Source organism: Haemaphysalis longicornis, unplaced genomic scaffold (assembly GCF_048455015.1).
Source record: "Haemaphysalis longicornis isolate Haplotype H1 unplaced genomic scaffold, Haemaphysalis longicornis Haplotype H1 scaffold_1, whole genome shotgun sequence".
Classification (NCBI taxonomy): domain Eukaryota; kingdom Metazoa; phylum Arthropoda; class Arachnida; order Ixodida; family Ixodidae; genus Haemaphysalis; species Haemaphysalis longicornis.
Window position 1 is genome coordinate 433,812,686 of NW_027526203.1, and position 71,876 is coordinate 433,884,561.

At 46.5% G+C, this 71,876-nt stretch overlaps 1 protein-coding gene across 1 annotated transcript; it reads left to right on the forward strand.

Moving 5' to 3' along the window:
* The first annotated feature begins 11,972 nt into the window (after positions 1–11,972).
* On the forward strand, positions 11,973–41,927 carry LOC144155751 (CD63 antigen-like). The gene is made up of 7 exons (XM_077687376.1): positions 11,973–12,185; positions 16,787–16,972; positions 18,455–18,529; positions 23,036–23,131; positions 28,164–28,271; positions 34,837–34,920; positions 41,758–41,927. The coding sequence occupies exons 1-7, from the start codon at positions 12,120–12,122 to the stop codon at positions 41,818–41,820; spliced, it is 678 nt and encodes a 225-aa protein (XP_077543502.1). The 5' UTR covers positions 11,973–12,119; the 3' UTR covers positions 41,821–41,927.
* Positions 41,928–71,876: the final 29,949 nt, after the last annotated feature.

The window sequence follows — 71,876 nt, forward strand, 5'->3', positions numbered from 1 at the left end:
GCAGGCAGGCAGGCAGACAGACAGAGATTTTTTATTCGTCGAGCAGAGGCTGATGTATGGGCCTCGCCCCGTGAAAGGCATTCTTAGTCCGGGATACCTTGGCTTTCGCTGGCTCTTCTTGCTCGGTCACCAGGTTGAGCTGGGTATCCGGGTCTGGGCTGGCCATAATCGGGATAAAGAGAAAAAATTATAGTGCGGCAAATCAGTATGGTAACCAGAGTAATTAGGCAATGATGTAACAGCGTAGAGTGACTCATGAGGTAGTCAAAGCAGTCAGTGGTTCTTGAGTAGAAAATCGGAGCAATCACTGAGTCAGCTGCACTGATCTGTGGATTGTAACTGGGATACTCGAAGTAACCGATATAATCTGGTTGAAACTTTCTAATCACGTGGAGTGTGGCGTTAGCAGCGGGTAATTCGAGTAATGTTGGATGTTTTCACAGCTGAAGTATACATTTATGTGTGTGAGACAGTAACGAGGTTCTCGATCTCTAAGTAGACAAAATTATTGCGTCTAGTCAGTCCAGGCATGTCGCCAAAAAATTCATATCTCATTCCCGTGCTTTAATTACTGATACGCAGTAAAGGAGACTCTTGCCAGTAGATCGACTGCATTTCAGCATTGACAATCCCTCACGGCCCCTGGTTTGTACCCGCTCCTACTTAAAGGGACCCTGCAACACTTAAAATAGACGCTTTCGCTCTTTTCTTCGTGTCTGGAAGCCCTGCGAAAGCTACAGTTATCGCCAGCACGGACCGGCATTGCGTACTTTGCTCGTCGCACCAGTTACGCCCTCCATTTCTGCTTTGTTTTTGTGGCTTTATTTTTATAGCTGCTATCGAAAAGCGTTCATTGCTGCAACTTAAGGAATACCGGCCAACAGCCGCTTCATGGCCTTATGACGTAATTCGAGTGATCGAAGAACGTCAAGACAGGGAATGAAAGAAAAACCTTTTGAGCGAGTTTCCAAGTTATCTGATGGGCATAGAGCAGTAATTTTTGGCTGAGGTACTTTGCGACCCCCTAATCTAAGTACTGGGTGTGTTGGGTGACTAGGTTCTGCAAGCATTTAAGATTTTTAAAAAAGTTGAAAGTGTTTCAGGGTCTGTTTAAGGGAATTTACGTCGGTCAGATTCGGTCAACACACGGCAGGGAGAATCGCTCTCATTGTGCAGTGTGATTGTAATCAACCAGCTACTGGTTTAGCTGCCTTTAGCTGTCAAGCGGCATGGCATGTGAGACACGCACTCGCATCTGTTGATGCCAATGTGCTCAGCGTGCACTAAGCTCGCGTGCGCACACCCACCTGTCAAGGTAGTGGTGTACATTGTCTACTAGTTTTGTTGTTGTTGTTGTTATCGTTTTTTTTTTTTTCATGCCAGTCTGCCCGCATGACAATAGGCTGATATCTAAACGCCTGGCACTGTGGCACTGCTTGCTTTTTCCAGGAGTTCCAAAGGTTTTCCTACTCCCATTCGCGCACCGAGCGTCTATACGAAGGTTGTCGAAGGTTTATGGATATCCTAGAAGAAAAGCTTAGAACTATTAACAATCGTTTCTTTCTTGTTTTATTTTTATTTATATTTACACAGCTTATGTTTTGCTAAACAGCTCATTGGTATTAACGCGCTATTTGCGGGACGGGACGTGGGCTGTATTTGAGAAGTCACTGCATGGCACTTGAGTGCATGCAAAAAAAAATAATAAAAATAAAAAACTTGAAGTACAAGGAGGAATTTATATAGGGCGAAAAGGCTGTATACGGACCCAAACCCCCGAAAATAAATCAAATTCGGAAGTAACGCGGCAGATTTGCATTTGCTTATTCTTCCATCACAGTGAACACTTTAATTGTGCCCTTTTTCAGTGAACAAGGCAGTGCAGAATTGAGGCCCACAGCCGATGGGCGACTATGGGCGTGATACATAATCTAAACGTTTACGTGGTGCCGTGGTGCCGTAGTTTTCATAAAATGCGGCTCTAAAAGATCCCTGATATCCACCTTTCACCATTTGGTAATATTGCCTGTCCACTGGACGTACTTTTTTAACTTCGTCTGGCTTGTTGTGACCAAAATTTTCTTTCAATGTGGAGGGCTAGGAAATCACATATCAGAAGTTTCCGGACATTGACAGTTACTCGCACCTACTCGACCTTTTTGTCGACTAGGCGCGTGAAACTTTTTGAAACGATGTACGGCCTCCAGTGGGCCATTCTCTCTATCTGAGTACCCACAAACTAGTCAGACTTTGTTGTTTTGATAGTGCCACCTATGGCCATACCCAGTCTTTTGTAGTAACTAGTTACTAGTAACGCGTTACCGGTAACAAGTTACTTTTTTTCATTAACTGGTAACTGCAACTAGTTACTCCTAAATCAGAGGAACTTGTAACTGTAACACTGTTATTTTTTCACACAGTAACTGTAGTGGGAAATACCGTTACAGTTAGTTCGTTTTTTATAAAGATTATCCAAGTGTAACACTCGTTGAAGGACGACGCACAGTTCGTGCTATCCATTTTTTCGAACTATCTTCTTTTTCATATATCCTCTCCACCTTGCACTTTTCCACAACACGGCTCCCCTCGAAGTTTAGGGGAGGGCGCCGCTACGGGGATTATTTTTCATGCAGAAGGCCGAGGACGGCGGTCGGTCTTAGAGGGAATTTATTTTAACGCTTCTGTCGTCTTGAGTCAAGCGAAAAGAAGAAAAAGAACAAGAAGCTGGCAATTAGACATCCGAAAAGAGGGAAGCACACGGATTTCGACCTTGAGAAACACCTGATCCTAAATTGTACCTAAGTACAATTTGCCGACACCAAGGGTGCGTCAACAAAAAAAGTTGGTGCAAAAAATGAGGCGTGCACAACGATTGTAGATTTTGGGCTTGAGTGGGCCCTCTTTTAGGTTGCCTTCGTCTAGGGTTTTAGCATGCGCAGTTTTTATTATACCCGCATGCCTTCCCACGCTTCTATCAAATAAACTCTGCCACTTGATTTGTGACCTATAACTTAATTTTATACAGTAACGAAAAAGTAACGACTGTAACTGTAACGAGTTTCTCTTCGAAACTCAGTAACTGTAACAGTGAAAGATTTACTTTTTTGGCTAAGGTAACTGTAACTGTAAAACTCTTATCTTTTACTGGTAACGTGCCCATGACTGGCAATACCTTCCGACCGCCAACATACCCAGCACGTATAACGGTGTGTTTACCGTCGAGAAGGTCCATTCCTCTATGCCCGATATGGCTGATATTTTCCAAAGGCCCCATTTCTGCGCTAGAAAAAGATGGAGCTGGGCGACATTCAAGTTGTTACTAAAAACACCTATCCAACGCTCACCCCAAACTTCCTTCAACTAATGCCGCCCTACAAAATGACAAGAAAGCGTGCGCGCAGGTGATCAGCAGTCACTATACGGAAGCGTTGATACACACCTGTGATACCTGTGAACTGAAAGGAGCGCACAAGATATGTTCAAATAAAAAAAACGAACTTATTTTATTACCAAATAGATTAAATTATGCTGTGTTAGGGGAGTTAGAAGCTGATTTGTGCGTCCGTTTGATCAACTCTCGACTCGGGTTAATGCCATTCATTTTTATTTTGCTCCCGTTAAATCAACGGCGCTGCATTCTGCCAACTGATGCTCGTCACAAAAGCTCGATGCCTTATTTTCACGTGAACTTGACGAAATAACTCGTTTTGTGCATGTTGAATTCAGCTAAAGAAGTTAATAGCCAAAATGCCCATTGAATTTTGTTGTTAGGCTGGCAAATAATACATACTTGGCCCATAGATCTTTCTCTTGCGTTGGGTGTCGCAACTCATCGGTTTAAAATACCCACTAAAGGTTTCGTGCTTCCTTATCCCAAAAGAAGTTTCACCAAGTTTTCTCAGCATTTGTCAGCATACGTCAGCATTTTTTCTTCTGTGGTAGTTGTAAGGGAAGTAACAAATATTTAAAGCAATTTAAATAATGTTGGCACATTTAGGCATCTGGTCTCAATTGAATACCTGAAGCACCCTGTGTTCAGCATACGTGTAGCGACCCCATTTGGTGAACCTGTCTCTGAGCCCTGACGATTCCAGTACACATACTTTTCACGCGTAGCCGCAATAGCCACAGCGGCAGCTGTGTGTTATAGATTTCTTCCCATTAAAAAAAATACTTTTGCTAATGCAATAATACAGGCACTATCGCTGATCCCACTCGGTATCTCTTTGCACACAGAATGTGATAGGCCGGTAAGATAACATTCACTGTGGTTTAGGAATCTTAAAATGCACCGCTCTGTCGTCAGTGAATACGGTCTCTATATTCAGAAGATTATAACAGGAGGGGTAGCATCGCTCACGGCAGTGTTGTGAAGAAATCATTAATTTCTTGGCCTGCACTTTTATCGGTTCATGGTCCCAAGAAAACTGGAGACAGAAAATAGAGCAAAGGAAAGAATGGAAGCCTATTTTGTAACCCGTGGATTCCTAATGAGGAACCAACTTGATACTACCAGAAAACCTGAGTTCCTTTGTTCGTTTACGCCCCCTCCCCCGCAGCATCAGTTTTCCACTATACGCTCCCTTTGACCGGAGCGCTTCAATTTTCTTCAATGTCCTTTAATATTTTCTTGTGCTTTTTTTTTTACACAGTTCAGTTTTGATGGGCCAACACAGCCGTTATTCGTTCCGTCCATTCACGAGCGCTGTTCTTCAGCAGAAGCCCTAGCTCAGCTATAGAAGAATAACGCGTTTGAGAAAGCCGTTCAACACGTGCGTGCGGCTCGACGCAACAACGCACCCGTATCCAGACGCGACTCCGCAAAATTTTCGACACGTCGGCAAACAAGTCCTCCCGAGTTCTCGCCTTTTTCTTGTTTTCTTTTTTTTTTTTTTTTTGCATCAACGGTGACGGCGGGATGGGGGTATAGTACTTGTTTCACTGACTTCATGCAGCCTTGCAAAGCTGCAAGGCGTGAAGGGGTTCAGCTAACAATACGCAGAGGAAAATATTCCCAGTCTGCTTCATCCTCTTTCCCGTGGTGGGAGCAGAAGCTACACCGCCCAGGAAGAAAGAAGGGCTGAGTGCTTTTTTTCCCCCCCAAACGACAAATGTACGCAGATTTCTCGCTTCCCGATGGTCGTAGTTCCTGATAGCTGCTATAATCTTACACAGCGACCAAAAGATGCCCGTTTCTCAATGCTAGCGCGACGTTTGTCATTCGTGCGAGGACCTTTTAATCAATTCGGTGCCGGCAAAGGTTTTTTGCGTAAGACCATTGTTGACGATGGGTCTGCTGCCCGATCTTCTCTTGGCTCATTACCGCTGCAGCTCTCCAAACCGCACGCAATTTGTGAAATTAAGCACAGACCCATAAGTAGGGATACATACAAATAGATAACAAGAGTCCCATAATACCCCTTCGGACACATCTTTTTAATTGCGCTATAGCCTGGTGCGGGGTGTTTGACACTTTGCTAGAACGAAGGTGACATACGAACAGAAACGTTCATGTCGAACCTGTAACGGAATGCACAAGTACACTTTAACAAAAACTCGTGGTGCTGACGCGCTGGCTACGCCCTTCTTCTAGCCTACTCAACACACAAAATCCTTAGCGTAAACTAGCCCAGTTCGCAGTTGATATCCAAGATCGTAAAGCCTTCGGCAGCCATTAACTATAGGTTAGTGTGGCAGCGGGCTTCAACATTCTACATAGTGCATTTTTTGCTAAAATTTAGCTCCCAGTTGTTTGCACAAGCCACGAATTTGTTACCACAGGCTTTCGAATGTGTAAGCTGTGGTCACGTGGAGCCTGGGATATATGAGTAGCTGACAGCCTTTTTAGGAGAATTCAGAAGCCAGTGCGCGAGTCTTACTCGTTATAATAAGAACCAGCAACAACCATTGGCGACACCCTATAATATTCTGTGATCAGAGTGAAAATCGAACTCCATCAGCAGAATTTTTTGCTCTTTGACCAATGACTTCCATTGTATTTTAGAATGATTCCCCCGCAGGGAAAGGGGCGGGTGTCCGGGTAGCAACGACAATTCATTCTGCGTCACATCGTTTGACACAAGCGGTGCGAGCACACCTGCGACGGACAGTTGTAAAAAAAAAAAGCGATTGTGACAGCGTGTACAGACATCATTCTTTTAATAATCGAAAGAAAAAAACAAGAAATGTCGCAATACAAAAGTTAAAAAAAAAACGAGATGGGGCAATGGCCTAGCGTAGGTATAGTTCACAGGCGGTGTACCTGCTTGCATTGAGGGCAGGTCAATTTGGGATGTTCTACGTGCCGAAGCTACACCTGGGTTATGAGGCGCGTCGTGCTATAGTTGAGGACTACGGAATAATTAAAAGGCTACAGGGGATCCTTAACGTGTGCCAAACTCTCATGCACGGGCGAGTTTGGCGCACGTTAAGGATCCCTGTAGCCTTTTAATTATTTCGTAGTCATCAATATATATATATATATATATATATATATATATATATATATATATATATATATATATATATGTCGGGGGCGACGTCTCAAAATGCATGGCAGAGTGCCGGAAGGTCAGGCAACCCGACAGTCGCAAGTCTACCTGGTCCCAGACGCGCCGCTTCGTACAAAACGCGGCCGCCCTGGTTGACAGCTGAGGCCCGGGAACTTCGGGTCACTAGCCAAATAGCGCGCGGGCGCAGGCGCCGCCCCTACATCGCTCCCTAGACGACAGCTGCGATATTAATGGGAATGGTCAGGCTCAAAAGAAAAGCCTAACAAGTCGTCGAGAACTACCTTCTGTGCCAGTATACTGAAATGTACGTAATCCCTTCAGTTACTGTTGACCTATTTTCTCTGGGTCGAGGACGACGAGCGTAGCATTAAGCAGTTTTACTGCGCACCCTCTGCCACACCTAGCAGAACTATAGCATGTTGGAATACAAAGAGAAACACAACAGCGCCAGTAATATGGCGCCTCAAACTGGCGTTTATAATATCGCGTTTGGTATACAGCGTTTCCGCCTGCACAGTAGCGTCACCTGATGCGTGCAAAGGAGATGAGCAGGAAGGACGGGGAAAGGAATCCCACCATTACGTAATCTACGGAGGTTTCATCATGCGCCGGAACGCTTGGGGATTTCAGAAAATTGCGACATATTTGGAAGTCGTTAATTGCTTAACAAAATAAATACCTCATCTATCGCAAACGTTATCGTAATTAGTTCTGCCAAGCGTACAATGCAGACAAGTCCACCTTTACCGAGAAAGCGCCCCTGGCAAAAGTTGGTTACGTCACAGCTGCCTGCAGCTGTCAATCTCCGCTTGCTCATGGTGGGAGAAAAAAAGCGCGAAGACGACGGACTTAGAAAAGAAGGGAGACAGGACACGCGCCCTTTCTCCTCTCTTTTCTAAGTCCGTCGTCTTTGCGATGTTTTTTCATCATGAACCAGCACCAAGTAGCCCAACGGACGGTCCTTCTGCAGTTTAAGCTCTGCTTGCATCACGAAACCTGAAACGCTTCTATATCTCTTTCTGTCGCCCCCTATCCCTCTCCATTTTTTTACTCGTATTATTATGCTGAAGGAGAAAAAATTTCGCGGCTAAGCAATATCGGTCGTCGAGGCGATTGTAAACAAAGTTTTCTCGGCGCATAATACGCTGCTTGAAATACCTCAGAAGGGGCGCATATATTCCCACGAAGTTCGTATCTCGGGCGATTAGCATAACTAATGCGCGCTGCTCTCCGCGGTCATTAACGAAGTGTACATAGCTAGCGCGCAGAGTTCCTCGCAACGGCAGTGCAGGGCCTTCGCCCAAGCGAGGCTCGAACAATGATAAAAAAAAAAAGACCAGTTGCTAGCGGCGCCACCCTCTTGATCTTCGATCGGACGCCCTCGCACAATGCGAGCGAAGTGCCTAGTCCCGGACACGTCCACCCTGGGCGCTATAGGCGCGGTAAAACGAACCTGCAGTGTGCGCGCCACATTATTGAGAAGAACTCGTGTTTTTATTTGGAACGATTGCAAGTTGATTGATTGTGGGGTTTAACGCGCCGACGCTTCACAGGCGATAAGGCGCGCCGTAGTGGAGGGCTCCGGATTAATTTTGACCACCTGGGGATCTTTAACGCGCGCCGAAATCTCGAACACACGGGCGTTTTTGCTTTTCGCCTCCATCAGAAAAGCGGCCACCACGGCCGGGAACCGAACCCGCGTCCTCGTGCTCAGCTGCGCCACTGAGCCACAGCGGCGGGTCTGGAACGACTGCAGAGTGCTGCGACGAGGAACTGAAAGAATGAAAAAGGGATACGTTGAAAGCGACAGTTACATCACGGAACTACCGGTTGCAACCCGGATTTCCAACGCGGTGCTTGATCTCTTGACGACAAATTCGTTTTCTGTTCGCACGGATCTACGGGTTGCCGTACACCGGGAGGAGATACGTACGCCAGCTTCGATACGGGCGGCGTGTCTTGACGAGAGGAAGGAAGGGCAGTGACGGTCGCACGTCCGCACCGACGCCGCCGGGGTGAAAAATGGGAAACACAGCAGACGTGCTACCCTGTTTCGTCACACGGAGAAATAGCCTTACCGCACGCACGGCGGAAAAAGAAGCAGCGAAAAAAAAAAAATAAATAACCAGGGCCCCCAAGGCGAGGGGACCAGCTACTCCTTCGAAACCATCCAGTGTGAAAGACCCTTCCTCGGGCTTTGAGCTCACTGTTTTGCTTTAATCGTCGTCTTTTAAACAAGAAATGCCCTCAGTATCTCCAAAATTTCGTGCGTGCGGGTTGAAAAGCCCCCCCCCCCCCCCCCTTCCCCCTCCTTTTTTTTTTTCTTCTCAGACACAGTTGGCAAATCTTTTACGTATGAGATGGGATTTCTGGGATTGCATACGCTGCTTTTATGTCCGTACGAAGTCCAGGAGGCGAAATAATGATTAATCACGTTCGTATAATCACGTTCGTTCGGAACTAGACAGCTGCAACTTCTCTCTCCTAAATACCCTTACCCCATCGGCATCTGGTTATCCGCTTCGACAAAAGATTCTGCTGCTCCTGCTACCCGTTAATATATGAATCATGCAATTTAAAAAGAAATGTGTACACCTGCAGCTCGCGTGCGGCTTGCCACACTGTGCTTTGGGCTGCATGTAAGCCACAAAAATTTTCATTGTTAGTTTTACTTTTCGCTCTAGAATAGCGGATTTTTGTATTTTTATCTTGTACAATAAGACTTATCGGCCGTATATGAAAGACACCACGCCGCATGTAGTTACACCAATTTTTACCAAAAATAAACACTGAAAATTCACCACTCTGCTGAAATAGACGTGGCCTTCAGCCCCTCCCCCGAAAAAATAGAGTTGCTAGCTGCAGCGACAGGCCGGGTCAACACCTGCGCGAAACGAACATGCTCTCAGACTGTCCCAGTGGTTGCGCCCCGACACACACCTTAGTCAGTTGAGTGCTTGTAGCCAGTTTTATTAGAACATTTTGATTTGTGCACGAGTGGATGATGAGGTTAGGCTGTAACGGTGTCTTCATAAGGCCAGGGCCTCATGGAAAGGGAGGGGGAATCAGTAAATTTGGAATATATGCTCGCTTTCTGCGAGGTCTGCTCTTCATTCCTCCAGTTGTCTTACGCGTGAGCCTCACACCTCATAACCTTTTGACTATAAAATAGTCAAAACGCAGTTTCGACTATTATAGTTTAGACAAAGCTCCTGGATTTCCAAGCGCGAGTAAGTTGTTTTGCGCAAGTTGTAATTTTGCGGAGCCACTGCGTGTGTTTGCGGGTTGTGCCAGCGGGAAGGTTTTTGCGTTTGTCAATCAAGTGTGTGCAACCCTCGAAAGGCTATCATCCCGCGTCTGCCTTTCAAAAGAGAGCGCTTTTTTTTTGGTGAAGATGTTTACGGGGCTAATGAATTCTCTTTACATTCCTGTTTCGCCACTTCGTTACGCCTGTGATTTATGTAATTTACAAAAAAATCATGCACCCCTCCGTCTAACGACGACGATGGTGGAACGCGAAACTTTTTCCGAAGACGGATCCTTTGGTTGACGTCAGAGTTTTGTATGCAGTGGGTAGGGAATGTGATGTGCTCAAGAGGGTAAAGAGAATGCCCGTGCGCGCCTCCGGTAAAAGTTTCTTTTTTCAGCTCCACAGTGGCACGCTTCCTGTAAAGCCATGGCTCCAGGAGAAAGGATTAGACATACCTTGGAACATTAACTGTCACATATGCTTAAAGCTGGAAACTATTGACCACATTTTTGTGGACTGCTCAGACGCGAGATTTCACTGGGACATCCTACAGCGTACTGTTAATAAGGACGTGCTCGTAAACCCTTTCGGGATCCGTTTTCTGTCGGTGTGTAATACGGGAGGCGTGCCATCCGACATGTTTATGTTAATCAGCATGCACAGCTTGTGGCGCACAAGGATGGCTGACAGGCACGCCGATTGAGAGTATGGCCAACATACATGAGGTATACAGAGCGCTAAGCGAACCACCTGAATGGTCACCAATGCTAGATGACCTTGTTCAGCTGAAGAGATTTTAAAATTGGCGAATGTTATGAAATCACTGTAACCTAGTTTTTTGTTTGAGACAAACGGTAATAAAAAAATAAAATAAAGAAAAAGCAACAATAAATAAAAAAAAGTCGGAATGGAGCAATAGGATAGAAACCGGCTAAACAACGCCAGGGACCCAGGTTCGATTTCGGCCACTGAAGCGTTTTTTTTTTTCCACTTCACCCACGATTATTCATCGTCATCGTCAGAGAAAGTTGGCTTTCCTGCTGGGCGTTTTCGCGTTACAGACGTTATCAGTCTGAACGCGGAAGCTTCCCTTTAAAACGCAACCATATCCGTGTGCGGTGGTACTAAGAACTGCCAGGCTGACGTCGTTATTTCGCAGGCCTGTTGAAAACCGCTGAACACGCAGACATGAAATCCGGCTTCGTGCTGTCATTTTTTGAACCATAAAAACCGGATGACATATTATTGTCATTGGCCTAGACTACTCTGCGTGCGTAAGCCATGAAACCATTCCACGCCCTGCCACGTACTACAGCTGCTTAAATGTAGAGCAGCACCTACGTTACTATGTTGTGCTCGCGCGCACAGCAGTAAAAGCACCGAGTGTCTAACGTGAAACAACTGAAATCGTAGTACCTAGATCGTGCAGCTACGTACGATATGTGGCTTGCGAGTTCGATTTCCGGCCCCGTCAAGTTATTTATGATGGAGGGGAAATAACTATAGCAATGACAACAATAAAACAACGCCATATCCACGCCATATTCAGGAAAACAATTATAGGGTTTTACGCGCCGAAGCTACACCTGGACTATGAGGCACGCCGTACTGTAGGGCTTCGGAGTTATTTAGACCTCCTGGGGATATTCAACATGCGCTGAAATATCGAAATGAATGAATGAATGAATTACGGGTGTATTACTTTTTCACCTCCACCAGAAAAACGGGTCCACAAATTTTCAGAATTTCAATACAACACGTCTCATGCGCAGCCGTCAGCTCCTGTATTTTCCCAGCTTAGCATTGCAAACGCAATGAGAGTTTGTAGAGTTGCAAGCTTGCAGATAAAGTCACCCGCTTGCGGACTTCACCACTTCGACAGCTCAAACCCACGTGGAGCGGCGATAGGAGAGCGACGTGACTCAGCCACCCCTCGCTTGAAACTTTTCGCCCATGTTCTACGTCACGGCGCGTCAGGCGAGAAGCTCCGGGAGCCCAACGTCCCGGCATCGTTCAGAAAATAGTTCCCACCGCCAACGTAGCTTGTTCGTTCTATTAAAACGTGCAGGTGTCGAATAGGCCCATTTTCTCGCGTAAACGTTTTGGTGTAAATGATAGATATACTTTAATAAGAAGGAACGGCCCGCAGTTATTTATGAGGCTTTATCGATCATTGCGCCCTATTTCTCGTTTCTACAGCTGCGTTGGCTGCGCCGCGCGGATGAACACTAACGCAAGTTGCGCGCCGTAGCAAAGGCCATTAACGCTCCGTCCGCTGGAGGTACTGTGCTGGGCTGCAGCTTTTGACGTTCTGTATTTGTTCCCTCTGCTGCGTTGCATCGACATTTCAATTCACCATGGTGAACTCGTCGAAGATGGGACTTGTGAAGTATCTTCTCTTTGCTTTCAATGCCATATTTGTCGTGAGTATTGGTTTTTATACCCGTTCCCTAGCGTTCTTTCGGCCGTGGGGCGAGCGGCACAGACGAGCGCTTTACAATGTCTGTTGCTGCTGTTCTCGAATGGCCGAAAACGTAGACTGTATTGCGTGCCCGCCATTTCCAGTTAACGAAAAAAAAAATTGTGTACTTGAAATGAGAGTGTAATTTAGACGGCAGTTTTTGCGGCGCCTGTGCAGACATTCCGTCTAGACGCGCACTCGTGTGACCGTCGAAGTGTATCCGGTTGCCATGAAACTACGCGTTACGACGGATGTGCTATATTGATGCAGTGCGCTTTCCCGGTGGCTTTCATTCGATTGTTTTTGCGATAATTGAACTGTTGCTTCGATTGATTTCAAATGCCGCCGGCTTTTACTCCTGGCGACATCCCGTCTGTTACCCTTACGCAGCTTATTTATGACAACTGACGGGCGTTTTGCGCAAGCCTGCCTGGTTTGTTTGATTCCTTACTGCAGCGTTTTGTGTAAACTTGTGTAAGTTCGTCGTAAGCGAGGATCAAGGACGCCATTGGAGGGGCGTATTACCTCCGTCACCCTGGTGGGATGTGTTGCAATCGCTTGAAATCTGCTTTCGGCGTCTGTCAGCGCTAGGGCGCGATGTGTCATATTTGCATCAGGTGGCAAAAACAGAAGCTAGCTTTTTCAGTACAGTATCGCTTGGATTAATTTTTTTTTTACTTTCGGTTAGGTTTTTAGGCCATGTTTTGTCTCGTTTCTCTTATCTCTTCGTGTCCTGTCGTAAGCTCGTTCTCCCCCAGCGACCTGTTTGAACGAAGTAAAACTCCAATGAAACGATGCTTTCAGTGTTGGTTCGGGCGTTGAATCAAATATTGTAACATGTTTTGTTAGGCGCAACGCATGCCGTCCTAATGATATATCCGTTCCGCCGAACTTTTTCCCCATTTAATGCTCTGAAATAATGCAGCCTTTTGTAATTGTCTGGCATTACGCTGTGGCTGTATTGGTTCAGAGCGTGGGCTTGCCGAAAACAGCCGTGCAACTACTATTTCGAAACTTATTTTTAGGCGTTGTGATGCTTTGTGGTCAAGGCATCAAGTTCCCATTGTGCAAGTCATGACAGTGCTGTGCCTATTATACCCCTGTCACACGGGCACTTCCAATTGTGATTGAGTCGATCAGGATCCAGCTCAATCCTGATCAGGTGCTGCTACAGGGCAGTTTCAGTTGCGAGCGAGCCCGCTCGCGCTTGAACTCAATTCTGGTTTCTCAAGCGCGATCGGACAGAAGTGGTGACACTCTTGTCCTCGCTGACTAATGGCGCAGAAGTTGACAACTTTAGCTTGCGCCAGAAATTGTATCAAATAACTTTGCCCAAATACGCGAGTTACGTATACTTACGACCGCGCAAAGTTACCAGACGCCGGCCGCGAAATGCATTTTTTTGGCGCCGTCTGGAAAATGATGGCAACCGATGCAACTTCTCAATCGAGATGCGTCAAGCGTGATCAAAAAGTCAATCACGCTTTGCTTCATTTCATTTCATACCCTGCCACAGTACCCCTGCCACAGGGGCACTGTGGCAGGGGTATAATGTAGGGGGAAAAAAACATGCTGCCCGTGTACAAATATTTGAGCTAAATACGGACTTTTGACAGTGAAAATTCGCTTTGATGAAACTGGAATCTAACAGGCAGGACCTTAGTCATTTTTTGTGCTTGTGCATTGCCATCAGTTTGCGTAATTACATGGTCAAACCTTCTGAAGTTGGCAAGTGGTGCTGCAGGGCAGGCAAGTGTATGGGGAATATAAAAACCAATAGCAACGAAGCGTGAAACCTCCAGTACAGGGAGCTAATACTGGGCTATCATTTGGCTGTCAGTTGAACCTCGCAAGCTGCACTGCTTTTTTAGTGCTTCTGAGTAGGGCCTATGCTATTCAAGCTCATGCCAAAGGGGCTGTAATTATTTAATGGTGCTTGTAACACCCCCACACAGCTGAGCAGGCACAATTAGCAATATTCTCTGCTTAACCCTTCATCAATGAAAAATCAACTACCCCTCTGTCTAAATGACAATTATGTTGGAACGCAAAGCTTTCCAAAATCAAGTACAACACAAAAAGTGGTAACCACATTGAGCGACTTTTGTGAGCGACACAAGAGCGATGCGGCGGGGATCTGCAATCGCTTGTCCAAATAACTTTCTGAGGCAGCCACATGAAAGCGATTGTGCGAGCGTCTTTGAAACGCGATCCCAATATTGCTGCACATTGCCTAATACAATTTTCGAAGTACACACAGCCAGAATGTATATTTGTGTGCATTTGTCACAAAAACGGGAAATAAACTTATTCCAGTAAGCAGCGGGTTGTGCTTTTCTAGGATGCACTGTGCCGCCGCTCCCCACTTACCCTCGTTCTCTCCCTAAGCCGGAAGCTGGGCCCCCTTACGGCTCTCCTTATTGGCTAGTTGCTAAGGCCACTTCCAGGAGGTGAGCGATTTTTTTTATGGGGACTCAGAACTGAGCGATCCGATCAGCAATTTGGTCCGCGGCAAAAAGTAGTTCGTTGCTATTCATGTTGCTCCCCAAATCGCATGCAAAAGCGCTCCATGTGGTTAGCGCTAAATGAACCAACCTAGAAGCGACTAGACCCACATCACAGCACCTTACCTTACACATAAGGTATTCCTTATCAGGACGATTTACTGCACTGCAATTATGCTCTCTATTGCTTTACTGCTGCGGACATTCCATGGCTTTCCCTAGTGTTCAACCATAGTCTTCGTTTTATCATAGTTCTCGAGCGTTCAGTCATCTTTGTGGAAGGGGTTGCATTTTGTCTAATTTTGCCCGTCTTTGCACCCCTCTCCAAATTCAAACTGCTTTGACCATGCTGGTATGGCGTAATCGGATAGACATTGGCTTCATAATGCCAGGGACGGAGGTTCGATTCAGACTGCGGGAAGTGATTAGCTTTTTCTCCACTTCAGCCACGATCATTTGAGGAAGTTTGCTTTCCTGCAGTGTGTTTTGGGCGAACTACAGACATTGGTGAGAGGCTGAAAGCTTTGCTTTAATAACGGCTCCCTTAGCTTGACTCGCATCTGTGCATTCAGGGTTAGTGCTAGCTATCGGGCAGTAGCCTATCACTGTTCCTCAAATAACTGTACCGGGGGTATGCAAAGAACTACAATGGGGGGCTCAGCCTCCCATACAGTCGGTGTCATCTGGCTGCCAAGGTTGGTAGTTCGGCTCATGCTGGTCTTACACACATTTGAGAGTGCAGCCTGCCATTAGATCGTATGCTTGCCAAGTGTGGCAATGCTGTATATTCTTTAGCTACACATTTCTTCGCCACTGCATAAGTAAGCAAGCCGCAACTTGTGGTAGGCATAACCTTTCGCATCTAGCAAGGTCCATTGTGCTTGCGGTGCTAGATATGACTGATGAACTCGTACTGCTAGCGAATTTTAACACTGGACGAAGGAAAAAATGACACATGCAAGACCAAGGCATAAACCAAGTCTAGGTCTAGCGTGTGTTTAGTCTGTTCCATCTTCGTCCAGTGTTAAAATTCGCTAGGAGTACGAGTTCATTAGTCAGTAACCAACTCTCCCATTTAATAGATAAGACTGACTTGTCATTATTGCTAAGAGCCGCGTGTGCATGCTGCCATACTGATGCATTTATTCAAACATTGAGGGAGAGATAAAGGGCAAGGGTATGGCTGTTCCTTCCATCAAATACAAATGAAACTTGCAAAAATAAAAACACGTTTGATGTGGTGCATACTATGGCGGCACAGTGGTGTAAAAGTAGCAACTAAATATACGGCATCGCTCCGTTGAGCAGGTGTTTTATTTAGCAGTAGGCTGTATTCTCACACTGAGAGACCGGCACATGCCCAGAGCTTCTAAATCTACCAGCCAGATATGGCAGCATGTATTGAAAGCTCAGTGCTCTATGTTTGTATTTTTTGTACTCGCCTTGTACGGGAGCTTAAAATTCGAGCTTATTTATTGATACTGCAGGCCTTGTCAAATTTCTAACATGTTTCAGTAAGTACAGTTCTGTTTGTTCAAAGCTGCTTTTCGCCTTTTTTATTCAAAGCGTATAATGGCCCTACTGCGAGCGTTTTACATTTTCTTAATCGAAGCGAGCAAGCCAAGCATGTGCTTCCAGCGGTGTGCGTATGTGGCTTGCTCAGGTGTGCAGCATCATTAAAAAGGTGCGACAGCAAAAGTAAACGTCAATTGTTTTGCGACTCGCATGACTGCTTGTGACACAAGCAGCATCACGTGTCGCGTTTTGGGGCCCAATAGCGGGACGACGCAGTGCATATTAAGGGCTGTCTTGTCTGTTGCGTCATTTTTTCTTCCTCGTGCACAAGCGCGGTTATGGTATGGGGAAAATGACATCGGATGATCTATGTCCCACTTGTAGTTTTTCGGCAGTGATTTGTTCAGTGATCTGCTGAAATAAGTGAGCTGAATCTTTCTTTCTTAGAGTGCACTTCTCTCTGTAACTTTTTATAACTTTGACGCTTTTCCTTGTTTCAACTGTCTTTTGCTGACCCTTCACCTGGTCTTTCCTTCCCTGGCAGCTTTGTGGCATTGCCTTGATAGCTGTTGGAGGGGTCGTGCTGGCGGCCCTGAGCCCACAGAAGCCGTTCTATGAGGGCTACCTGGGTGCTCCCGTGGCCATTGTGGTCCTGGGGGTGTTTGTCTTCGTGATCGCCTTCCTGGGATGCTGCGGCGCAATCCGGGAGAACTACCACATGATCATGGCGGTACGTAGCAGCGCCCTACCTGTGCTATGGTTGTGTGCAATTGGGAGGGGGCAGTGGGGCACTAAAGCTTGTCAAGCATCTTTAGTTTTCCTATCGAGGCACATTCGAAAAATGTACTCGTGCCTTAAACACTGTGTCAATCATGTCGTGATACTCAGCTTGACATGACTTGTGAAATCTACTACAAAAGTTTCTTGTGAGGAGACTAAGCTGATGTTTGTGCGGAAAAATGAATTTCTGCATTCACGCAAGGATTTTGGGCTGTGCTTTCAGCGTTTTGCGATGGAAGTCTTCAACTTTACTATCCCCTTTTTTAGTGCCTTTTTTTTATGGATAGTGGGCCCTCTGTACCTTGAGGTTCTTGTGCTTTTATAAGGGAATGCCAAGCATAGGCATTATATGAACTGCCAAAGAACCCATTCAATGATGCAGCGGTGTTCCAGAGGGGGGACAGTTAAGGTCAGACAAGCAGCAGTCTGCTTGCTAGCACATATCGGGTTCACCGGGGGTATTGTGGTTTTTTGTCAATGCCAGAGTGATTTTTGTACACCTTGACAGTGCACTGCAAGGTATCAACTTGGTCCAGGACTGAAGTTTGTATTTGTTAGAATGCAAACTTGTGCTTGCCTGGGGATGCAAACTTTTCTTGTTTGCAGGCCAAACTGGCTCTGCAGGAAAGACAACCTACTTTAGGAAGTGCTGCTGCTTGAGAGCATTTGACTTATCTTGCTTGTTAGCAAACCCTATTCATCTAAACAAGGAAGAGTGTGCGTTTAAAAATGTTCACTTGTCTTATGAACTTGAGCATAATGCTTGACTTGAGGTACCTGGGGCCTTGCACTTCCAAAATAGTTGTTGCTGTCAGTCTTCCTGCATCCGTATGCCTGCATACTTTTTTGATGTATTTGCAGAAGTATCTGGAATACTCTGTTCTGTTAAGTAAATGTACCTCACCTGCTGGTCTCCAAGAGGCCTTCTCTAATGTTGGGTGTCTGGTGCATTTCTCTCTCCCGAATATGGACCCTGCTCAACTTTTGCTGTATCTCTGCAGGTGTCCTGCCAGCAACATGTGAGCGGTTAGCGCAGGGTTCACGAGGCGACTAGTCGCTAGTAATTGTGAAACCCTAATGGTGTCATTGACACTTTGAACGGTGAACTGTGCACTTTGGTTTTGGCCGGTAGGGGTTATTGCACTGGTTGCAGGTGGGTCCGTTAGTAGTACTTGCAAAGAGGTGAACTGAGTTTGTGCGTGAAGATTAGGGAAGGAGGAGGGGGGTGTTGTAGGGTGCATATATTGCTTTCAAAGACAGCTTTTAGACCTCTGATCTGTTTCTACGCCTTAAAAACATACTTTTGCAGTTGTAATGTAGTGCTCATAAAGCGCAGTATTTGTGCATGTGTAGCAGTGTGTAGTCTTTGCAGGCAGGGAATGTGCGTGGTAATCTCAATTTGAACCAAATTTTTTCTCCATTTCACTTTCAGTTCAGCGTACTGCTGACCATCATTTTGATCTGCGAGCTGGGAGCTGCCATTGCTGCTTATGCCTACCGATCAAAGGTATAGCCCTCACTTGTCGAAACGACCTTCCGCGGTGGCTCAGTACCAAGTGTAAGGGGGACAATCATGGGGCCACCCCCTCTTGTTAGCTGCAGTCTTCTGTGCTGTTTAATTGGCAGTGTAGTCAGTCTAGGCAGATAACTCAAGGCAGGTGTTTTGACTAGTTGATGCTGATTGGACTTTCATCAAAGTTAACCAGCGTGAAAGGACAGGTGCATGAAAGTGCAAATAAGAAGATTGCCTATTCTTTTGGTATTTTTTTCTCTGTGTTCTTGTCCTTTTGCATTTGGTTCTGACGGAAGCTTGCTTGGACCATTTATGAATTTCATGTTTTGCAGCTAAGTTCAGTGAAGCGAAAATTGGTAGTGTTTGAGGTACTGACTAAAATTGTGTGATTTGCCGATTTCTGTGTTATGCACTGCTGACGCCAGGGCTTGTTTTTGCTTTAGTTCAAACGTTTCAGCACGCAGGTAGTTCAGCAATTCAGTTTTATTGCCAGAACAGAGGATAGTGCCAAATTTTAATTATTCTACATGTAAAATAGCACCTCTTGGTGCCAGCGAGTCTGTTGAGGGGGTTGGCACATAATGCATTTAAAATTGCACTGTCAATTCAGTTGTGTGTGTGTGTTAAAAGCAGAACAAAAGGTCTTTCTGGGAACGATTGAGATTGGTAGGAGCATTAGAGCACTGCAAGGGCCTGATTTTAAGGCCCGAAGCCCGAACCCGGCCCGAGCGTGCTTCGCGAAGCCCGAGACCGACCCAGGCCCGTAACACCTAGCCCGAGCCCGGTCCGGGCCCAGGCGTTCATAAGTGAGCCTGGCATGAGCCCGGCCCGGGCCTGCCTTCTCAAGCCCGGGCCTGGCCCGGCCCGGTAATTTATTTTTTGGCCTAGGGAGGGCCCGCGCGTGTGTGACCAGGCCCGGTCTTTGACGCTAAAGAAAGTTTATTATATTCCGGGCGATCAGACGGAGCATCTAGTCTGTACAAGCACGTCATGAACTGAAATGCAAAAAATAAGTGTTTAAAAGTGCACATAGTTTAGCTTGCACCGTCTGCAGTTCACGCGACATCGGCGTAATAATAGCTCGTATTCTTACACGAAAGGCATCATCACCTTTGATGACCAGACTCTTGGCAACTTCCCGTGGTTGTCTCGGCCACAAGTTGGTATTGCTGAAATTTTTCGATCCGCATTTGAACCGAGTATGTACGCGCGTTGAAGTACTTCACGTGCAGTGGTCGTCAAGCGGTGGTGTTTCTCTGGCATGCGTGTTTGATTCCCGGTCACGGCAGCCGCATTTTGATTGGTGCGACATCTAAAACACACGTGTACAGGTGCACAGCTCCAGAATGTCTGAATTAAGTCCTTCCCCTCTTGGGCATTCCATGTAATCGCATCTTTGGTATGTTATACAACAAAATAGAAAATCTTGATGCTGTACAAGAAATGTCATTAAAATTGCAGTATAGTGACCATCAGACCTAGCAAAACACGTTTTTAAAATAATGCGTACAACTAACAGCAAGAGGCGCGCAAAAATAAGCTAAGAATATTCATTTTGATGCTCTTTTCTACACTTCACGTCGGACCTATTAACGGCCGTGCCTATGAATTCAAGCCCGAGCCCGGCCCGGGCCCACGGCGTCGAGCCCGAGCCCGAGCCCGGCTCGGGCCCGCGGCATTGATCCCGGGCCCGCGGCATTGATCCCGGGCCCGCAGCATTGAGCCCGGGCCCGCGGCATTGAGCCCGGGCCCGGCCCAGGCCCGCCAATAATAGACTTCGGGCGGCCCGGCCCGGCCCGTGGGCCGGCCCGGGCCCGTGCAGTGCTCTAAGGAGCATAAGGGTCTTTAGGTTTTCTAATACTTCCCCCTTTTGTCGTGAGGTACCCTCACAAGTGTGGTTTCCCTAATTGCATAATTTCCGCATACAATGAAGAACAGGGCCACTAGCTTTTCATTATGCACTTTTGCTTTTTGTCACAACGCCTTGTAAATTAGGTGTTTCCACCCTTTCTACATGGTTTGGAGACTTTTCATCTTTTTCTCGTCTTCTCTAATAAATGAAATGCAGCCGGATTGTAAAAAGATATTTCAAGCAGTTTCTATTTATTCTTATTCTGTGAAATCATTTTTTTATTTAACCAAGGAAACAAAACTTGGGTTAGCTTGTGTGTATTGGTATTTGCAGAAATCTGTGCTTTAGGAAGAATCAGCAGAAAGGAATGTGCTATTCGTGGGCAGATCAACTTTTTCTTTGGCAGCTAGAACTAGTTAAACACACATTGCACTAATGCCGAGTGGCCTATGGCGTGATCTTGCAAACTTTAAGCTGTAAAGTACCTCGCACTTGAAAACGCTGTAGCACCTGTTTGAAAAATGTTATAGTTGCTCATTGCCAAGTAGCAGTCTCGATAGTGACCTTAAAAGATCGTTCAAACAAAGCACAGTATTGGCACTCGTAACACACATTGGAAAATCTTCGTCTAATTTTTGTTATAGCCGAACAGCGGTGTTGGGAGACTGTGCAAGTCACAACTTGTGCCTGTACTCTTGAGGCAACCCTGTGGTTCAACATCACCACAATACACTTGAGTGACTAATCTATGCAGCCAACCACAAAGTTCTGGTGAATTCTGTTGAGCACATGGTCAGTCTCAAAAGTTTGCTCTATGCTGTGGCATCGCGCAATGGAAGCATGACGGTGCAGTCATTCCCCAGATTTCATTGTTGGCATCATGGATTGGTCACTTCGGTGCTTGTGGTGCCGCTGAGCTACAGGATTGCCTTAGTGTGAAGTGTTTCTGGATTGCAGTTTTTGGCTAGATAACTAAATGAGGCAACCAGACAGCATCACTTCCTCTAGTAGCCACGTGATAGTGAATAATGCGAGCATCAGGGGTGGAACACCTGTGCCATCCTGTGCCAAACCGCCCCTGTTCCGCCAAACTCGTCAAGGCTGTGGTCGGCTATGAAACCTGGCTTTGGCTTAGCCGTAAGGCCGTAGGCTTTAAGTGCCTTCTCCCACCTTCTCTTTGCATTTCTTTGTTTCACATTTGCCCAGTTTTGTTTGCTGGTGTCGGCCGCTGCGCCACAATCAATGAAACATGACCAAAATTAAAATATTTTGTGGATCATCACAAACCGATAGAATAACATTCGCATGAAAGGTTGCAGTTAGAGGTAAATTTAGTCGCTCATTTTTTACTATCCTGGCTTTGCGGCCTGCAACTTTTCGTAGCGGCATGTATTGAACGGACAGGTTCCTGGACACTTTGCCCTTGCTTGTTGATTCGGTTCGCTTTTGTTGCGAGGTAATTACTCATTTTTGCCTGTGAACTTTGGGGTTAGCGTTGCTTAGTGGGGGGATGGTTCAACATTAATCATGCCTTCTGACTCGCTCTAGTTGCGTAGGCTACGCCGTAAGTTTACCAACTTTCGCAACCATGGGACGGGTGAAGGCAAAACAACGTTCAGCATCACACGCACTAAAAACCGCTGTTCGATGGAAAAAATGCAAGCAAACACCCTGTTTAATAGAATGCCACCATGAGTTCTCTTAAACACTGCCGTTTACCGGATGCGAAGCAAGGCCTATTATCTGATCCCCTTTGGCTCTGCGCGTGAAGTTTGACTTTTGAACCGTGTTAATGAGGTGCGCTAGCTGGGGCCAAAAGGCAGATAACTCCTCATGTTGTAAACCTCCAGATATAGTACAAGAACTGCGTTCCCGATTCGGAGTAGGTTCTAGTGCACGGTAGTATGCACCACAATGGTGTGAAATGGTGTTACATCTGCTCCGAATTGCATTTCTCGCTGCTCCAAACCTGCTCCAAAAGGCCTTTTTGGCTGTTCAAAGCCTGCTACTGCTCCCAAACCCATGTACCCCCCGTTCCACCCCTGGAGCATTGTGGTAGCATGTTTGATGTTCTGCGAGCCATCGATGGTTTTCAAGACAGGTCACGCTGTGCACCTTGCAAAGAATCCTCGCTCCCTTCAGCATGTGCTTGCAGAGGTTGTAGCTCCTGGGGTGCTTGTCAACAGCTTCATTTTTGTTTACCTATCGCTGTGGCTCAGTGGCTGTGTCCTGCTGAGTCGCGAGGATGCAAGTTTGATTGATTAAGGCCACGGGTCTGTTTTATGGTGGAGGCAAACAATAAAAATGGCTGTCAAGATTTTGGTGCCTGTTAAGTACCCCAGGTGGTCTAAATTAATCTGAAGCCCTTTTCTTTATCTTTTTTAGTTAATTTGTTAAATGCAAGGTGTAGTCCTATTTAAGTACCACACAGTGAAGAAATACAAAATCCTTTTTTAATATCGGCAGTCGTATTACCAAGCTTAGTGTAAATCAGTTTTACTAGTGCACAAAAAAAGGCAAGCTGGCTTTTTGTGATGCAAACTGAAGGCATCATAAGGCCCTACAATAAGCTTTAAACTTGCCTGAAAACTTGTTATATGGGAGTATTGGTGTGCTGGTAAGTATACTAAAAGTAATTCTCTTTTCAGATTAAGGATGCCATCAGGGAAGAGGCTACCAAGTCCATCGACCAGTACAGCCAGAACAATGACACTCAGCGCCTGTGGGATGACATTCAGAGCAGTGTAAGACAGACTGCTTTATTTTGTTCTTGTGAATTCGATGCCATGGGGATTCGAATGTTGAAACATGTTGCTGGGATAGATGACAAACTCGATGTGGTGGCACAGTGGCTAAGGTGTTGTGCTGCTCAGCACAGGGACGCATGCAGGATACCAGCGTAGTGGCGGTTTTTGTGATGGAGGTGGAAAACACTGCCGTGGGTAGAAATTTCGACGTGTGTTTAAGACTCCTGGCTGGTCTGAATTAATCCGGAGCCCTCCACTATCGCACACCTGATAGCCCAGGTGTAGCTTTGGGGTGTTAAACCCCACGATTTGAAAATCTGAATTTGGGGTAGATGACAATGCCGAACTTGAATTGTCAATTGTGTGTACAGCCACTGGGCCTTTCAGCATGGTTGCAAGTTGCTTCCAGGTACAGGAGGCTGTGAGTTTGCACTCACTATGAGGGTACATTGAATTTCTGTGTAAAAGCTGGTAAATGCATGTTCTTGCTGCTCACAGGGGGGCGTGGCGACAGGGTTAGGTTTGTGGGGACAGGTAAATTCTAGATGGTATGTTGTCTGTAAGTTATTGCAGTGTAGACGTGGAGGGGTAAGGGGTTGTCGAGGAGGGGTGGGGATAGTGCGGTTGTAGAGTTTGGTTTGAAGGAGTCTCCTGGTAGGGGCTTCATGATTGGTTGAGGACGGGTGAAGTTCGGGGTGCGAGAGTAGCGTGTGGTATCTAGTCTCAATTGGAGTAAAAGGGGGGCAGGGGGTGGTTGTGTGATTAGAGGAAAGGGAGGTCATCGGTCCATGTGGAGGGGGCGCTCGGAAGTGGCGCTGGCATGGGCTACTTTGTTTGCTACCAGTCATGAATGGCGAGGCATTTTCACCGTGGTGGTCAAGTGAGGGTGGCATGGTCTGCAGAATTGGTATGGCGGGTAGAGGAGTGAGACCAACTTGGTATATACGGCAGGCGTGCTGGAAATGGGCTATAGGCTTTGGTTGCGGCATGGGCAATGGCAAGAGCTTCTGCTGTGGAGGATGAGGCGGGACAGTAAAATGCCGCCGTAAGTAGAGCCCGAGAAGTTGACTGCCATCGGGCATGGGGAGGGGAAGGTGGGTGAGCTCCATGTGTGTGGCGAAAGTAAGGATTAGTTCCAGAAAGTGTGCTAATGCGGCAGACCTCGGTGGTATGGTGTCCTGGGTGTATGTGGAACACTTATGCGTGGGAATTGGAGAGACCGTGATGATGTGGTCATTCTTTGGAGGATAGGGGTATCCCAGGTTAAGTGCCATGCTGCTGGTTGGAGGGAGTAAGGCATTGTAGTTGGGCTACGCGCTGTGGCCCCAAGAGCTTCGAGAGGCTATTTGGGAGACCCAGGTGGAGAAAAACGTTCGGTAGATGTATGCACTGGGAAGTCAAAGGCTGCCTTGTAGGCCTTTCGAATGGGAATGTCAAGCTTCAAGTGCTCAACTGGGGAAAGAGACATAGGGTGTAGCGTATGTGAAATAAGTTCAAATAACTGATGAGGGCGGTTGCATGAGTTTGCAGACATTTTTTTTCTTTGAGTCTATGCTGATGACCACGGATGTGGCATGCAAGGTGGGCGAGCTGCTGTTGTAGGGATGGAAGTTACTGCTAACAAAATACCAGAGTTAAAATGAGCGTTAATGCTGCGAGGCTATCTGGTTATTGTTTGCCCAAATGCAAATGAAAGGTGTTGAACTGAAAAATATAACACAATCTTTTTGTTTGTATTGCTGCTTTTAGTAACACAATTGAGCTGTTTTCACTATCAAGCTGTTCACTAGCATGCTATATTTGCAAGATAACTAATGGCCATCACTGTTGCCCTGCTGTTTGCTGCTATGGCGCACTGTGTTTAAGCTGCTCTTGCTGGTTCTCTTATGCTGTATATACAGCAAAATGCTTCGCCCACATGAAAAATTGGCCTGAGGCTGCTGTATCACTCACTCACTCAAGCTCAGTCTTGATCAGTGTAGGGATAAATAAAACTCAATTTGCTTTCATTTTTCTTCTCATTTTATGTAGTGTTACACAAGTTTACTAGAAATATGGATGGATGCATTGCCTTGGGTTCTTTTGTAATCGATAGGTGTGCACTGCCCCCTTGTGATGCTGTTATACTAAGCCAATAACTTTTTATTGCTGTTTGAGAAAACAAAGCATGGAATGTGCTTTTTATGGTCACCTATGATTTAGGAGCAACCCAAACTGATTCATCATTTGGCTAGTATGATTTTTTTTGGCACCTTGTGTGAAACAGCGGCTGCTGCAAATTCCAAAGAATTCACGGTGCGGTAGTCTTGGGACATTTTTTCGGTTTTCGAGCAAGGGCAAGCAACTATGGTTTCGATGAAGCAAAACCACGTGACCTTTGCACCACAAACAGGAGTTGATTATGTATGGTGTAATCTTTTCCATGAAAGGTTTAAATTTACAGTATAGTCACTGTGATGCTGCAGCCAATATCAGAGCATGTCCTTTATGTATTAGGCACTTGATAATTTTGTTCTGATCTGAGAAGTCCATTGTCCTCTTCGGTAGCATTTGCCTAGTTTTTCAACTTCAGCCATGAGTATTATATAATGGGAAGCCAAAAATAGACCTTGAAACTGGTGCTGTTCAACGTTGTGCAACATTGAAATTGCTTGCTGAGCCCAAGGACGCGGGTTCGATTCCTGGCCGCGGCGGCCGCTTTTCCGATGGAGGCGAAAAGCAAAAACGCCCGTGTGTTTGAGATTTTGGCACATATTAAAAAACCCCAGGTGGTCAAAATTAATCCGGAGCCCTCCACTACGGCGGGATTGATTGTAGGGTTTAAGGCGCCGATGCAACGCAGGCGATGAGGCGCGCCGTAGTGGATGGCTCCGGATTAATTTTGACCACCCGGGGATCTTCAAAGTGCGCCAAAATCTTGCACACACAGGCGTTTTTGCTTCTCGCCTCCATCAGAAAAGCGGCCGCCGCGGCCAAGAATCGAACCCGCGTCCTTGTGCTCAGCAGCACAACGCCTTAGCCACTGAGCCACCTCGGCGTGCCTTATCGCCTGTGTAGCATCTGCTTGTTAAGCCTCATAAACAACACAATCCACATCAAAATTGCAAATGCACACAGATATGGTCAGGCGGAAGCACGTGACTCAACTGAGAGCCTAACAAGAAACGTTTACAGTCAAAATGGTGCATTCATAAAATTCACCAAGTCGAGAGTAGGGCCCTTGAGCAGTTTATGCCGTATTTATTCGAATCTAGGCCGGCCCCGATTCTAAGCCGACCCCCGAAAGTCCGAAGTCACGAAAAAAAAAAAAAACTTCCCTCGAATGTAGGCCTAACAAAAAGGCGAGGTCAGTGTTCACAAAAAGAAAACTCGTTTATTGAACATGAAGATCCGGTGCTCATTCTGAGTCATCATCGCTGCTACCTCAGAATGCCATCCTCGTTCCGGCGCACGCAAATATCCTCTCCCGTTGCGTCCTTCAACGACGGACATTTTTTTTTCATCCACGCCGAAGTCCCGCCCGGCTTGAACGTTCGATGACAACTCCGCGGCTAAAACAACTTTTCTTTTAAAAGCGGCACTATAATGGCACCGCTTGTTTTGGTGCCATTGCACTGTCAAAACCAAATGCCACACTGCACGCAGGCCACTATCCGCACAGTTCAAAATGGCGGCAACGCCCCCAGCTATGGCCCCTTAAGTGGCTACTGGCTCGTCTTGTAATGGCTACAATACTTTTTTTTCTGGGTGGCGCTAGCTGCGCGCCACTTCCCTCAATTTCACTTGGAAATTGGCGCGTGTTTCAAAATTGTGGAAGCAGGTTTGCTGACCTTGCTAAAGCCCAATGTAAAGAACACATTAGGGCTCTCAGTGTGTGAACAATCCATCTGGCAACATTTGATGCGAAGCTTTTTACCATAGCTTTTTGAAAGCCCCAGTGCCTCGACCATGGTATAATCTCCCATTATGTGAATAAAAGAAACAAGTGGTTGAATTTTTTCAGCTTTTAAGGAAGGAACCTTTACTTACTGAGCAAATTGAAAAGGCTGTAAAAAGCATTTGTAATTTAGTTTAAAAAAAGTTTGGATATAATTTAATTAAAAACATTCAGTTCCTTTCCTTTTAGTGTGCAGTTTTTCAGAATTCAATCATCACTTGTTGGCAAGGTAATGTATAGTGCAAATCAGCAGTCTAGACCAGTTCAGAAAACCTAAGGTGTGCAGTGTATTTTTTAGAATAAGTTGTTGCTCTTTGCAGGTTAGAAATTATTTGTCTGTGCTTGAGTGACTGTGAATGACCTGTTCTACAGGGTGTGAGGGCATGTGCAGGGCAGCTTATGTGGGCTGGTTGGCCACCTCATTTGCAGGCCACCTCTGAATTTGTCCATCTCTTTCCACCCTCGATGCTTGCCTGCCCAATCTCCATGCACAATGAATGTTGCTTAGTCATCTGGTGAAAGTTGTACACCCTGTAACAAATAGTCGCGTATAAATGTGAACACGCAAATACGGGTGGGTCTCTTCACAGGTAAGGTAATGCATGGCTAACCTATAAAGTACAGTCGTTGACATCGACGGATGTAGAGCGCTGCTAGTTTACAGCTATGAACAAAAGCATGCGAGTGGGCTCTTTCTGACTCGTATACTGTTGTGAGCAGTTCATTTATTGCTGACTGCACTCGAGGGCACATCAGGCTTCATCGCGTGATGTGCCCTCCGTCTACAAACTGCCTAGAAATGAAGCCTCAGGTTGTGTGGTTGTGCGGGGCAATACCTTTTTTTTTTTTTTTGCCAGGTCTACTCACCACTGAGTGTTTAATTTCGAACAGCTTGTGGACCTACTCCAATAGGGGCAGAACATAAGAGCCTGTGTATTGTACCCTGAGTGTATACCAGGAAGTGGTTCGTCCAGGAGGGTGAAAGCCAACAAGGGGGCTCTTCGTTATAGTGTTTTACAGAGAAAACCCAGTTTTTATATTTTTTGCGAGTGTGATCTTGCGATGGGTTTGACCAGATTCATTTATTTGCAGCTCCATTGCTGCGGAGCCAACAGCACTGCCGACTACCACCAGGCTTTGCCACCATCATGCTGCCCAGACAAGCCTACCAACTGCACTGTGGACAAGGCATACACTGTGGTAAACATCCTTTGTGGTCTTGCTGCAGTTTATGCAAAATTTTGTAGGTGGTACCTTATGGTATGCACTGTTGTGGGATCCAGTTTTGCCATTGATTGCGTGCTAAGGAAGTGTTAGATTTTGGCCAGTGAATTTTGGGTTCCAAGCAAATGGAGATTTTTCCCAAATGATTTTAAATCTAGTAGTCTAAATGCTTTTTGTAGTTTAAGTAGTTTAAATGCGGTCTTCAGCGAATTCTTGTATTGAAATGAATACTAAATGTATAATTAACCCTTTGAGGGTCACGGCCGTACATGTACGGCATCGGCAAACACTTTCAAAATGGTCAATGACGTACATGTACGGCATTGCTTGTATCTTTAAAAAGCGTGCCTTTTTCGCCAACTTCTCTTGCTTGGCATGTGCTGCCACACTTCGGAAATACGTCAAATTTTTTTCTTGCGCCGATGGCTGTTCTTTTTATTTTTTTGATTTACTTCAGCGGCGCGCCGGCTATCGCTTGCGCATCCGCTAACGAGGGGGCGCGCTGGGTATCTCCCACCGGATACCCGGGCGCCTTTCGCTTCTTGCGCCTACCACAGACCAAGGTCGCCTGCGAAACTGATGAGGCTCTTTTCTCGTTTTTTTGTAGTTTATGAGCGGTGCGCCGTCTATCGCTCCCGCATTCTGCCGCGCGCGCCGGCGGGCGCCCAGCGGCTGGTTTCGGTATTGTCCTCTGGGCGCTTCCCGCCTTTTGCGCCCGCGAAACTGATGTCTATCTGATTTTGATTCACTCAAAAGGTGCCGGCTTGTTACTCTCCCGTTTCTATTTAGAATTTTTCTTGTGTAACGCCATAATAAACCACATGTATGTAACAACACAAATGATTTTTTTGTCACTTTACGGTCACGCAAAAAAATTTTTGATTATTTTTTCTCGATATAGATTCGTCCGTAGAATTTAAATCACCAATAAAAAAAATCGACCCTGTGGGGACGCATTTGGCAAAAAAATTCGACCCTCAAAGGGTTAACTGTTCATATTTTTGGAATAGCTACTTTACTTTAGAGCATTTAGCTAGGCTATAGAACAAAACTTTACCCTGCCAGTTCTAGCATTGGGGGTGGGATTAAAGTGAACTGGATTGGGCACATTGAATTAAATGAAGGGATGTTCGCCTTTCGGAGATTCAAAATATATTTGCTGTTGGGGCTGTCTTATGGGTCGAAGTTGGCAGCCTTTGTTCAACGGCAGAAAACTATCTGTGCTTGGACTTGCAAAGTACTTGTGCTAACATAAACTTTGTTCCTTTGTTACACCGCATGACTTTCCACTTACCCTGAAAAGTAGCTTTCCGTTCGGCCATCATATGTGCGCATGCTTAGCTTGTGACAGTGCTTGTACATGCAGTGCATGGCTGTTCATAACCTGTTGAGCATGAGGTCGCAGGTTCGATTCCTGGCCTGCGTAAGACTCTACTTTGTATATTGATAAATGAAACAAACATAAAAACAGTGAAGTGCTACCACAAATTCTGCACCATGCACCAACGAGCAGCCCATGGCAGCTTGCGCACTTCGATAAAGGTTCACTCTAAGTTGTCATTGTACTCAGTTGGATGCGACCGCTTGTGTATGTCTTGGCAAAAACTCGTGGAAGCTTGAATCTCCTACTGCTTTCAACACTTCACAGTGAGGATGTCTGGTAGTTTAAGGGGACACGCGGGTCGAAAAATCGCTATTTTTTCGAAATATGTTGTTTTTTTGTTTTCACTTGCACTATCATCTTTGACTATCCTTCTTCCATGAAAAAAAAGATGAAATCGAAATACGAACGAGAACTTGGTGAAAATCGCGCCTGAATGACTCGCGGTGAGCCTAGAAATCACGCAATCAAGCCGAATTTCGGCCATCTTTGAGAGTTTTTGCTGCACGGAAGCGTGGCTGGCGGCCATTTCAGTCACTTGAGAGAGGTAGTCAAAGCCTTCTTCTCTCAAACAAACCGCTCGCCAGCTTCGTATCTCCGTGTAAAAAAAAAAACTTCTCGTTTGTTTTGAGAGCTCCAACTGGGTATTTAAAGGCCAACTGCACTCAAATTTTCGACAACGTAAAAATAATGTCACCTAACAGTTCATATAAAAAGGGTGCGAAATGCAAAATACTGCGCTTCAAACATCAACGCGCGCGACGCAAACGGCTCGCGACATTCGCGTTTTCGGAACCGAAACTGAATAGAAAAGGCGGCCATAGCGGCGGCCGGAAGGAACGGAAGCGACCGCGCCAGAGTCGGCGGCCGCTCTGAGCCGCCTGCAAATGCGCGTGGTAGCGTCGCGTTTCGCTTTTTTATTTCCACAGAACTTCCACTAACGTTTGCCCATGATAATGGAGTTGGGCGCAATTCCGGCATCCCGTTGCTATCAATCGAGATGAAGTAGACCGCCCGACAGTATTTTTTTTTCACCATAATAACTGCCGGAATAGCAATTTTCGGCTTTGCTAGTAAAAAACGGACCCTGATTTACAAAGCTATTTGCTCGTATACGATATCGAAAAGCAGCTTTTATTATAGCCGACCCCTCGGCTATCGCGTCGCCCTCTCTGAAGGGAACAAATCGCACGAGGGCGGAGATAAATCAGTATATTTCTACTATACATTACATGCAAACAGCTTCGTGAATATCGGCCCAGTATTTTTCCCCCTGTCTGCACATCGAGAATCGAATTATAATAAGGGATCTGAAACTATAAGCCCGCCTCCAGAGCTAAATGACGCACTAAAACACGAAAACTCTTCCTATGTACCGCTGTTTTCTACTTTAACCAGAGACAGGTACTGTTGAAAACGTTTTACTTTCAAATAAACTAAATTTAACGCTCAAAGTAAATACTTCACTTGGGAATCGAATAAAAATATAATCTATTGTTTAGGAGAGGAGCAGTTTAGTTTTCGCACTTCCCAAATACGACGGCCAATATTTGTGCGGGTGTATGTGTTACTACGAGAAAGGCTGATTTTGGTTCACTTAGCTAGGGAGACAAGACGCACAAATGTTTATAGCCGCGTGTACAAGAACTCTATTTGGGTCGTAAAACTTTTGGAAATGTCTAAAGGATAGAGGTGGCGTTGGGCCAGCCGAAATGAGGCCAATATTGGACGCGGAAGTGCAAGTGGTCAATAATTTATATTTTTTTTTCTGTGGTAAATGCAATAGGAGTGGTAAATGCAATAGGAATGACAAATGTAAGGCAAGTGCTCCTTTCGCGCTATTTTTTTCTTTGTGTAAAAATATTATTCTCAAGTAAAAAGAGTTTTGCTAACTCCAACACGTTCGCAAGCGCCTGAATAGGTTTAGGCTTCTAATCATTTTTTTGCATTGAGAAAAATGGGGGATATTACTGCCTATGCGGTTAGTTTAAACATTTGATGGCGACGCCGGTACAGCGCGCTGGTGTAGCAGAGAAACCCTGGGCGAACGCATCCCTGCGCCCGGCGGAGCGCCCTGCAAGTCGCCGGAGAAGCGCGAGCTTCACGGGACAGGTTCCCCAACCTCTGTCACAGGCCGCTCGGAACTTGTTACGGCGACTCTCCGCCAGGTGCAAACGTCGTCTGCTCGGAGGTACTTTGAACGGCGGTACCTAGCGCTCTCTGTGATTATGAAGATAAGGATTTCGCCATGGTGATTTTAAGAGCATAGACTACTTATTTGTACAAAAAAAATTTTGAGTGCAGTTGGCCTTTAAGCTTTGTGTATTTTACGAATTTAATCTACATCTAATGCGCACAAGCCTGTGTGTTGCTACTGCTTGGATGTTGCCCATTGTTTTTATTTACTAATGTTAGGTATCACCTGACAGTCTGTGGCCCTTTAGTGCAAAGTTAAACCACATGTGCCCCTCATATTGGCTTAAATTTTTTATTGTGCTTTTTGGCTTGATACAGGATTCGACTGTTGCTTGCTTGATCTCAGTTGTAGGTTGTATCGCACATATTTTTAAATGCGTAGTTATGTTTGTGGCAACAAAATGGTTTGGCGAAGAGCAGGCGTGGATTCATTTCCTCTCTTCACTATATTGTCTGCATTCAGTATGGTAGAAGCTGTTGATCGTGAGCTTGCGGTCTTGATGCTGGCAGCAATGTGCCCTGCAAAATAATGAATGGTACATGCTGTAGTATGATATAGGAAGGATGCTTGGTGGGAGGAGGAGGAGGAGGAAAATGTTTATTCAGAAAAAGGGAGAGGGGAGGGGGAGAGAAAGAGTTAGGAGCGGTGGGTGGCCATCCTATTCCGGTAGGCCGCGCAGGGTCGCCGCCGCCTTGCTGCCGATGTATATTGTGGGGTCGGGTGTCGGATTCGGTGGTCGTCCTCGGGTCCTGTTTCGGAGAACGAGGAGGGCAGATTTAGATCTAAATCTGCTTGGTGGGCAGGTGCATTTTTTAGGGGCAAATGGCACATGCTATGACATAAGACGCTTGGAGGAGCATTCCTGTGTTGCCAGCAGTTTTTGGATTGTGTCGTGGGGCAGCGATGTAAGGTGCGCTAGTGGCAAAGGACTTATAAATTGGGGGCATTTCTCTGCAACTTGACATTTGGGGTGGATATTCCTGAGGTGGGGCTTCATGATTAGGGAATTGCTTTGCAGCCTTCATTCAAAGTAGTTTGGATTTTTGCCCAAGTTTTCCTATGTCCCGTCAATAAGCAGCATTACTGTCAGTGGCTGCTGACTGTATGTGAATCTGCTGTTTTCTGTCACCTGCACAAGTCTTGCTAGGAGTGAGCACATCAAGTAATTAGGAGGCTCAAATATTTGGAACTTCAGAATGGGGAGGTGACTGCGATATTTAATTGGAATCGAATCGAATAGCAGTATTTTAAAGCCACAAGGATTTTTGGTGTATTCTAAAACGGAGGATACAAATAGGTGCTCAATGGCACTCAGTTAAACCCTGTTTTAAAAATTATTTCCCCCCTGTTCACTACACGAAATGCATCCTTTACAATGAACATGGTGTTGGCCTTCGCCATACTTTATTAGTAATCCCCTTTTTCTTTTGTGTTAGTTAATTTGCAAGAAAACAGAAAAGCTTTTTGAGTTCACACTTCTGTGATACCATGAGAAATCTTGCGGAGGTGGACACTGTGGCGAAGGTTGCAGATGCTTATTATGCAGTGGTCTCCGCACTTTGTACTTGCTCATTACGTGTCTCGCCGGTTACGCAAGCAATGCCCTCAACAGAACGTCCTGAAATCTTCAGGCCTGAAATGTTAGACGTGACACGTTGGGAATTGGAGGTGTGCGAATATTCAAACCTTTAAATACTTCGTGGATGTTTGCTATTGGATTCTATTCGCAGCAAAGTTTCACTTTTAGTGCGTTTCTTTGCACAACGTGCAAACTTCGAAGCTTCACAGCACAGTTTTGCCCCTTTAGGTTAATTTTTAATTTTGTGTACCACCTTTTAATCACTGGTACATAACCACCCCGATGTGTTATGTTCTCACTAAGTTTTCTTTTTTGTAGCTATGTTTTAGGAGCTGTATACACACTAAAGCTCAGCTAAGTATTTTTATGTGGCATCTTATGGCAGTTCTTGGTGAAAAGACTGCAAACACACAGAATACAAAATATAGAAGCCGAATATCTGGCTAAAAAAAAAGCTATTTTGCTCCTTTTCTGGAAGTTGCAAGCGATGCACCCCCCGTAAGGGAGTCATCTCATATTCCCCTCACATCTTCATTTGATGTGCCTAGTCTCCTTGTCACTGTTATGGTGGTCAAAAATGGGAGCCTCAATTTCACGTTGACGCGTAGGCCGCTGCCATGAAATGGACGAAACTATCAGCACGTGTGTGTATTGTGCGAATGGATGACTGCAGCTGTTTCTTAGTTTTCACGCCAAAGGCCACGTCTAACACAGAGCAGAACCAGTGGCAAGCCAGAAAAAAAAGTTGAGCTGGGGCAGTGCTGTTTAACATCGGTAGCATTTAAAATTTGTTGTTCCTTTCGTAGCACGAGGAGCTTTGGCAACAATTCTTGGAATGCTACTGCTCATGTTTAACATGCGCTGATTCACACGTACCATGGGCCCAAGGCACTGAAATGTTTTTAGCGCAGATTTTCACTCCACTGAGACCTTGCATTTACCCGTTGCTAAGTTGAGAACAGATATTGCTGGGTTAGTCTGTTCACAGAACGGTTGGAAACTCTTAATATTTGATTGGAAATGTAGGTGTGAAGATAGCGATTCCAGCTTGAACTGAATGTAGCCAAATTTTAGCAAAGATTTAAATATTGAATCAGTACTGTATCGTACTATTTTCACTTAAGTCATAAAAACTCAACTTCTAAGCAACTTAACGCTGCTGTTTTTTTGGTGAAATACATTATTTCGCACCAAAGAGTTGGCGTATATCTGACATTATTCAATTTGACTTTTGAACCCTGATATACGCACCTCCAGTAACAACATAATTGCAAGCATGGTTTGAGAGTAATTTTTTTGTGTTGGGAGTGGCCCTTGTATTTGTCAAGTTCTAAAACCTTGTGGATAAGCATGTATTGTGATTACTTGCTTGCTTTGTTTTCAGAACTGCATTGACCGTCTTTTTGAGAAGTTCAGTGAGAAGATCATCTATGTCGGCGTGACTGGGATCATTATCTGCTTCATTGAGGTAATTGCGTTATTTTCAACATCTTTAACTTCTCAAGGTGTACAAGATCTTATAAAGGCAACCAAACCATTAGAAAATCGCTTGGCCAGGGCTTATAGCATTGTTAGGATTTTTTGTCATTTGAAGCATTGTCAGCTCCAACATGGTTTTTAAATTTCAGTTCGATCTGTATTGTCCTGATTTTATTCAAAGACTCGACAGAGCATTGTTCTAGCATGTTATCATTTTCTAGAAGTTGAAATTGCTGTAATTACAGCCTATGGATATATTCCCAATGTGGTATAAGAACAGGCAAAACTACTTCCATTGATGAATTTTGCCTCTAAGGGAAATTTTTCTAGCCTGCTAATAGGCTATAAATGAACTGTAGGGAAGTACATAAATTCCGAAAATTAGGGCAAATCCGTATTACTAAAAACATTGGTAAAGACTAATATACCTTGGTAAAGGCATTACTGGAATCAACACCACTTCAATTCGGTACTGGCTTTGCAACTCTGTATTGCATCATTATCAATGATGAAAGTTGGAGATATTTTTAGATGCATTGTGGGGACACTCTTTTCAATGCCATTTCCTGTGCGTTCTCGCACGGATTCCAAATGTGCACTTTTTGTTCCAGTTGATATTGTAAGCTTATTTGGTTGCAGCAGAAAAGAATGAAGGCACTAAAGCTGGTTGTTTACGCATGGCTAGGTACAAAAAAGCATAAAGGTAGTACTTTTTCTCACGCATGAGTAATTTTAATCCAGTTTGAAGGCGACTGGTCAGTGGGGTTGCCTCGAGGACTGATTCATGGGGGAATTAATGGGTGTATGAAGCGAAAATAAACAATTGCACTTTCAATATTCTATGGCTGGACAGAACAGTTGCTTGCAGTAAAAGTTGGTGCAGAACAGACAGCTAAAGGGACAGACGGGACTAGTGTTACCGCAACTGATTTTATTTCAGAGCCATATCTTTCCTTGAAAGTGCAGCGAGCTCCGAGCATGCCCGTTTTATGAGATGTACACCCGAGAGCAGAAGTTTGCAGACTAGGGAAGCAGCAATTTTGAGTTGTTTCTCTCCTGCAAGGCAGCCTGGAGTACTATGTGCAGTAGTTATTGTTAGTTCAGTACTTCTACATCTCGCATGTATTCAACATTTTGTCGGGCTGCTATAGGAACAGAAATAACCTAAAATTGCCATTTCCCTGGCCTGTAAACTTTTGATCGTGGCTGTACAATAAAAAAAAAAAAAAACACACACACGGAACATGTCACATTTAACAGGAATTCACTCAGGTGGAAACTGCCACCGATTTAGCTGATATAACCTTCGCCACGTTTCTTGGTGTAGTATGCCTCCAATAATTCCCAGTGCATTTGTGTCAGCTCCTACCCAAACTTCTGATCTGACTTAGTCTCGCTTCAGTGGCAAGACCTGCAGTGTGCAGGCAAATCCGCAGTGCCTGCATTTCTTAATGCCGATTCATGTTTGATACGTTGATACATAGGGTTGTTCACTTTCGAGTTTTATGCTTTTGAAATCTCAGGAGAAATCGGTGCGATTTTTCAAATTGATAATCAGGTTTTTTTCGTAAAACCATTCTGAAATTTGGGTTTTTTGGGGGTTAAATCTATAGATGCACTAAGTAATACACTCAGTTTATTTTCAGTAGGCATCACAAGTGTTTTAAAAACTCTTAACGTGTTTAAATTGGTGTTTGTTTCAAGCTGGAAATTGTAGAGATATCAGGGTTTTTTAGCAAATACTCTACAAAATTCGGCGTTTATTTGGAAGTGGATCATGTAGAAAACTCCCACCTCCCCTCGCGGGAACCCCTGTGTAGATGCGACGCATAGGCGGAGCGGCGAAGGGACCGCGTTTTATAGCGCGCATAACGTTGAGGGGGCTGCGTAAGCCGGTCCCAGTCGATGACGACGTTGGCGTACTTGTAAAGCGGCGTGGACTCTAGGTGTTTGAGCCAAGCGTGGATGTTGCTTTGCCGGAGAACGGCACACCGGTTATATGCGCAGCGCGAAGGAGAAGGAGAGGAAACCGCGGAAGAGAGAGTACTGCACATGTGCTGGCGCCAGCGCGTCTGCCGCGGCTATGACGCAACACAATCCAACACAATCCACTTTAATCCAATACAATACAATCCAATCCAATGCCCCTCGCAAGAGAGTGTTCGCTGTCGGAGAGGAGAGGGGGTGAGCGGCGGAGAGCGCAGCTGGCACGGCGAGGAGAATGGTGGAGGGGTGGACAATGCCGACGACAACGACGACGCCGGAGGGACAAGGGGAGTGAATCAGATGCTCTGCATCTAAAAAGATGTAGTAGTAAAGGAAGAAGAAAGAAGTAGCAGCAGCTCTGAACGGGGGCCTTCAGTCTCTCTGCTCTTTGCCCGCCTCTTTCTTAACAAATCAGTAAGGATAACAGCAAAGATTGTAAATGTTGACCATTGATAACTTTTAAGGAATGAAACATTTTATTCACAAAAGGCAAATTTTTTTACATATCTTTGTTTTCATACATTATCGTCACCATGCGCAACATGTCGGTCTCCATTCGAGGCCTGCCCGCTTATTGAACGTATCTCGGCTGGTAGAAAGTTTTCTCGACATCAGCTTCCATTCGCTAGGCACAACAATTTCAGCACAGAAAATGCTAGCGTGGCTTAGTGAGCGGTAGTCATGTCAATACTAAGTTCGCAAATTGTGTTAGAAGGACTGGTTGAGAATGGTGGACCGTCGGCCTACTATTGCGCAGATCGCTACTTTGAAAAGGTCCATTCAGCGAGAAACTGGGTTTAACCTGGTGCTCCTAAAACATGTTCGCGGTGTAAAAAAAGGGTACAATTGACTTTTACCCGAAAACAAACAACCCTATTATTACAGCATTCTGTCTGACAAATGTATGCTCTCATACATAACAAAATCTCAAATATTACTTTGGTGCAGCATTTTACAAAGGGCCTGGTGTGTTCAATTTCGCAAGCCCACTTCTGCTCAGCAGGAATGCACTAGCTTCCTTGGTGCCTTGTGGGAGAGCAAACATTGGTCAGGCAGGACGCTGTATTAGTATCGAGCATCGTAACATGAATTTGCATTATAAAAATAGAGGAGTTGTCATTTACCTGTGCACTTGTGGGTCTTGCCATTGTGAATCCCAGCTACGTGGAATCGGGATTTTGGGTAGAAGCCATGACACAAGTGCACGCAAATAACTGGAGGGATATACTACATCAAGAACTGTGGTGAAAGTTGTATCAGTGATACATTGACGGCACTTTTCACCTCAGATTTTGTATTCTTGTTAAAGGTGACTTACGGGGGGACGTGGCTTTCAACTCTTGGAAATTGGCCAAAAAATCCATTTTTCGGAATTATTTTTATCGAATTCTACAACTTTCCTATATAAATACAAATTTTCTAGGCCAAAAACCACCTAGAAGTACCCTAAATCACTGTTTTTCTCGTCGAGAAAGGCGAAAAGTTTCTTCCAAGTTGCAAGGCCCGCTCTCTCGGCAAGCACGCAACGGAGTGTGGCCCTGTTGGTCTCAATAGAAGGCACGTTTCTCCAACTCTAAATTCCCCCCTTCAGCGGTCTCCTCCGAGCAAAAAATAAACTCTTAAAAAGCAAGTCCCAAGGCCACAAGGTGGGCCCCGACTGGCGGCGTGTGCCCCGTGACCGCAGCGTGCCTAGTGATTGGTCTCCGCAGTGTATCCGCTGTCTGCTAGGTGCGCGCCTCTTATCTTGGCTCGCTGCGGCCGTCACGTGCATGGAGCCGGGGGGAAAAGTTTCAAGTCGGGTATTGCATGCTCGCCATGTTTGTCAGCACGCGCACTGCATTGTTTTGAAGCGTATTTTTCTGACCGTGGGTCGGTGACATCTGAAGTACAAGACCTCGACCTCTTATGGCACTCGTAAGCGAAAATCGCCGACAGTGAGGAGGTTGACTGCTTCTAGCAGAGATTCAAGTACTTCTGATGTGCAGCAGACACAGTTACGGATGCGGAGGCCATTACTTCGTGCGCAGCTACGACAGTCAGTGATGCCATTGAAGAGCCGCTCCCGAGCACTTCTTGCGCGGTCGAAACATCGTGTGCGAGCTTGAAAGGCAGTGATGACCTTATTGCTCGGCGCTCTGCTTCTCCGGAAGCAACAAGTCATATTGTGCATGTGGTGGATTCTCATCTCGGAACTTCGAGTGATGATGACGCTACGTCGTCCACGAGCACCTGGAGCAGTCGTGACCTTGCTGTGCGGTGCGCCGCCGCTGCGAAAGCATCAAGTCATCGCAGCACGTGTATCTCGGGGTCTCATCTCGTCACTTCGGGTGATGTCTCCATGCTGTCTACGAGCACCAGACGCCGTGATGAACTTTCCGTGCGGTGTCCCGTGGCTCTGGAAGCAACAGGTCGTTGCAGCGCGTGTATCTGGTTCTGATTTGGACACTTCAGGCCATGTCTTTGTGCCGGCCACGAGCACCGGGCGGACCAGTCAGGCACCCCTGCAGCCGTATTTTGTATTTTTCATCAAAAGAAGCGCGGGAAGTTGCCGCAAAAAGTTCAAGCTAAGCTAAGTTCCACACCTGCGGCCGCGCGGAAAAGGGAACTTACAGGTGAGGGTGAAGCACTTTCCGGTGCGGAACTAGCGGACGAGGTTCTTGTTGTGCAAGTCACGGCCCTAAACTTTTACTCTTCTCAGGTCTGCTCAGTGCCAGAAGTGCTCCCAACCAGGACTTTCAGTTGATCTTGGTACAAGGCATGGGTTGGCAGCACGAATGCTTCTAACATGCGGTTTCTGTGGTACCCTCGACAAGGAGTGGTCTTCACCGCGTATAGAAGGTCGCAGAATTTTTGACGTCAACGTCAGAGCTATGCAAGCTGTAAAAAGCATAGGAAAAGGTGTAACATCTCTTTGAGACTTCTGGTCTGTAATGAACGTCTCTCACACAGGCTTGCACCACAAAACTTTTCAGAAGCATCTAAATTCAATTTCTGCCCGCCAGTGAGGCAGCTGTTGGGTTCTGATGCTGCGGCAGCTGTGCACGAGTTTACCAAGATATGGACCCTGCTTTCAACAACATTACGGTGTCTACGATGGGACATGGCTTACACGTGGCCACACGTCCCACATTGGCGTCGGCATAGTTAGTTTTATACAGGACCCGTCCTTGATGGTGCCATGGATGCACACTAGGCCCCAAAGAAGGCGATGAGAGCTACGACTCTTGGAAGGCATCGCACATCTGCTAGAAGAACACAGATGTAAAGTCTGGCAGAATGGAAGTAGAAGCTGCCCTAATTCTATTCAGGTGATCACTTGAGAAGCATGGCTTCTGCTGGACATTGTTTGTGACGGCGACTGCAGGACCTACCTGGCACTGCGCCAAGATGAGACCCATGGGTTTATCCGGTTTAAGAAGGAAGACTGTATCGATCATGTAAAAAAAAAAAAAAGGAATTCGTCATTGCGTGGTGTGGTCACAAAGGGAAAGAATGGTTGCCGTTTGTGACGGCGACTGCAGGACCTACCTGGCACTGCGCCAAGATGAGACCCATGGGTTTATCAGGTTTAAGAAGGAAGACTGTATCAATCATGTAAAAAAAAAAAGGGAATTCGTCATTGCGTGGTGTGGTCACAAAGGGAAAGCAGGGGCAACCAGTTGGTGGTGAAGGCGGCCTGACACAAGACTTGATCAAAAAATTGACCACCTACCATGGCATGGCCCTGCGTGAACACACCGTAGAAGAAATGCAGAAGGCCGTGATGCAACATTTTATCACGTCACTTTGACAGATGAACAACCACACCATGAACTTTGCCCACAAGGAGCGCAGAGTTGGGGCTGATACCGGGCTGCCGAAGCGCGGGGGAAGCCTCCACCCCCACACAAGAGCCAGCTCACCAGGCACTTTGCCGACGCATTGCTGCCTGTCTACCAATGGCTTTCCAAAGTGCAGCTCCTCAGCCGTTGCCTGGGAAAGAAGACCCAGAATGCTGATGAGTCTTCATTTGGTGATTTGGTCCCTGCGTCCAAAAACCGAAAAGGCTTCGTTGATTGCAACAGACAGCAGTCAACGAGGCAGTCAGCAAATACAATGCTGGAACCCGTCGTGCTTACGCAGGGTATTGTGCATCACTAAGTCTCCAAATTGGGTAGCACACTCTTTGCAGAGGAGCTGAAAAGGTCGCTTCGCGAATAAGAAAGGCTGCAAAAGCACTCCAGCTTCGAGGCAAGGCACCCAAAAAGCCAAATGTGGAAAAAGACCCAAAAGTCTACAACCCCAATGCCTTTTGATGGTTGAAATTTGTGTTTCAACTTAAGAAACCGTTTTCTCAACTGTTTTTTTTTGTGCGACTGTTCGTTTCTTCCACTCAAGCGGTGAATTGCCAAAGATGTTACCCTGACAGGCTTAGTAGGCTTCCACATGTTAGTCGTGATCGTGTGTGCTATGATTCGCACTGGCTGGCGAGAATTGCAGCAGTGGACTGCAGTGCAAGGTTTATTGGCACCTGCACTGGATTGTTCTTGCTGCATTTACTTTTAGGGATTTGTGTTTCAGGGCCCTGCAAAGCATTAGTTTGTAGTTTACATTGCAAGTTTCTTACAAATCCGGTGCAAGAAACCGATTTATAGGCATAATTATTGTTTGGATTTTATGACGCCCACATTTTACGGCCTTTTCAGTCTCTGGAAAGTCTTGTAATTGGGGTTTTGCTGTATTTGTTCAGATCGCTCAGTTTACTATATGTACTACTCTGAGGTTACATGAATGTGCTCTAGATTCAGGGACATTGTTCTGAGTTGCGTGGAAGCTAATGGATGTTTATTTCTTTTTTTAGGTTGTTGGCATCGTCTTTGGCTGCTGCTTGGCCAAAGCTATCAGGAAATACGAAGTGGTGTAGAAGCTTGTTTTACAACTGTTCAATTCTGGCGATGTTCTACCCTGCCATCAGGTTCAACCGTATACCCTCAACAAGTTGATCTGCACACGCACTTTAAGGTGTAAAAACACGCTCTGTAGCAGGTGCCAAAACAAAGCGGAGTTGTCCACTAGTTCAGAAGATTGATTTCCCAATCCCAAAAATCTTTTGGATACATTCCGTGCCTTAACAATACCAGGACAAATTTTAAGAACTACCATGTGCAGAGTTGTACATAACTTCACTGTTGGCTTACAGTTTGCTTTTGGCATGGCTTGTATGTTGGCTTTCCCGAGTGGCGAATGTTAGCCGTGCGGGTGCTTACTTGCCACTATCTATTTTCAATGCCCAATCCGTAGGCAGCCACACTTACTGGCAGGTATATGTTGTTAGTGTTTCTTTGGTAGGTAGTATGCAAGGATTTTTTTCTGCACACTTTGCTAGTGGCAGTGTGATGCTTATAAATGAACGTGTATACTTTTTACCCTGAAGTTTGCAACGCCAGACTTCTGTTGTGCACTGCCTATAGGTGTGGCAGGATAGTGTTAGGCGGCATTGTGGTTCCACTTATCCTTATTACTTTCGTAAATATACTGTACTTACAAGTGTAACGCAAGACCCAAATTGTACAGATCGTTCTGTTTACCTCTGTATCTACTTCAGATTGCTGTAAGTGGTATTCTTTGAGCAGTTGCCGATGTACTTCTTTTTTTTTTTTTTTTTTTTTTTTCAAATACCTGCAAGGCTTTGGCAGGTTGAATGTGTGCTACTGCCTTTCATTACACATAAATCTTGTAGTAGTATGTATTGTTGCTATACTATACGTTATTTAACTGTCTAATAAAAGGATGTAATGACTGGTGTGTGTGCTTTCAGTGGAGTAAAGCCATCAAATGTTTCAGTTGGCAAGCCTCTTCATCTGCTGCATTGACTCAGGGGCTGAGGTAGCTGCTGAGCATTGTGGGCTACCTTTCTAGTGGTTTTTTTGATGGAACTGCAAAAACCAAAGGGGCAGTGTAATATTGTAGGTCTTTGTTGCCGGGCATCTTGCAGACCCTCCTTTGCTGTGTTCAAAGGCGAAAATTTTTTGTTTTTTTTTTTTTGTTTGGGGATTAGGTAGCTAATGAACCCAATGTTCAGGATGCCGCTTCAAATGCAAATGGTTGCTTGAATAGCGGTTGTGCGTCATGCCAGAAACTACTTTGGGCACCCTTTGAAGTACAGTTGGCGACAGTTTTTTCGGGCGCCATTTTTTGGACCGTCGTCTAACTCGAATGTTTTTGCCAGAACTGTCCAGTAACCATTTTTTTTCCAGAGCTACTTGGTTATTCAGTTTAGTCCAAAAGTTTGGTAATAAACTATAACCTGACGAGCATTAAAACTTTGCTGTTGAATGTTTGATCAACAATCGTGAAATTATCATGCATTATTACGAACAATGTAGTTTGCTGGATAATGAAAATTGTAGGGGCTTCCGTCCGACCAACTGCAATCTGTGGCTCAAATTGTGGAATGATGCATGCACCACAGGCAATCTGTACATGGGGATACCTCCAATGAAGTGTTTGCTAGCTAAAAGAGAAACTAAAGTTCAAATGCAAACGCTCCAAGGGCAGTCTGCCAAGCAGATGGCATGCATTTCATCGTCGCTAATGCTCAGTCATGTATGAGTCTACGAAGGCTTGGTGGATGAATATCCCATGCAGGCATCGCACACTTGCACGTGGTAATGAAGGTGTAATAAACAATGCAACAAATGGCCTGGCTGTTGGTACATTTATGTAAGTTGAAGGAGAACCTGGCAGATTGAAAACTACTGACTCCATGAACATTTTCAGTGCCACTTGAACATCTTCCTCTATTCCTTGTGCCGTGTAAACTGTGCTTTATTTTTGCCCTAAATCAATTTGGGATGAGTGGACTGTTTGAGTGCACTTTGTGGGGTTTGGCCTAGCTTACAGCCGACGACAATGACGTGCACGCATCTAGTAGCCAGACTACTAGATTTGTGTTGCAGCTACAATTTGAGCTGCTGCAAGTGGGTTTGCATGGTGTGTAATTGACACCTGGACTTGTGGCAATGCGTGGTCAACAGACCTTGGTAATTTAGGCAGTTTATTAATGTGGTCTTGGTGAGTGCACCAGTGCTAAAATACGTCCACATTTTTCCTGTGGTATGGATGAGAACCTGGAAGATATTGCAAGGGAAAAGCATATGGTTTTTTTTTTTTTTTCTCGTAGTGCACCATTGTGTACTTATTTCAAGCGAAGTGGGTACTTCTAAAGGCCCAACCACATGCACGCGTAAAATCGACGTTCTCGCGCAACAACGTACGCCTGCGGCGGCATCCGCCGCCGCCTTGACGCCAACAGACGACGTCTGAGAGGGCGAGCGACCACACATCGCCGCAACGCGCGCGTAAGCCAATGCACGCGCAGTGCGGCTCGACTACCCCCGACTCAGCTTTGTGGTGAACAGTTCAACTACATTTTAACTTAAATAAAACAAATAATGCCTGTTCTCAGAGAAGTACGTACATTTAACACAGGAACAACTAAAACAGTTCTTGGGACATTAAAAAATGTTAAGGATTAGTGTGCGTACTTGCCTTTCGCTACAATTGGCGTAAACTGCCTTGCTCCCATAGTTGCTCATTGCTTCGCGTGTTTTGTGCGGCTGTTTGCTCCCCATATTTTATAAATTACTTCGTTTTATCACATAATCAATAGTAAAGTTCGCTTATTTATAACTTTGCTGTCTTGTTATGTGACCTGACTGCCAGATAACATCACCGCCAGAGGTCTACGTCAACACCGTGCGCCCGAAAGTTTCCGCCGATATCTGGTGGGCTCTGACTTGGGCGTAACAAGCTCGTAGCAATGCATTTGGCGTATGCCGGAATACGCTGGTTCCTTACGCGCTTACGCCGGTTTACGTCGTTGCGCGAGTACGTCAGTTTTAGGCCTGCATGTGGTTGGGCCTTAAAGGCGGCACGTGCTGGGATATTGTGCCTGTGCGCTGCCATTAGAAGGCTCTTCCACTTGCCGCAGTCGGGTCAAGGTTGCCTACACACTGCTACTTGGTGAGCAGGGCTGGATGGTGGTGGGGTTCCTGCCTCGTTAGTGGACGTCCTTTCTGCAATAAGTTAATGTAACCTTGCAGTGAATGACTTAGTGATTCCATGGCAGTATGCCTCCAACATATCCACAGACGTGTGCCAAGTGAGCCTAATCCTGCATCAAGTTGGTTGCCTGGGCGGGTGTACACCTGTTATTGTTGTTGATTACAGCAAGTTGCCAAAATCCTGCAGATGCACTCCTTTTTATATACTCCTAAATTCTGCGCTGTTGATTTTACTATGCTGAGTTTGCAAGCTTTGCTGTCAGGCGGTGTTGAATTGAGATTTTGAGGCAGCAGCAGAACCTTGTTTACCGTTAGTCAATCTAGATGGCGCCCGTATACCGTGGCAGGCCGTTTTCTGCCTTTGCTTTGTTTTTGACCATATTTGTACCTGGCTTGTTTTTGCTACGGTATAAAATAATAGTTTCGGGAAGCACGGTGTTCGCTTGGACAAATGTCACATAAGACACCATCGCTTATGCCAGTTGGTTAGTCTTGTCTGAGACAACCCTAAAGCGACACAGTGCTGTGCAGCTAAAACAAGTACATTGCGTGCATTACCAACAGCAGTACGGGTCGGTACTTCTGTGTTTATGTGTACTTTCGTAACTTCCACTGTTTACCCCACCATCCTTACTACTACAAATAGAATTTATTGTAAATGTAAGCGCAAATAACTCATTCGGCAAGCTTATCAATAAGCCCTGCCTGACTTGCTTTTCCCGGCTTCAGCCAATCGCACGGCTGTGCATATGACGTCATATGCCCTAGTGCGGGAAATGAGCTAGTGGGTCGCATGGCCATTCCCTTTTTTTCCTAATTATATAACTAATTTAAGCAAAGTTTATGTTAAAAGTGGTGTCTGTTAAGATTTTAACGAGGCATTCTCTCGAATGAACCGAACTTGTGCTTTGTATGGCTCCTTTGAGGAGTAACATACGGGTAAACACCACTCTCTCATTGCAGTATCGCTGGTTAACCATCTGTACGGAGTGCATGGATGCATTTTTTTTTAAATTTGTGTAAAGTTCCTTCTCTTGGTTTTTCAGTTTTGCTTTTACTTTTTCCTCTCATGTTTTCCAGTTCCCTTTTCTGGTTAAAGTAATCCAGTGTGAAGTGTTACGGTGTTCTCCAGTTGAGAGCAATGCGCAAAAAATTGGCCGTGTATGTGCTTGCTCCGCTGCAAACGACGTTGAAAGTGTTTCGGCCGCCCCTGCACGTAATGCACCCCCCCCCCCCCAGTTTCCTAACACTCTTCCCCTCTCTACCTTTACTGCATCTCACTCAATCTTTCCTGTCCTCTTCGCTTCCCCTCATTAATCTCCCCTCTTAGCTCTCCCCGCGCACCACTCCGCTACCTTCAAACTCGTCCCCTATTCCCCACTTCCCCTCCTCTTATAACCTTTTCCTCCTCCAACTACCATCAATTCTACTTCCTCTCCTTCCTGTCGTTACATTTACTCCTTTACTCAATTACACCTTTTTTGCCTTCTTTCCCCTCCTCTCTCACCTCCTTTGGCTACACTCCTTTTCCACTCCTGAAAGCCCAGCAGCGATGCTCCTCCTCCCAACCTCGTATTTCCCCATGCCAATCGCGCTCCTGGTCCTTTTCCCTCTGCTTTTTCCAGCCTCCCTCCCCGACCCCACCAACTTCCATAACCATTACTTATTTTCCCTTTCCTCCCACATTATCTCTTCTCCTTCTGCTACTATTCTCCCTCATCTAATCCCATTATCATCCCGAATTATCCTTCCCTATTTCTCATTACCCGTTTAAGGCACTCCTCTTCTTCAGCCCTGACTTTTCTTTTTTTGCACTCTTCTTCCCGTCCCTGTTCTCTACCGCACCTTCCTTCACCCCTTTCCCCACCTACTCTCCTCTTCCCCTCACGAATCATCTACCCACCAATTTCCCGTAGGTGAGTAACTCACTTGTGAGCAGTCTCACTAGTAACATTGTGGCCGGTTTCAGTGGTAGACTAAGATTTTGTTTTGGTAACCTAAGGAAGAGCATCATTTAACGCAGTACAGACACGAAATTTCAAAGCTGGGATAACAATGTAAAAGGCTTCCTTTATATATAGAGATATCTCCTAGAAAGTTTCAACAGTGATTGTTCAGTATAACATATCTTAAATTCATTGTAATCATTGCGCGCACGAGAAAGCTCATTACGGATACCTTTTCGCAATCGGCGTTAGCATGACGCTTCTGCTGCTCCTAGCCCCAAACTGCCGACGTGGGGGCTTTTGTGACGTGGACAACGCGCTGGCAGTGGTTGCGCGCTCTGCTCCTCCGTGCGTATCAGGTCACGATTTTGGTACTGATGACATGCTGCCCGGCGCATCACAGAACGGCCGGTCACGGTCACGTCACGAGCGCCCTCCTGTCATGGCGGCCGCCTCAGCGTTCGTTTAGTCGAAACCGAAACTGACGCGAATAAACGAGGCTGTAAATAATTATTTACGCTGCTACCGGCCGTCCAATATGCCATTCTATGATTAGTAGGCTGGTAGGCACCCATAGCAGCAAAAAAAAAAAAAAAAAGAAAACTTAACACGATAAAAGCTTTGTGAAGGTGGCAATCAAATGCATTCAGGTGGTAGAACACATAACGGGGGATTTTTGAGCCAAGTGTGAGCCCCATACGTTGTACGGATAATTTGTAAACAATTTTTGAAGATCGCCTTTCTCAGCCGATGAGCGCGCCGCCGCAGCGAGCCGACCGCGGCTGACGCAACGGCGAGGCGCCCCCCTGATTCGGCCGATCGTCGGTCGCCGGCAACGTCACTGACATTGGCTTCCGGTTGCTCTTCCTCCTTCCTGCGCGATCCCGAGGCAAAGGCGGGTCAGCAGCGATTGACGCGTGCCTATAAGCGCAGGAATGTAGCTAGCGGAGAACGAAAGTCGAACGTCGCGATGTCACATGGCTATTCCCAGTGTTTGCAGCTGCTTTGAAAGCAGCAGAGAAGGAGGAGGAATCGATCGGCAAGGGGAGAGAGGTGCACTTAATTGCTTCTGGCGCAGCTAATACTGAATGTAGATCAATAATTCCAAAGGCATTGCATCGCTATATTGATACTACGCGACAATTAAGGCCGCTTGGAACTTTTACAAAAGGCTTTTCTGGGTCCCTTTAAAGGGCCATGCAGACAAAACACAAGTTTGGTTCATTCCAAAGATTGCCTCATTAGAATCATACTGACACCACTTTTAACGTAAGCTTCGCTCAAATAAGCTATAGTGAAAAAGGGAATGGCCATGCGACCCACTATCGTTTCCGGCAACAGAACCTATTATGTCATCAGCTCTGCGAGTGGCTGAGGCCGGCAAAAGCAAACGCAAATTAGGCAGGGCTGATAAGCTTGTCGAATGAGCTATTTGCGCTTACATTTAGGGTACAATCTATTTATAGTAGTAAGGATGGTGGGGTAAACTGGAAGTTACAATCTATTTATAGTAGTAAGGATGGTGGGGTAAACTGGAAGTTACGAAAGTACACGTAAACACAGAAGCACAGAAGTACGGACGCGTACTGCTGTTGGTAAAGCGCGCACTGTACTTGTTTTAGCTGCACAGCAGAGCGGCGCTTTGGGGTTGACTCAGACGACACTGGCCGATCGGCATAAGCGGCATTGTCTTATGTGATCATATTTGTCAAGCGAACGCCGTGTTTCCCGAAACGATTATTTTCTATTTCAACAAAAACAAGCCAGGTTCAAATACGGTCAAAAACAAGGAAAAGGCGAATATCGGTGCGAGCAGTATGGTGGTGTCATTTAAGAAGGCTGACGGTAAGCAATAAGGCGCCGTAGTATCAACACAGCGTGCCTCCGCTGACGCAGTCCGCTGCAGGCCGAACAGCGCACTTGGAAGTTCGTTTGAAGACCCGTCCATCTGACGGTAAGGCATACGTCATGAAAACACCATTTGGCGGGAGAATACAATTTTTAACTTGAGTTCATTAATATTTCAGTGAATGAAGTATCACTTGCTGGCCTAAAAGCGCTGGAGGCACAATAAAACACCAAATCTTTCGAAAAAAAAAAAAAAAACGTATTCTGTCTGCGTGGTCCCTTTAAAGTTCATTAAATCCTGTCATTAATTCTTGTGCTCGGGCTGCAGTATCGGCATGGCGTAGGCCAGCTCGTTCTTGTTCGTGCTCGCGGCGTCGCTTATACCAAGCTGCCTGCTCTTCGGGAGACGTAATGATGACGCGTGGCCCACCCATTTCGAAGTAACGTGCGGCCGCTGTTTGCCATTCCCACATTGACACTGCTGCTTTTCTGATGGAGGCGAAAAAGCAAAGGCGCCCGTATGTTCGAGATTTCGGGCTCGAGGGAAACGAGGTGGCCCATGACCTAGCCCGAGGATTTACTATCCGGGCAGAGCCGAACCCGTATCCTTACCACGGAGCCCGGTCCGCGCGGGACCGTCTGATCGGTTTTCACGATATTACCACCTACTACCTCCTCTCCCGCCGGATCTATCCTCGGGCGGACAAATCCCTGACATTAGAACAAAGCCACGTCTGGCGCCAACTCCAGACGGGAGTCTTCCCCAATCCTGCCGTTATGACGCATATCCACCTGTCATGTGGTAAGAGCCCATACCCGAAGGGGGATTGGCCCCAGAAGAAGATGTTGTCATAAAAGAGGAAGAGAAAGAAGAATCAGCATACGGGATGGTGAGAAGGATTTTGGAGTGACCAATGGAGAAGAAACACAGGGTATTCGAAGAGGAGGAGGAGGTAACTTGTTCAGCGAATGGGAGTCGCACACGACAGAATGTGAGGTGAAAAGGAGGAGAACAAAGTTGGAGTAGAGAGAGTGGAACGGGTTCTTTGGAGGAACGGTGGGAAGTTCGGGCCGTGCCTGCACAACGCACCAGCGGCATCGCACCGTTTGGCAGCGGGCTGCCCGGAACCACCGATTACCAGCAGCTTCGCTTTGCTGGCCCCCTGCTGAGCCGCGCTGCTCAGCGAAGCCGTGTCATCGCACCGCGGTCCGCCGGACCACGACGCACCAGAACGGGCCATCGCGACGTTCGGCGACGTTCGGCGACGCGGAAGCCAACCAACCCACTGGGCCACGTCATCTGCATCGCACCGTGGTACCGGCGGTAGGATTTGCTTGAATGTGACAGATGCAGTTAATGTGTTATAGTGACTCTAGGAGTAGAAATTTGGTAGTGTGAGGTTGTGCCTGTTTTTTTTGTATAGTGTGATATGCTTGTGAGTGTGTTATGTTCGCGTTCGTTTGAGGTTTTGGTTCTGTAAATATATTGTGTGGTCATCAAATGAATCAAGTTGAGCCTCATTTCTCCGCCGCGTGAGACGCGTGACACCACCCCAGCTTTTACCCAACCTCGGCGTGCCCCTTATGTGGCGCTCATGCCAACCTGGCCCACATCATCTGGGCATGCCCCCAGGACCCTTTCCCCGAAATCCCTTCTGAGGAGAGGTGGGAGGCCTCGCTTCGCAGCCCCGACCCGGACCTACAGGTACGCCTGGTCAAGAGGGCGGAAGAGGTCGCCGAAAGGCATCGGCCTACGGTCACCACGAGCTCGCCCACCTAACTCAAGGAGAAGACGTCCTGGTGGGGTGGACGTTCAGCCCTGACCCGTCGCCAACATAAGGACTTCAATTCTCCTTGGTCGCTTCCTCAGCCAATAAAGTGTTTTCTCTCTCTCTCTCTCTCGGCGCACGTTGAAGAACCCCACGTGGTAAAAATCAATCCTGAGCCCCCCCTCCCTCTACGGCGCGCTTCATCGCCTGTGAAGCGTCGGCGCGTTAAACCCTACAACCAATCAATCAATCAATCAACGTTGACGCTGCTCTGCCCGCACCGCCTCCGCCCCTGCACACGTGCTTCACGCAGTAGATCGCTGCGTACTGTTTCGCTCCCTCCCCTTGCTTCTCCCTCCTCTCCAACATGGGCTTGCGCCGGGTGAGTTTTCTGCGTTTACGGAACCGCCTGATTTTCATTTCGCCTAGCCGTATAGAGCTTCGCTTTAAAATACGAAGTCTTCGAGGTGACATCGCACTCCGCATAACTTTACGATTGTATTGTTCATTTCCCCCCCTGAAATTGCAGAATGGATCTTACTGGGGCGGACATACATCGAAGAGCCGCATGGGGGGGGGGGGGGGGGGGGGGTGCGTAGGTAGCACAGATTATTGTTGACAGCCCCCCCCCCCCCCCCCCCCGAACAAAAAATTCGGAGAAGACTGCCCCGTCCCCCCTGCGCACGCCAGTGATACCTGCCATACCGTTGAATTTGTGCCGACCAGCCAGGGGGTCAAGTAAATAAGGCGATGAAGCTGGGTGTAGGCTATCGCGATGCGCAGCTCGAAAAACGCGTTCTGGAGGTAACGACAAGACGTGTTATGAAGCGGCTGACCGCTATACCTACCTGCCTTTTTTTTGTTGTTGTTCATCGACGTTATTTCCGCAACTTATCTGAGCTTTCCACTTTACCTGCGAGCATAGCCGTTCGGAAAGATACCCTGAATTTTATCGAGGCTGAAAAAAACAAACACATATTTTTACTCCTCAAGTGGCAGATGCGCTAATTGATTTTTCGAAATTGCAATTTTCACTTTAAACTGTACGAATTCTTTCTTAGTTTAGGTTTCGTTTTTCGAACACCGTAGCTCATTCTCCCTGGGAAGTTTGATGAACGTCCATGCCTGCGAGCGCTATTACTTCGCCATTGTCAGAGTGCGACAATGCTTTCAGGGCAATACTGAACTTACTGCAGCGCGCACTCAGTAGCAGCGCTGTTCGTCGTTCGTTGTTGCGATGTTTCCAAGCTGTTATACCGGATGAACATGATCCAAACGTCAGTGAGCCACGCCTCCTCGATAGATGTCCAAGTTATCTCTCCCCTTGCCTTAGTATAGTATGCTTTACGGCTTGATCGGTCTCAATACGCTGCGTTTCATTTCAAGTGGCAGTAAACCTAACACAGTATCTATGTACTTCGTCGACGAAGAACATGTGTCCTCGTCACTCAGCTGCCGCCATACTTTGTGCGCACTGACGCATATGCGTTTTGCGTTTTCATATTTTCTAAAAACAATGAACAAATGAAATTGCAGGAGTGCAGGCCCAGTAATAATATTATCTTTTTTGCATATGCTTCACTGTAGTTCTAATGTACTGCTTTTTACCATTGACTAGTATACTTATGCTTATTTCCATCGCATCGTGTCTGTATGCTTGGGCCTGTTGTAGAGTGTGTGATATAAATAAATACGTACGCAGTTCGAAGGGGCCGTGAAAACGTGTTCGTGTTATCAGAAATTTCTCTTGAGCAGACTTTTTTTGCATTGTGCACGTTACAAAAGAGCAAAGCTTAAAATTCGTGTTGTTCGCCTTAAGCATGAAATTCGCCTTAACCGTGTTCGTCTTAGCAAGAGTCTACTGTATACAGGCTTGCGAGCGTTTCGGAGCCGGAGTGAACTGCATACCACACCTCTGCCCACGTCACTGCCGTGGGCATGCACGGGCTGATTGGTCGTGGGAGGTGGTCATCATTGGCGCCACTCAAATGCACGCCGATCTGCTTCCCGGAAGTCATTCAAGGAGCAATTCCCAGTATACGATCGTAATGAAGCCACAACCTTTCTCTTAGCGGCCTCCATGAAGGTCTGGTTCGTGTGTGCGTATGGTTCAGTGGGGACATCTGACAAGATTTTCCAGTCGGCGCGAGAGATAGATAGTTACCGCCCACTAGGTATCTATTGCAGTTTCGTCTACGTCGAGTGGAGACGTCAGTCGTGCGTCACAGACTCATAAGCCTGCGTGCTTGGCGAGACCATAGAAACTCGATGGGCGAGACCAGTGACATTAGTAGTGGGCCGTGCGAGTTTGGCGCGTCCGTCTTTGCATGCGGGTGGGGGATTTGATCTGGAGAAAACGAGCCTGATCCCGAGCGGAGAGGAAATCGGCGGAATGTTTAGTCCCCTTCCTGCTGGAGCCGGTGCTGCTGACGGATGATGCGAGCCGTGATCGATTCTCATTATGGCGCCGCGGGGATGTCTGCAGCACACCGCAGCACTCAAAGGTCAGCGCGCGCGCTGCTGTTCACTCACGCGCCGACGGCGATCCGCGGCGATGCAAACTTGAGTGGCGTGAATCGGCGGCTCTGGTCGGCTTGCGTCGCTTAAAGGGACGTCTGAGCGAAAGGTCGTTGGCCAAGGTATACCCGCCTAAGGAGGCGCCGCGATTGCGCCACGCAAGCTCGCTGGATGTGAGAAAAACAAGCGCGCAGCTTGGCAGCGTGGCAGCGGCCTTTTTGTAGAATGATGACTTTCGCACGCACTATAGTCGGGCTTTGTAGAAACGCGGCCCTCAGTGGTAGGCGGGTATTTTCTTCCGCTTCGCCATGTCGGGAAATAAGCAATGATAAAATATTTTAAATAAGGAGTTTGCGTTATATCCGATTTGCACACCACAAGGAAATAGCGATGAAATGAAAAAAATAAAAATAGGAGCCATTCAACTCTCTGAAGGGGGATTAGTAACGAAGCCTTATTGATTACACATCATACACATGGTTAAAGAATGTACCCATATTTAGGTTTCTCACCGTTTTGTAATGGTAGTGCTTATGGCGTTGGGGTTACCTAATGAGACTTGTAAAGACTACAGTTTTGTCGTAGCAGAGAAACGTGGCGCTGTCCCTGTACGGGAGTTCTGTAACATTTCCTACTTCACTGTGAACTAATTATGACAGGCAAGTGAAACTCATAGTAATAAAGAGCCGTCTTAGCAGCTACACAACGCATATATACGTGCAACTATACGCATACACAGACAGAGCAAATCTCAGTCTACCCGTCACCGGTCCTCTACAAAATTCGCGGGCGCCTGACGAACTTTTAACACGATTTCCAATACGCTTTATTCTGCGTGTAACGCCTATGCTGACGGTAAGCGCATGTAACTCTCCTTCGTGTCGAGAGGGATAGAGAAACACGTTTACTGAGCCCTCTAGTTTAGTGGTGCGTGGTGGCCGCCGGTTTAAGCCTGGCGGCGACGGTGTGACCAGGAGTGTTTGGGCTTCCAGGTCCGAGCTGCCCAGGGTGCCCTCCTACTCCTCATCGCTATTTACATACGGGAAGGGATCATGGGTGCATGCCCACATAGAGTGGACAAGTGGCCGGGTCGCCACAGGGGAGGCAATTCGGTGAGGGATACCGAGTGGGATAGATGCGGTGGAGTACTGCCCGGCAAATCAGGGTATCGATTTTCAGGAGACGCCAGAGGAATTCCTGATAGTTGGTAAGCCTGGATGGGCTAGAGGCGGGGGGGGGGGGGGGGGGGGGGATAAGGGCGGCGGGGGAGGTGGTAATGCAAAACAATGTCTTCATAGGGGATTAGTCAGTTCCTAGCGGATCGGGGATGGGGCACCCGGTTTAGGTGGTAAGGCTGGTCCCGACATGGATAGTATCCTCGTGCCACATTATGGGCCGCCTCGTTCCTTCCCAGACAAGTGATCGCCCGTGTAAAAATGAGTTCGGAGAGGCCGGGATATCTTCGAAGGGATTTTGGGTACCACGAGGTGAATGGACCCACGGGCGAAGTATCTGAAAGCAAAAAAAAAAAAAAAAACCCGCCATCTTTGGCCGCTAACAACATTGAAGCTGCAGCATTTCATTGAGATATGTTCGCGGGTAATGCATTACTTGGTTTGGAAACAAGATTCATTTGGCCCTCACTTCGTGGACAGTGTGTACAGACATCCAGCTCAGTGAGTATAGTGTGTAACTGCGGGAAAGAAAAAGCTGTAACTCTAATTCTAAAGCACTTTTAAGACAAATTACACCTTGTCTGGCCGCTAAAATATATTATACAGGGATACGCAATGTTTCAGGAAGCTGGAAATGCTAGATATGCCTTCAATATAACAGCATGACAATTCTCGGCGCTTCGCGAATGGCTTCGCACATGCGGTGGAGTTCCGGGTTCTATATGATCCTAGAGCCATTTTCTAGGGGCTGTGACTGTGAAAAACCGTCGCGTGTCTCGGCTTAGTGCTTGTGGCTTGAACAATGTGATGTACAGTAAATATGTCGATTACCATAGTGCACGGCGGCCGTTGATTAGTGTGGTGCTTTAGTGCAGGTTTTCTCTTGTGAATGTACTCACGCAGGGAAGGGAGCGAATAATAAATTATTGCTAACAGAGAACACACAGACGTTTTTTATTTGAAATCAGGTACGCGAAAAATCATTAGGGGCGATACTCTTAAAGAGATTGAGCCAATTAGTCCTTCGCATAACTTTGCAGGGACGGATCGCCATCCCCACCCCCCATTTCGTTTTTGCTTTTCTGGGGTAGTGGGCTCTCTTTTTCGCAGAAAAGCCGGGCGCTGCCCCAACGCGCGAGCGGAAATTTTTCATCGCTCGCGGGCACCGCACAAATAAAGGACATGACAAACGAATGATAAGGCGATGCGAACGGGCACGGATAACGCTATGGCGCTCTATGCTTAAAGGCGAAGCTTAAGCATCCACCAAGCTTTTACGGCAGTAGTAAAGTTTCAATTCGATTCTTTATCTTCCCAGTTATTCCTGAGAAGGCTTTCTGGGCACAGCTTGCACAGTTATGCACAGCTTGAGGGAGCCCAAGAAGCCACTACAAGACATCAACGGCGGATCCGCGCACAACAGACAGACAAGGAACTTTATTGGTGGTCCTGAGAGACTCCGATGCCCCCCTCTTCAGGGGGCTGATGCACCCGCGGGCCGCTCCCACGTTGGGACGGGAAGGCCAAGCTTCACCGCCGCATCGTGGGCTCTCCGCACAGCCCTGACGTAATAACTCGGAGCTTCGTAGCGCAGGGCTCCACTCTTCTTCGGTGCAGCTATTCGGGCCTCTCTGTAACGAGGGGCATCCCCAGCATACCTCGGCAAAGTTGGCGCGGCTCACTCAAACTCACTCACATTTTTTTTTCGAATCACCACTCACTCAAACTCAGACTCAGTGCTGAGCAGCACATCTGCGCTCACTCAAACTCAAACTCACATTGAGCACAAAACTCAGAACTCACTCGGAATCAAAACTCAAAATGTACTCAGAACTCAAAATGTACTCAAACTCAAAATGTACTCAAACTCAAAATGGACTCAAACTCAAAATGGACTCAAACTCAAAATGAACTCAGAACTCAAAATGTACTCAAACTCAAAGTGTACTCAAACTCAAAATAGACTCAAACTCAAAATGTACTCAAACTCAAAATGGACTCAAAACTCAAAATGGACTCAAAACTCAAAATGTACTCAAACTCAAAGTAAACTCAAAACTCAAAATGTACTCAAAACTCAAAATGTACTCAAACTCAAAATGTACTCAAAACTCAAAATTTACTCAAAACTCAAAATGTACTCAAACTCAAAATGTACTCAAAACTCAAAATAGACTCAAAACTCAGAATGAACTCAGAACTCAAAATGAACTCAGAACTCAAAATGGGCTGAGAACTCAAAATGAATTCAGAACTCAAATGGCCTCACAGAGATTGAGACAGTGAGAGTGTGAGTGAGAGTGTGAGTGTCTGACTGAGAGTGAGAGTGAGTGTGAGTGAGAGTGAGAGTGTGAGTGTGAGTTGAGTGTAAGTGAGAGTGTGAGTGAGAGTATGTGTGCCTGTGAGTGAGAGTGAGAGTAAGAGTTAGAGTGAGAGCGTGAGTGAGAGTGCGAGTGTGACTGAGAGTGAGAGTGTGAGTAGAGTGAGAGTGAGTGTGTGAGTGAGAGTATGAGTGAGTATGAGTGTGAGTGAAAGTGTAAGAGTGAGTGAGATTAAGAGTAAGAGTAAGAGTGTGAGTGTGAGTGTAAGTGAGAGTGTGAGTGAGAGTGTGAGTGATAGTGAGAGTGAGTGAGAGTGTGAGGGAGAGTGAGAGTGTGAGAGAGAGTGAGAGTGTGAGAGTGAGATTGAGTGAGAGTGTGACAGTGAGAGAGAGAGAGTGTCAGAGTGAGAGTAAGATTAAGAGTGAGAGTGTTTGAGTGAGAGAGTGAGTGAGAGTGAGAGTATGAGTGAGAGTGTGAGTGAGAGTAAGGGTAAGAGTAAGAATGTGAGAGGTGAGTGTGAGTGTAAGTGAGTGTGAGTGAGAGTGTGAGTGGAGTGAGAGTGTGAGTGAGAGTATGAGTGTGCCTGTGAGTGAGAGCGTGAGTGTGAGTAAGAGTGTGAGAGTGAGAGCGTTAGTGAGAGTGAGAGTGTGAGTGAGAGAGTGAGAGCGTGAGTGAGAGTGTGAGTTGATTGTGAGTGAGAGTGTGAGTGAGAGTGAGTGAGAGTGTGAGTGGGAGTAAGAGTGAGTGTGATGTGAGTGTGAAGGTGTGAGTGTAAGTGAGAGTGTGAGTGAGAGAGAGTGAGAGTGTGAGTGAGAGTGTGAGTGTGAATGAGAGTGTGAGTGAGAGTGTGAGTGTGAGTGAAATGAGAGTGAGAGTGAGAGCATGAGTGAGAGTGAGAGTGTAAGTGAGAGTGTGAGAGTGAGTGTGAGAGTGTGAGTGAGAGTGTGAGAGTGAGAGTGTGAGTGATAGTGAGAGTGTGAGTGAGTGAGAGTGAGTGTGTGATTGAGAGTGAGAGTGTGAGTGAGAGTGTGAATTGAGTGTGAGTGAGAGAGAGTTTGAGTGGAGTTAGAGTGACAGTGAGAGTGTGAGTGAGAGTATGAATATGAGTGTGAGTATGAGTGAGAGTGTGAGTGTGAGTTGAGTGTGAGTGTGAGTGAGAGTGTGAGTGTGTGAGAGTGAGTGAGAGTGTGAGTGAGAGTGTGAGTAAGAGTGAGAGTGTGATGTGAGTGTGAAAGTGTGAGTGTGAGTGAGAGAGAGTGAGAGTGTGAGTGAGAGTGTGAGTGTGAATGAGAGTGAGTGAGAGTGTGAGTGTGAGTGAAATGAGAGTGAGAGTAAGAGCATGAGTGAGAGTGAGAGTGTGAGAGTGAGAGTGAGTGTGAGTGTGAGAGTGTGAGTGAGAGTGAGACAGTGTGAGTGATAGTGAGAGTGTGAGTGAGAGTGTGAGTGAGTGTGAGAGTGAGTGTGTGATTGAGAGTGAGAGTGTGAGTGAGAGTGTGAGTTGAGTGTGAGTGAGAGTGAGAGTTTGAGTGGAGTTAGAGTGACAGTGAGAGTGTGAGTGAGAGTATGAATATGAGTGAGAGTGAGAGTGTGAGTGTGAGTGAGAGTAAGAGTAAGAGTGTGAGTGTAAGTGAGAGTGTGAGTGAGAGTGAGAGTGATAGTGTGAGTGAGAGTGAGTGTGAGAGTGAGAGTGTGAGTGAGAGAGTGTGAGTGTGAGTAAGAGTGTGAGTTGAGTGTAAGTGAGAATGAAAGTGTGAGTGGAGTGAGAGTGTGAGTGTGTGAGAGGGAGTGTGAGTGGGAGTGTGAGTGAGTGAGAGTGCGAGTGAGAGTGTGAGTGAGTGAGTGTGAGTGAGTGAGTGAGCGTGGGAGTGTGAGTGTGTACCTTTTGCTATGTACCTTTTGCTATATAGCCCGAAAGCATTTTTATATTTGTCCCACGTGATCCCCCTCGACGAGACCCTTAATTTGATACCCACACACCCTAGCAGGGTCATATGGAATTCATACCAGTCAAAATAACCATGACTCTCATGACTGTAACCAGGACGCATTATTTAGGTGTCCGAACGTGATTCCCCTAACTGGAACCTTCAATTTGACGCCCCACATGCTTCAGCGGCCTCACCTTGAATTTAACCCAATCTATGACTCATAATGACTATCTTATGATTCGAACTATGATACCTTTTTTTATTTGTACCACGTGATTCCCCTCGTCAAGACTGTAAATTTGATACCCTACACGCCCTAGCGGGGTGACTTCGAATTTTACCGCAATATAAGACTCGCCATGACAATCTAATGGTTATCACCAGGAGGCATTTTTGTATTTCTCCCAACGTGATTACGCTCATCAAGACCATTAATTTGATACCCATCACATCCTAGCGGAATCAATTTGAAATTAAACCAATCAATGACTAACCATGACTATCTCATGATATAGCCCTACCACATTTTTGTCCCACGTGATTTCCCTTATCGGAACCTTTAATTTGATGCCCCGGACACCCAGTGGCATCATTGTGAATTTTAACCTAATTTATGCCCCATTTTGCTATGTAATGATAATAATCAGGAAGCACGTGATTACCCTTATCGAGACCTTTAATTTGATACGCCACACGCCCTAGCGTCATGAACTTGAATTTTAACCGAATATATGACTTACCATGACTACGTCATGATATATCCATAACTCATTTTCGTCCCGAATGATTCCCCACATCGAGACGTTGAATTTCATTCCCCACATGCTCTCGCAGCGTCATTTTGAATTTTAACCCAATCTATGACTCATTATGACTGCCTGATGACTACAATCAGGAAGCATTTTTTTTATTTACCCCGCTTGATTCCGTTAATCCGGACCTTTCATTTGATACCTTACACGCCTTAGCCTCATCAGTTTCACTTTTCACCCAATCTAATGTGGTCATTATTCTGTCTTAAGGGGCGCTGCCCAGTCAATTCAGCTAATTCATTCGAAACAGCAGAAAGGACAGCCCCCGCCCCCATTTCCCCCCGGCTCTCTCCTCTTCCTTTGTGACCCCTAGTATATCAAGCCGTTAACAGTAGCAGGCGAACAACTTGCACGCCAGCGCCGCCGTGTGCTTTCCCGCCACCCTTTCCCACGCTCTTAGTGGATCCGTCAGGAGGAAAAGTTAAGACAACCCTTTTTTATGACCTCACCAATCAATTATCACTCACGCGCCCAGCCGCGAAAATTAGGTATACAGCAAGTGCTTATGGCCATGAAAATTCAACAAGAAACTAAAAAAAATCAGACACCCCTCCCTCCCAACCGATCATGCAGATCGCGATTGGTGTCGTACCCGCAGGTAACCTGAATTCCGAGCCCACAGTAACGCATGAAACTTAACAGCCAACCATAGCTGCCTGCTAGGCTACTCATATGTACTCAAACTCAAAATGGACTCAAAACTCCTATGTACTCAGAACTCAAAATGGACTCAAACTCAAAATGTACTCAGAACTCAAAATGGACTCAAACTCAATATGGACTCAAACTCAAAATGTACTCAGAACTCAAAATGGACTCAAACTCAAATTGTACTCAGAACTCAAAATGGACTCAAACTCAAAATGGACTCAGAACTCAAAATGGACTCAAACTCAAAGTGTACTCAAAACTCAAAATGGACTCAAACGCAAATGCACTCAGAACTCAAAATGGACTCAAACTCAAAATGTACTCAGAACTCAAAATGGACTCAAACTCAAAATGTACTCAGACTCAGAACTCAAAATGGACTCAAACTCAAAATGTACTCAGAACTCAAAATGAACTCAGAACTCACTAGGTCTCAGGCGTACTCAAACTCAATCGGACTCAAACTCAGTCGGGATCACTCGGCTCAAACTCACTCAAGCTCAAACTCACCATGCCACACTAGCCTCGCGCTCACTCAAACTCAAACTCACGCGTGAGTTTGAGTCCAAATGAGTCTGAGTGAGTGGACTCATGAGTGAGTTCGCCGACCTCTGATCCCCAGAGCATGTGCTGTAAATTACTTTTCTGTCCACATCTCGGGCAGTCCGGACTATAGCCGTCTGGATTGATAGAATGGAATAAAGCCAAGTTTGGATACGATCCTGTCTGAAGCATGCGCAGTGTGATAACCTGCGGTCTGTTTAGTTTACCGTGGGGAGGAGAGTAAACTCTCCTGTCACGGTAGTAGTGCTTAGTTACCTCATTAAAGGTGTGAAGAATGTCACGGAACTCGACAAACCTAGGTTCCACTCGACCTCGACTCGCATTCGCGTCCGCGCGGTGGGTTAGTGCGCGCGCTTGGACGTGTGCGATGTCGTTGAGGTTGGCGAGGGAATCGAGCTGGGAGTCGGGATGGGCGGGGAACCACGTGATAGTTTGTGGATGGAGTACTCTACTGTGGAAGATCATATAAGCTTTTTCGGCAATGGAGCCAGAGGCGTATGCCCTGACCGCCGCCCTCAGATCAGTGAAGATTTGAGTTCTCTCTTCGTCCAGGAGTGCCAAAGCGATCGCTGCCTGCTCCGCCCTAGCCGGGGTGGAGCCTCTGATGGTGGCTGCGCATGTTACCGGCCTTCGTGATTGACTACTGTTGCGACGAAGCTAGATGTGCGCCCGTACTGAGCCGCATCCACGAAGCTGACTGTGTGAGGGGATTCCTTTATCTGCCGGAGCAGTGCCACAGGCCGTGCTCTGCGTCTACCCGCATTGTATTTCGGGTGTACGTTTTTAGGAAAAGGAGCAACCATGAATCCATGATGGTGTCCCTTAGGTGATCCGACATAGCACACTTACGTTCCTCCACTACGGTGGGGCCAAGTCCCAAAACCGCGAGGATCTCCCTCCCCACGGGTGTGCTGAAGAGGTGTGATATTTAAACCGTTTCCTTGGCTTCAATGATTTCGTCAAGTGTGTTATGTACACCCAGCTGGAGAAGGCGTTCTGTGCTGGCGTTTACCGGAACTCGTAATACTTTCTTGATGCTCTTACGGATTAGCGCTTCCAACTTGTTCTTTTCGGATGCGTACCACTTGTGCATTGCAGCCACGTAGATGATGTGGCTCATGAGGAATGCGTGGAAGAGTCTAAGAAGGTTATCCTCCTTCAGACCCCCCTTTTATTAGAGATTCTAGTGATCAGGTCGATCATGCACTCCGTCTTGGTTGTGATTTGACGGAGTGTGGTAAAGTTAACTCCGCTAGATTCAATGAACATTCCGAGTATGTTGGCACCACTCTTGGTGTGAAGCTTGATGTTAACCTCGTCGAGGGGCTTCCACCCCTTAGGCCTGGGACCTTTTCTGACCGGTCTGTAGAGAAGTAGCTCAGACTTTTTCGTCGAGCACCTTAGCCCTGTGCCCTCGAGGAAAGTTCCGGTCCGGTCTACCGCCTCCTGGATACTCGATTCCACCTCCCCTTCGCTGCCTCCGGTACACCAGATGGTGATGTCGTCTGCATATGTAGTATGATTAACTCTCGATTCCCGAAATGGATACCGTCAGTTGCCTCATAGCCAGATTGAACAATAAGGGCTAGATCACGGCTCCCTGAGGCGTCCCTCTGGGCCCGAGTGAGTACTCTTCCGATTTGTGTTCTCCGACCTTTAACGTAGCTTTGCGACCCTCCAGGAACGACCTGACATAGCCGTGAAAGGCCTGGCCTAGGTTGAGTTCCGAGATGGATTCTAGAATGTGTCTGTGCGATATGTTGTCGAAAGCCTTCTCCAAGTCAAGCCCGGGAATGTCCCGCATGTCCCTCGAATCGTTGTCTATGATTTAAGTCTTCATGAGTTTCATTGCATCTTGTGTTAAAAGGCCTGGTCTGAAGCCGACCATGTTATAGGGAAGGAGACCATTCTGTTCTACGTGCTTTGCTATGCGATGGTTAATTACATGCTCCGCTACCTTCCCGACACAAGACGTGAGGGAAATCGGTCTTAGATTAGACAAGTTGGGAGGTTTGCCGGGCTTGGGAATTAGTATTACCAGGGCTACTTTCCAGTCCCGGGAACCTCGCCCGTCTGCCGTGCCTTGTTGATTTGTTCTGTGAGCCATTGTATGGAGTCGTCTTCTAAGTTCCCGAGAGCCTTATTTGTGATGTAATCGGGCTCCGGCGCAGACCTGGCATTGAGACACTGTAAGGCCTCCCTGACTTCATAGGTTTTGAAAGGAGCGTCTAGCTCGGGGCACGATCTACCCTTGTACGTTGGGTAGTCGTTCGGCCCAGCCGTGCCCGACGGGAGGTAGCTGCAGGCCTGGTTATCTAGGATTTTCGGCACGTCTTCTTTTCGTGTGGCCTCGTGCACGATTTTCTCCAGCACTTTTCTCTGGTTGGACCTAGTATTGGTTTCGTCTAGCAGGTGCTTGAGAAGATTCCACTTAGCACCCACCCTCATTTGCCCATCTATAGTTTCGTAGGCTGTCACTGCCCTTGACGTCCTCAGGTATGCGGCACATAATTTTGGAAGCGTTTCAGGTGCGATGCTGCCTCCTTTATCTCCTGACAGGTTTTCAGATTTTCAGTCTTCCCCTGCTGCTTTGCTTCCGGAGTCGGCAGAATGGAGAGGCAGAGACAGAAGGTTGAGGGACGCCGAAGAGGGGCGTTATATGGAATTTTAAGGTGATTTCATTTAATAGTAAATCCCTCTCTGCATTCACGCCCCTACTCCACTTACTCTCGCAGTGGTTTTTGAACCTCCCGTTTAGGAATACAAAAGCCTACCAATCGTGCCAAGAACGTTTCCGACGTAGCGGTGTGATCATGCAACTGAGCGTATACCTCAATGTTTCGACTATATCTCCCACATGCTATAGCTTACTATATAGTAAAAATTTTATTTGTCTCAACCAATGTTATTATAAATGGGGTTCGGTCGGCACCAGAATCCCGGGACGCTCGCCGCCGAGTTTGTACACAAAGCAGCTGCGTCGGCGGATTGCCTCGAAAGCGCGTCATCCCTATTTCATATTTGCCGCGCTTTCGAGGCGCTTTTTCAAAGAAAGTGCTACGAGTTGTGCCGCGCCTCCACCAGATGGCGCCACGGGTCCCGCGACCGAGAGAAGACGCAGTGAAACAACCCCCTCGCGAGGGGCACGGTCAAATGCAGAGCATTTCCGGGGGCGCACGACGTTAAGTAGTTTGCGTTACGTTAATGTTGTTGAACTTGTGGCAACTGCTGACGAGAGAGAGCTCGTCAGCAGTAATTTGAATGAGTCAACGATATAAGGTCCGTTGGTAGCGTCCCATTCTGTGTCGGCTTTGTGGCGCAGTGGGTAGAGCACCATGTACATTGCGTTCCGCCCGCAGGGTCGAGGGATCGAAACCTGGCACCGGATAGTATTTTTTTTTATATAGTAGGGAGGGGTGCGGTGCGGACTACGGACGTCAACGCGGGTGACATCGTGAGTTACTGAAATGCTCTGCATTTAAAAAATCCCGGGCCATCTCCACTAACGCGAAACCTGGGTAGGGTGAAACATGCTGTGTATAAGTGTATTCTTCACGACTTGGCATTTTTGTTAACGAAGATGTGACTGTTGGGTAAGTAGAGCTATACAGCTTTGCTGTGTAGATCAGCGTCTGTACTTGCCGTCACCCATGGCTGCGCAGAAATTTACCCCCTTGTCTCACCCTGTGTTAAGAGGCGAGCGCTCCCGCGCCTGCCATCGACGTCGTCGACGACGTCGCTGATGCATGCCTGTAATCGTGATCTTACTTGGGATTTCTTAGGGGGTTTGAGTAGCCATGCCAGATACGCCAGGTACACGCCAGACAAATGCGTCAGGTATGTCTGAGCTGGGTGTTTCGTACATAGTTACAATCTTTGTGTCCACCGGGCGCTTCCATTTCTGTGCTTCCACGTCCGACATTCGATGGTGAGCGCGTGCAAAACACACGAACGTCCCGGTGTTTTCTGGCGCAAGCCGCGTGCAAGCCGCGTTCCTTTCCTACACCTGATCGATAAGAAGGGCGTCCGCCCGATTACCAGAAGGAAGCTTTCGAGACCACAGCCTTTCTTTGGCTGCATAAACGTGAAAATTGTGGCCTATCTCGAATCACCCAGAAATGTTAGTTGAGAGCCTGCCCACTTATATGTTACCTGCCCACAGGAATTGGGGGTAAGTCGTTGGTGAGCGGATGGGACGGCCAAAAGGAGAAGGGAAGGAGGGAAGGTTGTCACGGGCAGTTTCCATTAACTGCGTCACTTTCGAAAGGCCAGAATGAAAGCCGCGTTGACATGGACATGTGCGCAGTAAATCGTTTCTTTCTAAACAATGAATAATGTGTTTTGCTACAGATCTTACCCAGAGGTGAGCGAGGCTCGTGTGTAGATTCTTACAGGCAGCTTTTGCCTCCTTCATATACCGGAACAACGGTTGCGTCGTGCCAGTCATGAGTCTGAATGAGTCCTCAAAGATTTTGCGAACGAAATATGCGAGGAATGCGACATCCATTTAGTTAATGCGCTTCACAGTGCGAAAACACAGCGCAAAGTTAAGCCAGCATTGAGGTAACGGTGCTATTGAACTTGCAGCGATTTTCCAGCTGGGACTACAATTTCAGCTTGCGGTAATGAATTGATTTCAGAAGATAAATGTTGCTGTCTTGAATACGAGAAGTCATTTCTCTGGAAATGATACGTGGGTGGAGGAGGGAGGGATCTTAATGGGCTTCCCCTTCCCTCCACCTCTCATGCACGGCGACCAAGGCAACCACTTGCGCCGGAAAAGCATCATACGATTTTGTCTAGAACTCCAGGAATACTGCCCGGAAAGCGCACCCACTCTCCCTTTGTGTACCGTTTCTTTCCTGGCAGGCCTAACTCCTATGAAAGAACAAGGCCTTCATCCACAGGGGTGTTCTCCGAGCTCGCGACCCGTGACGCGACGGAGTCGCAGCTCAGAACAAACTAGGAGAGATTCGCAGGCGAAACCGCAGTCTGGCTGCTTCAATACCTCCATGAAACCAAGGCCGTCGCCGGAAACCAGTGCATTCACCACTTCAAACTTCGTCCGCCCCCTCTACATGGTGCGAATTTACCTGCGAATTCGCTGCTACGGCGCCGTTCGTGCGGCAAAACAATATTTTTCCACAGCTTCAAAAATAGGTCATTTTGCACCACCAGCGGCGCCGCAGCAGCAAATTCGCAGGTAGATTGGCACCATGCATAGAACGGGCTTTCAGTGTAAATGTATACTTTGCTGCTAGTGACACTTTAGTTGCCCTGATCAAAGTATAATCACGCTTTGTTCACCACAACTGTACACTTTGACGTATTTTTTGTGTAACTAATTTTGGTGCAGTTAGGTAGATTCGCACCATGCATGAAGGGCTTTCAGTGCAAATGTACACTTTGTTGCCAGTGACACTTTAGTTGCCCTGATCAAAGTATAATCTTCGCGCTTTGTTCACCGCAACTGTACATTTTGACGTACTTTTTGTGTAACTAATTTTGGTGCAGTTAGGTAGATTCGCACCATGCATAGGAAGGGCTTTCAGTGCAAATGTACACTTTGTTGCCAGTGACACTTTAGTTGCCCTGATCAAAGTATAATCTTCGCGCTTTGTTCACCGCAACTATACATTTTGACGTATTTTTTGTGTAACTAATTTTGGTGCAGTTAGGTAGATTCGCACCATGCATAGGAAGGGCTTTCAGTGCAAATGTACACTTTGTTGCCAGTGACACTTTAGTTGCCCTGATCAAAGTATAATCTTCTCGCTTTGTTCACCACAACTGTACATTTCGATGTATTTTTTGTTTAACTAATTTTGGTGCAGTTATTCGCAATACGCGATGGTTGACAAGGTGCTCCTACGCAATATAGTGGCATAAACGACAGAGCTGTTAAGATTAGTCCCCAACCGTTCCATGTGTTCAAAATTATAAAAAAAAAATCAGGGAAACTTGCACTCACGCGCAAGACTTGAATGGCAAAGCTGTTGAAGGTGAGCATTGCCGGACACGTAGTTAAGTTTCAGTATGATTGTTTATTTGCATAGTGGCGGTGCTAGTAATCGTCTTCATATGCATCGAAGAGGTCCTCGTCTTTTTCAACGGCGAGTGGCGGATGCGAAGTCATCGTCAGCATTGTAGACTTCCACCAGCTCTTCGTAATCGACTCGAGGCAGCGGGGGCGGGATCTGCAAGTCGTCTCAGGAAGGGGTGGAATACTCGTAGCCATGTCTCCAATTATCCATAATGGCTTCTAGAGAATGCGGTGGCCGCGGTGGCCTCTCCCAAGCAGGGTGCCTTTTCACCTTTAGCATGGGCGGTAATTTTTTTGTGTGGGTACATGCGCGGTAGCGCTTGACGACAGCCGTGGTGTTTTTTTTTTTTTTTTCTAAAGCAACTGTGCTAGCCTGAGACTCGGTGGTCGCCGCGGGGCACGCGCTTTCATTTTCTGGGTATTCTTTCCTGCAACGGTGAACTTGGGGCTTGCACAACAGCTCCGCTGTTAAAAAAAGATTTTTTGATCACAAAGTGACAATAAAACGTCCCCCCACAAGTTGTTTGTTTGTTTCGTAGTTCTCACGTTTATAACGTCCACTCCGTGCTTTGTTTGTTTTAAATGAATGAGTTCTTTACTCCCATGCTTTTTGCTCCCGCGTTTGTTAAGCATACAGTAGCCGACCGATTTTTCGAACCTGGAGGAGAACGACAAATAGTCCCAATAAAAGAGCTGTCCGAAAAATCCGCAAGTCGCAAAAACGAACTTTATTTCATTTCAGTAGGACTGAAGAAGTCGCGAATACTTCCTAGCCTTGAATTACTCCTTCGTGTGAGAACGTCTGCTTGCATCTCTGCAAGCGCCACGTTTTCTTTGTAAACATTGGACATACCGCCGAAGTGTTGGCAATGTCTTGCATTGACCATTGCGGGTGGTCGGGAGTGTCTTCCTCGGAGTCGCTTTGAGCAGCGCGGTCACTTCGGGCACAATCTCGTCGCCCGTTAGCTCCGCGCACAACACTGTGCTGCTGTTCACTGCAGAAAATTCTCGAAATGTCGCGAAAGATCCAAGTTGGTTACCCCGGCGAGAAAGCCAATCCCCATCCAATCCGAAGCTAGCCAGGTGGTTAGGACTAAAAATGGCGTCGTCCTGGAGTCGCACCGTGGCTCTGTCACGGAATCTTTTGTCCGGAAAATCGAACTTTTCGCTTTATTTTGTTCGAAATATCCGTTGTTCGTATACATTACTCCTACGGGACAACTGGCGGTTCTTCGGGAATATCCGGAATATCCAGCAAGTCCAAATTTTTGGAGTCCGAAAAACCGGTCGGCTATAAGTTTATATTTGTTCCACATTTCCATATTTTTTAAGTGCTATTTTTTCTTACATATACAAAACAGAAAATTGCAAGCAGTGATAGCAATTCTGCCACAATTTCCAGAGCATGAGAATATTCTTTTGTGAAATATTTTGCTTTCCTTGTTCTTGATACTTAGTGGTTAAGTATTTTCAGCTAATTGTTATAAACTTCAGTTAATCGTTTTAGGTAATAGTTATGTATATTATCAGTTATATAAATTTCAGTTAATAGTTTTTGGTAATAGTTATGTATATCATCAGTTAACAGGTATGTATTTATTGTACAAATTTTTAATACCTTGAAGAATCATAAGGAGGTCGAGGTGCAATCTCAGCCCCCCCACCTGACGAAATTTCTTTCTGCGCCCCAGAAATATGAAATAATACCCTGGGCAGATAGGGAAATAAACTAGGCGAATATATAAACAAGCAGCACTTAACAAAATCGCACATGTCTGGTATAGATGGGACACTGAATTCAAAATACAAGATGCTCTAGATTGGCCTAGAACCATGCATTGGGATTGTTTATGTTTTACTTTTGCCGACCGGCTACGCCGGGCTGTGTTATTTTGTTATCCGTGTGCCAAGTGAAGCCCGTGTTCCATTCTTTATTTTTATGCCGCACGTGCTATGTCTTGATAGGGAGAGCGGTTCGAACTAACGTCAACAGCCTAGAATAATCTTCTTTGATCTACAGTGTTCTGACTGAAATCTATGGTTCGAGAAACACTCGCACCCAAATATAAATGCCCGCAGAGCAGACGCCGCGGCATTCGATTCGCCGACACTCGCCTGCGCACGTTCCTTTGTTGACTGCTGCTTCGCCGCCTCTGTATTTGAGTTGTTAAGGGAGCACAAGTACGTTCCAATAATCTTGTTATACCTTCTAGCCAACTGCGTCGCCTTTGGCTACATGACAATATATTAGCTCACCGAGAACACGAATATACCACTCTTACGGGTAGCTTTTGTAAAGTAAGGTCGAAAATAGCGAAACCAATACCGGTCTCGCCGCCACTGGCGATACCACGCAACTTACACCGGAAGCGCATGAAAGTGCGCGACAAATATCTTCGCAATACGCCTTCACAGATTCATAAATACTTAACTGGAAATTTTTGTAGTGCCATGTTTGAACGTCAAAGGAGATAAAGAAAGCTAGAAGCAATATCACAGGACCCCATACCGCGAGGCGACTCCAAACGCCAAGTTCGTTTCGGTTTAGGTGGAATACCTGGCGCAGTACTCGTCCAGATAATTGTGTGCCCCTTGTAGAGTATTGTGTGCGTAGCCACTTTTATTATGACCCTCTGCGGGCCTTTGCTGTGCGAAAAAAACTAGGGAACGCTTATTTTGGCCAAAGTCAGTATTTTCTAGTGTACTTAATGTCTGGCGCACTCAACGTCTTCCCCGGCTGCCGCTGGATGGCCCTACTCGTCCAGTCTTGTGGCAATGCGAGGAGGCGTGCTGCGCACGAGCCCTTCACGCGGCCTAAAAAGGACAATATGCCTTTCCTCATGGAGGAAAGCTTTTCCTCAACAAAGCGTCGATGCTGATGACGGGTCACATGAAGAAACATTCTTTTATAGTGTTCCAGAACAGCAAATGGCATGGGAGTTCGGGAAAGCACGACTTATTTAACCGAGACTGACGAAACCGATTGGTTCATGGCATCATTGTACGCATTCGGTTGCTTCTATACTGCTATACATCACCGCTGCCTCTCCTGCTTCCGGTTTATTGTGACACAAACAGCGGCTGCAGCAGCCTCTGTTTGCATGATTAAATCGCTGAGAGGGAAATGAGAAGGAAAATGCGTTGTTTGATTAGCAATCTCGCGACAATTACGGCGTCTTTCAGCACAGAATCAACTCTAAAATGGCTATGGGGAGTTCAGACTTTCGTTTGAAAACAACTTGCTGGTTGCCGTTAGTGTCCTTTTAACAATAATGGCGCAATGTATACGGTTCTGATAGCGCATACGTTTCTTTGAAACGTGTGGGCATGACGGTCATAAGCGGTTTACAAATTGTATGCATAATATCCGGATGGCTTCCCCCTGTTTTTTTTTTTTAAGTTGCAGCAATTTAAACAAGAGGACTCGAAGTTCGTCAGTGTTGCTATTCAGTTCTTACTAACCGTAAAAAATTCTGTTTAACTCCTCTTTCAAACCGGGCGATATATAATTAAGAATATATAAAAAAACCAAGGCGACAGCGAAACAATAACGCTATGCTACTGCTGGTCTATTTAAAGCTGAACTAACCTCTTAGCTTAAAGGTTGCTAACGCAGTAATAAACTTTTATTGCTTCTTACTTTTGCCAGGCTTGCTCCGCACCAGACCTCCCACCAGCACCAAGCGTGTGGGTTACGCCTGGTTAAGTACATAAAGGGCGTTGAGAACTGGACGCGCGCAAAATACACAAAAAGTTGCATGAAGAAAGATCTTCATCTAACTCGGGAATAAAAATGGAGAGGAGGGATATAGAAAGCGACTGACGCACTAGTCGCAGGGGGAATCGTAGTATAGTCTGCATACGGCAAGGCCCTCGGGGCCTTCATGGCTGAATGTGGTGCCGGTAAGAGGCGGCGCTTCACAGGAAAAGGTCAGGGCACAGTTAAGCTTCCAGGTGCTCCTTAGCGAAATACTGGCGTAGGAAAACAAGTGGAAGAGGTGCGCGAGGCGGCTTGGGGTATAAATATGAATTAGGGAGACATTATTGCTAGCGCGTTAATTTCCCCGCGGTTCCCACGCGTGCGTGGGATTTCACTCGTCAGTGCGTCTGTGTGCGAGCGCGCTTGATCAAAAATGAATCTTACGCGCAGAATTCGGCGGGAGTGTGCGTGACATTTGGAAACGAAATCTCGAGAGGGCCCGCCGTTACGGGCCCAGTTGCGCTAATTGCAGACGGCGAAACCGTGGTGTGCTACAGCAACCACATGCCAGTATAACATTGCTATTGCGCGTCACTGTCATTTACGTGAATTTTTTTCTTGCGGGGAGGGGGTTGTGGGATTATCGATTTCGGGGCACATGTCCAAGAACAGACCTATTTGTCGTTAAAGTCCGTTCATACCTAGATGTTGAAATTACCAAAATAAAATTTAGCGCAGCGAAAGACACTGACGGTGAAATGGTCGGGACAGGCGCTAACTCGCAACTGGGTGTTTATTGCAAAGACGGCATGCAGATATACATTCGGCGTAATCACACACGTGCGCAAAAAAAAAAAAAAAAGAGAACTAACAGGCATTCGGTGAAGGCACACATGAACCAACATCAAGAAAGTTATCAAGGAACGCACACTCCTTGCGTAGATGAGCAGACTCTTTTTGCGTAAATCTTAGGCGTTTTTACTCGGGATGGGAAGGGTTTAACTTTTACTCAAGAGCTACCCCTTCACAGTAGTCTCCAGTTTTTAGATATTAACCTTAACTTTTTAGACGACCACGTTTGTTGGGAATATTCACCCCGAACCGCCAAGGAACCGCCAAGGAACTGCCTTACGATTCTGCCCATAGAAAGACGGTAAATCGAGATATAGCGGCTTTGTGCCTCCAATCTGCACTCTACAAATCATGTGAGCATGCTATTGAAAAACGTTTTGGCCATCAGATGACCAGACTAGAAGCCGTAGGCTTCCCGCGCTCAATGGTCCCGATATCCGCTCCGGCTTGCAAACAACGGACATGACTGACATAGCAAAACTGCTCCGCGACTTACACACCAGAAAGATTGACCTCCAAAAAGGCCAAGATATCTTTAAAAAAATCCATCTCCGATGTATCTTAGAAACAAGACAACATAGATCAGAAACTTGCTGACATTGACAACCGCCTAATAAACCTTGAAGAAAAAAATTACGCCCACCTCCCCTCGCGGGAACCCTGGTGTGATGCGACGCTGAGGGGGGTTCAAGCGCAAGCGGAGAGCAATCGTCGACCGAAACCCGCCGCGGTGGTTCAGTGGCTAAGGCGTTGCGCTGCTGAGCACGAGGTCGCGGGTTCGATTCCCG

Bases quoted from the DNA above. Each gene is read 5' to 3' on its own strand.
- LOC144155751 (XM_077687376.1), top strand. From the start codon at position 12,120: ATGGTGAACTCGTCGAAGATGGGACTTGTGAAGTATCTTCTCTTTGCT. The intron at 23,132-28,163 runs GTAAGACAGACT...ATTTATTTGCAG, and splicing joins GGGATGACATTCAGAGCAGT to CTCCATTGCTGCGGAGCCAA. The intron at 28,272-34,836 runs GTAAACATCCTT...CTTTGTTTTCAG, and splicing joins TGGACAAGGCATACACTGTG to AACTGCATTGACCGTCTTTT.